Here is a 72,089-nt window from a genome sequence, read left to right on the forward strand (position 1 = left end):
CTAGCTTGAAAGCTAGCTACCTCTAAGAGGGGTACGCCCTCTTTCAGGGATGGGAAGTTGTAGGAAATATTGGTTGCAGGGATGATTTGTGGATGGTCTAAGGGAGGCTAGAGTACTGGGTGATAGTTTTCATTATATACATTTATTTATTTATTAAATCAAAAAACATGGACATTATGATCTTTGCGATCATAATCATTATATCGGTATTGAAAGGAACTTGGGAACACAGACATATTACAAATACATTACAAATATTATAGTACAGTACAAAGAGTATACTACAATGTAAGCAGGGTAGAAAAAAATATTTACGAAACAAATTTGAAAAGATACATGGTGATGGAGATAAACAAAAGAGTGAATCAGAGTGAAAAGAGAACAAAAGGCGTTAAGATTCTAAGGAAAATATGAACATGATAGATGGGATGAGGTGCAGACACGTCACAACACTGGGAAGATGTTAAGTAAACGAATGCAGTTAACTTCTGCCTAGGGGCGACTCTAGGCTGATGTAGACATGGGGAAGCCCTGTTAGTAACAGAGGAAATCACTGTGCGATATAAGATGGAAATATATGAGGTAGATGAGCAGGAATGAAAAAGTCCTCTATGAGCGTATGAGCTGGATGATTGGGAGGTAATGTGTAATAATATAGCGTGAAGAGTAAATGTAGAGGTGTATAAGTATAGCGTGCTCGGTAGGGATGGAGTGTAAGATAATGAATGGTATCAAAAAGAAGTGGCTGGTGATGAGTGAAGCGGTCGGTAATGAACTTGCAGCGTAAGGCTTCTAGGTGATATTTGAGAATAGGAAAAGAAATACGAGAATAGAGGTCTTGTGTAGGACTAGGCAATGAGATGCGAAAGGCAATTCTAAATGCATGACGTTCGAGGATGGCAAGTTTTTCGTAATATGAGGTTGGTGCAGAGATCCAGGCGGGAAAACCATATGTCAGTACTGGCCTAAGAAAGACTTTGTAAGTGTTAAGAACAAGATTCGAAGAGAGACCCCATGTGGTACCTGTTAAACGTTTCAGAAGATAAGGTCTGTTATATGCTTTTGCCTTGACTGAATTGAGATGTGGTGTCCAGGTGAGGTGGTGGTCGAATGTGATGCCTAGATAGGTAACTGTTTTGGTAGGATGTAACGGTACGTCATTGACCTGTAAGGATAGCTTGGAAGGATTCCGATGCACCTTCGTACGTTTTCGGGGTGGAATGAAAACGATGGCTTGTGTCTTGGCGGCATTGATGGTCAGTTGCCAAGTGTGGCACCAGTGCGTGAAACGATTAATTGCTTCCTGAAGAGTAAGATTGATTTGTGCTATTGTGCGACAGAGGGCAAGAAACGCAGTATCATCGGCGTATTGGAATAAAGAGACGTCCGGAGGTAGTTCAGAAAAGTCGGCAAAGAAAAGCAGATAGAGGAGTGGTGATAATGCTGAACCCTGTGGAACGCCTGATAACAAGAAGATCGGGTGTGACAGCTGATCGTTAATGGCAACATAGGCAAGACGGCAGGTAAGGAAATGAAAGATAAGCCGGATATATGCAACAGGAAGTCGTAATTTGATAAGTTTATAGATGAGGCCTAGGTGCCAAACTTTATCAAACGCCTTTTCAAGGTCGAAGAGCACAAGACAAGATGGCTGAATAGAGTTGTAATGATTGGTGACAAGTGACGTAAGACGAAGGAGTTGGTCGTTTATTGAATATGAGGGCCGAAAGCCAGCTTGATGTGTTGGAATGATATGATGATCGTTTAAGTATGGGTGTAATCTTTTAACCAGGATCCGTTCAAAAATTTTACTAAAAGTGGAGGTGAGTTGTATTGGCCTATAGGATGAAACATCGGATGGTGGTTTTTTAGGTTTGAGAAACATGAGTGTTTTCGAAACCTTCCAGTCAGTGGGAAAGAGACCTGTGCGGAGAATGAAGGTGTATATAAGAGCAAGTAGTGAGAGAAGAGCAAAGGGACATTCCTTAATATGTCTATAAGTGATGCCATCGAATCCTGGAGCAGTGTTTCTCTTACGGCGTAATACAGCAGTGATTTCATTAGGTGTAATAGGAACAGTGAGAACATGCTGCGGAAGAGTGTGAGTGATGTTGGGCTGTAATTGAGGTGAATCAGTGTTGACTTGAGCAGTAGGATGAGTGCGGTAGGTATGATCGGAAACTGATGGGGTAAAGATGCTTTGGAGGTGATCAGCGAAGGCATTTGATATGTCTAGATCTGATTGGAGCGGCTTATCATGAACAAGGAGAGGATATGTTGTCTTAGTGGTTTTGCCACATAAAGCGTTGAAACGTTTCCAATAGATTGTTGGATGTGAAGTGTCTGCTAGATTATTGCATGTTTTAATCCACTGGCGTTGTTTATAGGCGGAGAGATAATTCCGGACAGTACGCTGCAATTGATGATGAACTATAAGGGCATCAGGATTACGTGTGCGAAGATAGTCGCGATAGCATTGGCGAGAGCGTCGAACCAGAGCAAGATAATAGGGTGGGAGTTTGGGGCGATATGGAACGGATGAAGATTGCGGGATATAGAGTGTAGATGCGCGCTGGATTGTTGTAGTGAGAGTGCCGATTTGTTCAGCAAGATCATCAGAAGTGACTGGGCCTTGGTAGGGTTCTATGGTAGAAGATATATAAGTACGATAATTAAGCCAGTCGGCCTTGTCATATCGAGGTGTGACTCGAGAAGTAGGCAAATGTGATGGAAATGCAAGACCCGTATGGTAGGTCAGTTTGATAGGAGCATGATCGCTACCGAGCAAATCTAAGACTGTGACAGTGCAATGAGTAGCTAATGTATTGGAGGTAAGTGCGATGTCTGGCGTGGTGTTTGAGATTGGTCGAGTAGGAGAAGGAAGTGCAAGTAGTATGCCAGTTGTATGAGTGGTGATGAAGTCGCAAAACTGAGTGCGTTCCTGGGCTGATCAACTGTGGAGGTTTATATCTGCAAGGATAATGAAGTGTTTGTACGTATCGGATATATATGAAAAGAAGGCGGTTGGAATGGGATTGCCAGGTCGAACATATATCGTAGCGAAGGTAATTGCTATGGACTTGAAATAAATAGTGGTGATGACATATTCAGGTAATTGCATGTGAGGACAAGAGTGCTGTCTGTATGGCAGATTATTGCGAAACCCAATAGCAGCTCCACCGTTAGCGCGAAGGGTTGGTAGGATATTGTCATGTCGAATCAAGTCATAGCGAGGGATTCTGCACGAGATGGACTTTTTGAGAAAAGTTTCGTTTAGAAGAAATACAGTGATATGCTCCTCTAATAGTACTGCCTGGAAAAGGTCTTTGTTTTTAGGGAGTGAGCGGATGTTGAGAAATAAAAAGTTTAAATCCATGATGCGTATGAAGTTAGACTGTAGTTTCGTATCGAATGGTATGAAAATGAACGTAATTATTTGAATACGTAGCATACAGAGAAACGTTAAAGGTTTGTTTTGCTGCTAAGGTGAGTTGTTGAAGAACATGCTGTCTACGGAAGGGGTGAATGTTTTGAAGAGCAAGTGTAAGGAATTCCAACAATTTGCCTACTGTCACGGGATCATCAACATGCTGATCTGTGTTTGTTGAGGTTGACTGTGTGCGTAAGGGAGCCACTAATTCAGGATGTGCCTGGTCAGGAAGAGGTTTACTTTTACATTTGTAGCTATAAGAAGGATGCTGATCTTTGCAGGTAGAACACTGAGGAGGGAGCTGCATATTCGGACAGAGACGTGTTTGGTGTGGACCGGAGCAATAGCCACAGACAGCAGGGTTTGTACATTGGGCCGTTGAATGGCTGTTGTACGCCTGACACTTCTCACACCTGAGTGGCATAGGTGCAGGTGACCGGGAAGGTTCCACGCAGTGTCTGCGTTTATAGATGTATGCACCTTGGGTAAGAAGGCGGTCAATAGTTTCCTGTGATGGTGTAAGGACACGCACCATGTAGGTGGCCCCGCTGTTGTTACGAATGCGGATGATTTTCTGAATCGTGTGCCCTTCGGATTGTAATTCATCCGTAATTTCCTCATCTGAATAGCTAGGATTGACTCCTCGAATAACAACAGATAACATGGGGGGTCGCTTCGGAGGAGGAGGTTGTTTACGACGGGAAGATGTGAGGTTTGTGAGGATTGATTGTTTTCCGAAGATTTCAAAGGATGCTTTGTTGCGAACAGTAGTTGCGAAATTTGGATCGGGAGACTTGAAGATATAGCCATTGCGTGTTTTGACTACTTCGTGAAGTGGGAGGCTAGGTAGATATTTTCGTAATTGCAAGATGATGAGTTTTTCGTTGGAGAACTTAGAATCATAGTGTTGGAGTAGGAAAGAGTGCAGAGATGGAGTAGCGTTTGATGAAATGATTTTGTCAGATGATTTGAGTGCTGCTGAAGTGCCTTCGACTTCCATATCTGAAGATTCAGAGGCGGAAATAAAGTGTTGTTTCTTAGCTGGTGGTGAGTGTTTTACCTTGGCAGCGAAACTCGTACGACTCTGAGGTGATCGAGACCTCGTCCGAGTTGAAGTGCCAGAAGCTGCGGAAGCAGTAGAGCATTCAGAGTTTTGGCGATGTCTCTCTTTGCGGTCTTTCCGCTTCTCTACCTTCGCAGAGTGGCCAGCTGGACCAGGGACCACTGGCGGTAAAAAATCGTGACGACATTCTAAGGATTGTCCAGAAACTAAGCCAGCCACCAGAAAAGCCGATAAAGGGGCACAAAGCCGTGCTAACTAGTAATGCGATGATGTGATGCTATGATATGAAAAATGTAAGGTGAGACGACCCGTTTGGATAGCCGTCAAGGTTGAGTAGTTTCAGGTGCCGAACTCGTAGCACTCGACGCCCTTGGCTTGATTAGTCTGACGTAGAGTGCTCGAAAGTAAGGCAAGAGAAAAAACCCGGGATGAGGAGCAGGAAGGTAGCAAAAAAACAGCCGTTCTGACGTGTGGTACGTCACAGCTGATAGATCGAAATGAATATCGATCTGGAGTATATGGTTCATTTATGTTCAACCGTCTTCATATTAGTGATACTGGATGTTTATCTAATACAAGTAACATATCTTGGCGGCCATTTTGAATACGGTCACCGAGATAAAAAAAAGTCTTTTACCACATCGCTATTTAGTTTTTAAAGATCTATCGAACGAGGTGTAACTCGCCGAATGGTTCCATTTAAAATTTTGAAGCTGGGCCCCGGGCCCCCTTGAAGAGCGGCTTTGGGACGTACCGCGACATCACAATTCGATTTGTCCCATGTTTTTTCCTATTTGGTTCTTGCTCTGTTCATTTATGTTCAATCGTTTTCGATATTTCCGTGGAAAGATTAAAATGGGCCACCCCATATATATATATATATATATATATATATATATATATATATATATATATATATATATATATATATAGATAGATAGATAGATAGATAGATATAGATATAGATATATATGTATATATAACCGGTTGTTAAAAAATTAGAATAACACCACTGGTTATAACCTATACCATTTCTAAATGTAAGCTCTAAGTTTTCTAGAATTTTCTTGTTCGGTTCTCGTCTTTGGTGTTTCTTCTGTGCATTTTATCATATGGTTAAGTTTATTCATGGTTTATTCATGTCTGAGTTTAAGCTACATGTGTTTTATTTGATTAGAGTTTTCTCCTACAATTAACTCCATTCAACATTAGGTTTCTCTCCAGTGAACATAGACAATAGTTAAACACTTTTTTTTTTAAATCGAACTATTAGTAAATAATGGCTAAAACAGATTTCTCTCCTTTGTGTCTTCTTCACTTATTTTTTACTAGGTTTCTTTCCAGTGATAACTACTGTAGAATGTTCTTCTCCTGCTTATCTCTTTTACTGTTGTCTCCAGATTTCACACTTGTTTTATGATTCACTCATATTTATATCCTGTCACTTACGACTGTTTACGTTACCACTTACTAATGCACTTAGTATTAAAATATATTATAACAAAATATCCTAAATATATAGAATAATTAGGTATATACCATTAAATATGTGAGCACAGAATTCTGTTACGGGTTGTACAGTCCGTAGCAAAAAACCTGCAATATGAGCATGTAATTCTATTGTGAAACTAAGCCTAGCAGCCCAGGGAGTCAACATAACCTCAAAGTGGCACGAATCACGCCAGGAGAAACCTCAGCGTCCTCCCCTTCACACTTATTTTGGAGCAAAAGATTTCGTCGTTTTTTTTTGTTTTTTTTGCTAGTCGCGGTCGACTAGCTCCCGCCCAAAGGGTACCGCCCTTTATATCGGGAAGTGGAGTAATGGGATCGTGAGGATTTGGAGAGTGTGGATGGGTATTATTATTTTTATTAAACTTTATTCAACATCAGTTTATACACAATCATAAATACAGTGGGGATACATTAATTCATTTGATTAAATAAGCATATATTGTGGAAAAGGGTGGACATTATGGCCTTTAACCATAATCATAAATTAAGGTGGATGGAATGAATGGAAATGAGGTGCACCAAACGTCACAACATCGGGTATAGTTAACAAAACAGATGCGTGTTATCTTCTGATCCGGGGGCGACTCCGGATCTGATGGAGACAGGGGAAGCCCAGTTAGACAATAGGACTACTGTGCATAAGATGGAATGATGCAAGGTGATGCCGTGGCGGTGATGTAGTCTGTGATGAATAGATGGTCTGGACTGTCGGGGGGTAGGGAGAAGTGATAGAGGGTAAAGAGGAGGGAAAGCGGGGTATGGCGTAGAAGGATATTGGAAGGATGTAAAGCGAATTGATGCATTGTGGCTAGAAGCATGGGGTGATGAGTTTGAAACCGAGAAGAAATGTAGCGGTGTCGCAATGTTTCGAGATGGTAAAGAATGTGGGGAAATGGAGTGCGGTCATAGAGTTCGTTGGTAGGGCTGGGAAGGCGGATTCGGAAAGCTAGTCGGAGGGCATGCCGTTCAAGAATTTGTAGTCGAGTATAAAACGAGGGAGCAGCTGCAATCCAGGCAGTAAAACCGAAGGTAAGAACGGGACGAAGGAAAACTTTGTAAGTGGTTAAAAGTGTTCGGGTGTTTAGGCCCCAAGTTGTACCAGTGATGCGGCGTAAAAGATTGAGACGATTGTAGGCTTTGGCACATATGGATTTCAGATGGGCTGTCCATTTAAGATGTCTGTCGAAGACTATGCCTAATTTTGTAACAGTGTTTTGTGGCTGGAGAGGAACGTGGTCGACATGGACAGAGAAGTTAGCCGGATTGCGATAGACGCGTGAGCGCTTGTTCGGAGGAAGAAATATGATTGTTTGTGTTTTGCCAGCGTTTAAATTCAATCTCCAGCGTCTGCACCAAGCGAGAAGGTGTCAATTGCAATCTGCAGTGTTCGATTGATCTCTTGGACAGTGTTTGCGGTTGCGAGGAAGGCTGTGTCATCGGCAAACTGATATAAACTGATATTGCCAGGTAAGGGGGAAAATCGGCTACATATAAGAGATATAATAACGGAGATAATGATGAACCTTGAGGAACTCCAGAATGCAGGAAAATGGGGTGTGAGAGGTGGTTGTTGATAGATATATAACTAAGGCGGCAAGAGAGAAAGTGGAAGATGAAACGGATGTAACACAGAGGAAGACGGAAAGAGAGGAGTTTATATATAAGACCAAGATGCCACACCTTATCAAAAGCTATTTCCAGATCGAATAAGACAAGACAGGAAGGTTTGGATGTATTGAATTGCAGTGTAATATGGGTTGTAAGGCGCATAAGCTGATCATTAATACTATAGGAAGGGCGAAAGCCTGCTTGCGAAAGAGGAAGTAAATTATGAGCGGATAGATGACGGTGCAGACGCGTAACAAGGATACGTTCTAGAATTTTGCTGAACACTAGCGTGAGCTGAATGGGCCGATACGAAGAGACAGCATGTGCAGGCTTGTTTGGTTTGGGAAACATGAGAGTGATGGAGGATTTCCAAGAAGTCGGAATGAAGCCTGTGTGTAAAATAAATGTATAGATATGAAATGAAATGAAATCTTTGAGTTTTACGTCCCACGGTTATGCCGGTTAGGCTAAAGGAGACGGTGATGATGAGAGATGAATGAAATGGTGGAATGAAGAAAGTGGGAGGAAACGGGAGAACCCCGAGAAAACCCACGAGCACGGTGTTTGTCCACCACAAAGTCCACACGGCGCGAGCTGGGATCGAACCAGGGACCCCAAGCACCGGAGGTGAACGCTCTACCACTGAGCCACCGCGCCAAATGTATAGATAGCAGCCAGTAAATGAAGAAGAATATATGGAGCCTCTTTCACATGTCGGTAAGAAATACGATCAGCGCCTGGAGCCGACTGACGTTTTCTGGCGACTATGATGTGGATATCTTCAACCGTAATAGGAGCAGTAAGATCACTATTTGCAGGGAGATGGTGGCTGGAATTGGGTTGAAGATCTGGTGTCGAAAGATTGAGCTTATCGGCTGGATGGCGGCGTAGAGACGGATCAGGTGGAAGAGGAGTGAAAATTCCTTGAAGGTAATCGGCAAAGGCGTTTGCTTTCGCAGTATCGTCAGCAAGGGGTTGGTCTCCGTCTAAAAGTGGGTAAGGTGTGCGAGATGAGCGGCCAGTGAGTTGGTGAAAACGCTTCCAGTATTTTGTGGGATGAGTGGTGGTGGAAAGATCATTGCAGGTAGTAATCCAGCGACGGCGTTTATAAGCAACTATGTAGTTATGGACAGTGCGTTGATATTGGCGGTGGAGGCGGAGAGACTCAAGATTGCCTGTGTGAGTGTAGTCTCTATAATGTGCCCGGGAACGCTTGATAAGCGTTAGATAATGAGGAGGGAGAGCTGGTTTGAAATTATGAACGGTGCGCATTTGAATGTTTTGGGCAGAGGCAGTGTTGATGGCAGCAGTAATAGTATCGAGCGCAACATAAAGATCGTCCTCTGTAGTGGGTGCTTGGACAGTTTCTAGTTGATGTTCGAGTATGTTGCGATAACCATTCCAGTTGGCTTTATCAAACATTGGATAAGAGCGAGGAGGTTCAGAAGTAGTACTAGAAGCAGGACATGGCGTTGTGATGGTAAGAAGTATCGGTACATGATCACTGCCAAGAGGATCTAGTACATCAAGTCTACAACGAGTTTGGAGATTAATAGAAGTAATAACAACATCTGGCGTTGTGTTACTACTAGGTCGAGTAGGTTTAGGTAATGGATGAAAGTGTCCGGAAGTACGTGTTAGAAGGTAATTGTGAAAATCTTGCTGTTGACGGGGGGTGCGACTGTGAAAATTGAGGTCCGCTAGAATGATGTAAGTGCGATAATTGTCTGAGATATATTGAATAAACTGATACGGAAGAGGATGTCCAGGGCGAATGTAGATTGTCGCAACCGTGATGTTGAGTTGGTTAAAATACAAGGTAATAACTAAATGTTCAGGTAATGGCTGAAGGGGAAGAGTAGCACGGCGGAAAGGAAGAGATGGCGAAAATCCAATAGCTACTCCACCACAAGCCCTTCTTGCTGGAGACTGGTTATCGTGTCGCAGCATGGTATAACTTGGTAGGTGTACTTGCTTGCGGGCCGTAAGATGAGTTTCGTTTAAGAGGAAACATGAAATATGTTTTTCAAAGAGGAGTTGTTCAAATAAGATCTTATGTTGCGGTAAAGAACTAATTTTCATAAAAAGAAAATTAAGATCCATAATAATTAAAGCAGTATGATGTGTGAGAGAGTGTTAAACATCAGTTTGCAATGGATCAGAGTGGAAGTAAACAGTTTGGCCAGAATAAGTAGCGGTGAAATTGATGTTGAGGATGGTTTTGGCAGCTTATTGAACTTGACAGAGGATATGGTTGCGCAATAAAGGATGAATATTTTGAAGTGTAACAGTAATAAACGATAAGAACTGTGTAGTTGTGATTGGCTGACAGACATCGTGGGGAGCGGAAGCTGTTTGAGTAATATGTGGTTTCAGTGGTACGGTTAATTCAGGCTTGAATGGATCCGCAGTAGGTTTAGCCTTGCATTTGTAGCTGTAAGTGGCGTGTCCAGTTTCGTTACAAGTGGAACATTTAGGAGTTTCTTTGAGATTAGTACAATTGCGGGTGCTATGAGGGCCAGTGCAGAAACCACATTTGAGTTGATTAGGACATGAAGCAGTCGGATGGTCATTTTATACCTGGCACTTTTCACAGCGCACAGGAAGAGGTGCAGGAGATCGAGACGGCTCGACACGATGACGTTTGCGATAGATGAAGGCCCCATTTGAAAGAAGAGAATCGATGGTGTCGTGTGAGTTGGTTAGTATACGAACCATGTATGTGTTTCCCTGAGCGTTTTTAATACGAAGACATTTGATGATAGAATGACCATCAAGTTTGAGTTCCTGAGCGATTCCTTCGTCTGTAAACGAGGGGTCAACACCTCGGATGACGACAGACAGAGCAGGTTGTTTGCGTGGTGGCGGCGGTTGTTTGGTTGATGGAGTGTTGAGCTTAGAAATAGATGCATTCTTCCCAAAGATTTCGTACGAATAAGTATTACGGATTGTTGAAGCGAATTTATCGTCTGGAGTTTTAATGATGATGCCTTTCTGTGTATAGATGATTTGAGCGATACTTGTCCGTGGGATGTATTTGGTGATACGATGATAAAGCTTCTTCAGATCGAGGTATTGAGGATCGTAGTTGGTGAGCAGAAATGAATGAACAGTAGGTTTGACAGATGTAGAAGTAGAAGTTTCAGCGTCCATGAGATGAGATGAATTTGAGTCAGTTGATGATTCACTGAGAGTGTGATGGCGCTTTGCTTGTGGTGACTGAGGCTGATTATGATGAACTTCGCTACGTGAGGTGCGTTTAGAGCTCTCCCTTCGCTTGTCGGCAGATGCTGACGGAGCGGAGGGGCCCAAGGAGAGATGAGTAGAAGCATGAGGTCCAGTAGCCATGATGATGATTACAAAAAACACAAAACAGTTAATAAGGTATGGTAAGGATAGTGGCTTAGGTGAGGAAATGCCCCAGTCTAAACGTGTCGCAACGAGCTACCCTTGGCTGAGATAAGTCTGATAGCTGTTGCTCAGCGAATATCTGGCGAGCAAGTCCCAGGATCGAGGAAAGGATTTTCAAAAAACAGCTGATTTGACGTGTGGTACGTCACAGCTGGTAAGTTCGCCCTGATTTCGTCGTTTCACAATAAACTTACATGCTCATGTTGCAGGTTTTCTACTGCGGACTTTCCATTACCACCCATCATCAGTCAATTGACAGATCTTGACGGATTTTTATTATTCTTTTGGGACTTTTGTATTTTTATTGTCTTAAGTTGAAACGTGAAACTACTGTCGACGATAGTTTCACTATCTTATTAGCCTGTGTTCCACCTTGCTTTAGCATCTGGGTAACTCTCAACTGCATTATCAAAATCCAAAGTAGATGCTATTTCATTTTCGATAGAAAGAATAGCCAGAATCGTGAGTATTTCTTGACGCATTGTGGAGTACAAGCATGATTTTATCAGTTTCATTTGCTGAAAGACCTTTCACATTATGCGACAAATACGGGCAGTATTATCAAAATCTGAAGGGCGGTTGCCAAACTTTTGTAAGCTTCAATCCTCATTGAATATACATATTTCAGTATGCCTTGTGGAGAAAAGTCAAGTTGTTGTTTAGTTTTTTGTTCACACCTTAGTAAAGGGATTATATCCTTACAATCCTGAAATAATTCTACGCCATCCAGATCATTCGGGAAAAACAAAGCCAAATCAGAGCAACACGGTTTTAGCCATTCCTCGCTGTTATCATCTAGCTACTGCACAAAATTGGCTAAGTATAAATATAGCTTTGTTTTATTTCCATTCAACCCTTTGGGGATCCGATGGTACAATTTGTACCATACGGGTGTTTCATGCTACATTGCGTTATAACTCTCCTATTTAAGCTTTTTCGTCCTTTTTTTTTTTGTTTTCCGAGTCCAGAGGCATTGTAGAAGACCTTACGTATCATTTCACACCTTCCTGCGTCGAGACGTCGAAACGTAGGAGGTGATGACGTCATAATTCTAAAATATATTTTCTTTTATTAAGCTTATGTTCATTATTTTTTGGCGGGCTTATTTTTGCACGTAGAAGATTGAAATTTTGCACAAACATTCAGTCCACCGAGTAGTATTTACCAGATTTGTTTTTCAGACTTCTGCGTTAAAACAGGGGTGGATCCAGAGGGGCAAAAAGTTGAAAAAGGGTAATCTTTATCAAAAAAACCCTTTCTTCGGGATTTTCCCGCCTGAGATACATGATGGAGACATCTGAATGGTATTACCTGAAACGCAGTTCTATTGCGAAGAAAATGATGTGCAAACCATGATTCTAGGGTAATTAGGGATGTGTCAGGGAATTTTTATCAAAATATACTTCTGTATAGGGGAATATAGGACATTTTCGGTATTTTTTGTTTTGTTTTTTGGCGAGCTTATTTTAGTACCTAGAAGATTGAAATTGTGCACAAACATTCAGTCCACCGAGTAGTATTTATCAGATTTTTTGAGATCTCTCAGTTAAAACAGGGGGGTCCAGAGGGGCCAAAATTTGAAAAAAAGGATATTTAGACCAAAAAATTCCCTTTTTCGGGATTTTACCGCCATAGATACATGATGGAGACATGTGAATGGTACCGCTTGAAAGTCAGTTCTATTCTGAAGAGAATGATTGGCGGATTATAGTCCTAGGGTAAATAGAGATGTCTCAGGAATTTTTTTACGTGAGATCATGGTATTTAGCGGTAATTTGGGGCATTGTGGGAATTCTTGATAAAATTTCTCCCGCCCTTCGTATTCAAGATAGAAATTTGGAATTTGGCACACACATTCAGTATACCAAGTACTGTTTATCAGATTTTTGAGATCTCTACGTTCACACAGGGCCGTTCCAGAGAGGCCCAAAGTGTGAAAAAAAAATTCCCGCGAAATTTTCCCTTTGACATCATTTTTCCCTCTCCTGTATATGGTATGAGCATGCAAGTGGTACCATTTCAAGGCCAAGTCCATTCTGAAGAGAATGAGGTATGAACCGTGATCCTAGGATAAATAGTGACGATGCAGTAGCTGCTTGACTGAAAGTTTCAAAAATACCCCCAAAACCCCGGATCACTTAAGGGTTAAATATAGAAGGAAGCAATATAACATATAATGCACGTAAATATTTTTCCTTTTGAATATTTGAACAATTGTTTTCTTATTGAACATTTTCTTCACACTAAATTTGTGAGCTGAAGTGTAAATTCATATGCCAAAAAAGAAGAGCGAAAAAGGGGAAACCAGCTAAGCAAAAGAGTTTCGCTCGCTGAAAATTCGAATTGTGAAGGACAAAATAAAAAAGACTGAAGTAAAATAGGTGAATCAACGACCATAGCGTCTACACCAGAGCTTTTAGTTAGCAACAGAATGCTAGTACCCTAATAAATCATTATGTACGTTGATCCTTTCTTTGTGCCCTTTCCTTCAACTGATAAATAAATAGATAAACATTGATATTTCAGGAAGCAAGTTAGCATACGGGGCCCCATTACTTGGACCATAAGATTTTAGAATGGATACAACGCAATATACTTCGACTTTTCTTTTATTATATTTTAATGTACACTCAGCTTTTTCCTTTAAGTTTCTCTGAGGTTATTGAACAGAGTGAAACTTTTATTTTATTCCACATACAGTTTTCCCTTTAAATTTCTTTTAGGGCCCCAATATAATTAATAATTTTTTGGCCCCCAAGAGAGTGAAACGTTTGTATTATTTTTACAACTACATTCAGCCTTTTCTTCTAAATTTCTTTGAGGCTTCCCCAAGAGCATGAAATGTTTACTTTATCTATTTTTCACCTACATTCAGCTTTTTCCTTTCAATTTCTTTGGAGGCCCCCAAGAAAATGAAACCGTTATTTTGTTTATTTTTAATCTACATTCAGTTTTCCCTTTAAATTTCTTTTGGGGCCCCAATATAATTAATAATTTTTTGGCCCCCAAGAGCGTGAAACGTTTGTATTATTTTTACAACTACATTCAGCCTTTTCTTCTAAATTTCTTTTAAGCTTCCCCAAGAGCATGAAATATTTACTTTATCTATTTTTGACCTACATTCAGCTTTTTCCTTTCAATTTCTTTGGAGGCCCCCAAGAAAATGAAACCGTTATTTTGTTTATTTTTAATCTACATTCAATTTTCCCTTTAAATTTCTTTTGGGGCCCCAATATAATTAATAATTTTTTGGCCCCCAAGAGAGTGAAACGTTTGTATTATTTTTACAACTACATTCAGCCTTTTCTTCTAAATTTCTTTGAAGCTTCCCCAAGAGCATGAAATGTTTACTTTATCTATTTTTCACCTACATTCAGCTTTTTCCTTTCAATTTCTTTGGAGGCCCCCAAGAAAATGAAACCGTTTTTTTGTTTATTTTTAATCTACATTCAGTTTTCCCTTTAAATTTCTTTTGGGGCCCCAATATAATTAATAATTTTTGGCCCCCAAGAGAGTGAAACGTTTGTATTATTTTTACAACTACATTCAGCCTTTTCTTCTAAATTTCTTTGAGGCTTCCCGAAGAGCATGAAATGTTTACTTTAACTATTTTTCACCTACATTCAGCTTTTTCCTTTCAATTTCTTTGGAGGCCCCCAAGAAAATAAAACCGTTATTTTGTTTATTTTAAATCTACATTCAGTTTTCCCTTTAAATTTCTTTTGGGGCCCCAATATAATTAATAATTTTTTGGCCCCCAAGAGAGTGAAACGTTTGTATTATTTTTACAACTACATTCAGCCTTTTCTTCTAAATTTCTTTGAGGCTTCCCCAAGAGCATGAAATGTTTACTTTATCTATTTTTCACCTACATTCAGCTTTTTCCTTTCAATTTCTTTGGAGGCCCCCAAGAAAATGAAACCGTTATTTTGTTTATTTTTAATCTACATTCAGTTTTCCCTTTAAATTTCTTTTGGGGCCCCAATATAATTAATAATTTTTTGGCCCCCAAGAGCGTGAAACGTTTGTATTATTTTTACAACTACATTCAGCCTTTTCTTCTAAATTTCTTTGAGGCTTCCCCAAGAGCATGAAATGTTTACTTTATCTATTTTTCACCTACATTCAGCTTTTTCCTTTCAATTTCTTTGGAGGCCCCCAAGAAAATGAAACCGTTATTTTGTTTATTTTTAATCTACATTCAGTTTTTTCTTTAAATTTCTTTTCAGGTCCCCAAGAGACTGAAGTCCTAAGGTATAGATTGTTTAGCTTATACGGAAATCCGATACTGATTAGTTTTATTAGACAGATATTTCTGTTGTTTCATCCGTTATTTCGTGTAATATTGATTGAAAATTAATTGCGTTTACTTTTAGGAAAAGTGTGGATTATAAACCTTGACGACCTTTGTACAGCTCATGCTAACAAGTTCTTTAGTAATTATATTTTATCTACCGTCCGGGGGCCTTCCACAAAGTGGCAAAGGGCACCACTCGCCCCGCCCTTACGCGGCGACTCTCATGTAGATCAAAGAGTTCAGTCTTTTACTGTTTTCCTATCAATTTACTCTTTGGTACTGAAGTATTGGCCTTCTATTTTTTTTAGTTTCAACATCCAAAGAGTATGAATTGAAGATAAATTAAGAAATGGTAGAATCAATGAAATGGGATGAAAGGAAAACCTCGAGAAAAAATATATGCTCACGGTAAGTGTCTACAAAAGACAATTCCACTAAGGACATACAGCATACTATAAGAGGAAGTCCAGGTCACCAAAGAGTGCGCGGTTCTTCAGTAGTAGAGCGCTGACGTCTGATGGGTGAGGTCTCTGGTTCGATCCTCAGTCAAATAGGTTCATGGTGATCAACATCGTGTCTCCTGGTACTTCCGTTACCTTCCACATTATCATTCCATCACTTCTTTCATCTTCATTCACTTGTCATCCTTAATCTGACGGCCATTAAACTGAAAGATTGCATTATTCCATATACACCAAGGACCAAAAATTGTCAACAGCACAGTTGGAGAAATGGAAATTAAATAAATAAATAAATAAATAAAATAAAAACTCAATGTTAACCTTGCGAGCAAGTTACAGAGGGCATATTGTTGTCCGGTGATGACATACCCTCGTAAGGACTATTTGAATCTTACTGTAGTGTCAGAGGAGCCATCATTACTCGCAGTACCTCAATGAAAGTTTCAATTATACTTACGCGTTTCTCCGCTTATCAGTACTTTCACGTATGGTTCAAATTTTATTAACCTATTTAGGTACGACATCATCTTATTTTGTTCAGATTTTAAACCTCAGCATTCCTTCCAGTGTTGCCAACGATAGGGATAAGTCGCTAAATCTAGGAAGATTGGGGAGGCAGTTAGCGACTAATTATTTATACAAAAGTGACTAACTAGTTTTTGAGAGATTTTTGAAGTGTCCTGAAGGCAGAAGTGGTTATTTTCTTCTTGTGCTTTGCTTTTCTAAAATTTTGATATTACGTACTCAGCAATTGTCGAAGAACGCGAATCAGTTCTCCTGGGCACCATTCGAGTATACACCCTAATAGTTCATGACGTCGCCACCTGAATACACAACGTGTGGTACAATCGAAAATTTTTGTGGCTTGTTACAATTGACAACATAAAAAAAAACTGACAGTGATGGGTAAACTTTTCTAGACGAGGGCCAAAGAAAAAATCTTAGGCAGGCCAACATAATTTATGAAAGTAAGAATGGTACATTTCAAATAAATTAATTAATAGTATTCCCTATTAAGGACCAGTTTATGGATCTGGTACGAACTGTGATGGAGCGACTCTCAGAAATAAAGTTAGTTGCCCTGTTTCTAATACAATTGTTTCAAAGAAACCCCATTCTTCATTTCATTCGTTAGATTAGATAACATGTCGCGAGACGGATATGACCTTTCAGGGAATAACATCTGGCCCGCGACCCGTAGTTTGTCCGTTAATGAACTAGGGTATTTTGAATGTTTTTAAATATATATCTATCTTAGTGTGTACTGTGTAGTGCAGTGATGTCTAACTGTTAAATTAAAGTGACAAAAGTGTCCGACCCACTTAAAAGTACCGTAGTTTTAAAATTGAGGAGGAGACGAAGTATGGAGGAGGAGACAAAGTTTCATTGCGAGTGAATAACTATGTTACATGATTTCTGTTTTTCGCATTACAGCTTAACGGGATTTAAAACTGCATGAGCTCCCGCCAGAAATCGAACCTGGATCTGTCACACCAAAAGCGTGTACGCTAACCGCTTAGCTAAGAGGGAGCTCTGCATGTGTTTATATACGGTAGGCCTACACATGGTGTTCTACTATACTGATCCACAGTTTGTAAAATGTACGAATAAAATTGGGGAAGTTTTTAATTTGCTCTTTTTATGTCGAGAACAAAACCCAACGAACCCCTATGGGGCTTCTCACCTGCTGATACTGCTATTGCTACTCCTACTACTACTACTTATACTATGGATCCGTATTGTAAATCTGCACGGAAAAAGATAGTGAGAGAAACATAGGTTTCAGGCTTAAAGCCGACAAATTTCAATTTTTGCGACTTCCGGAGCTTAATTTAGTTACATTTTGCCAATAAGTATTGGCAACAGTCTTAACTGGAAGACCAACGGAAAACGACCATTAGGAAGACATAGATGGGAGGACAACATTAAGATGGATCTCGCAGAAATAGGAATACAAAGTAGAAACTGGATGAAATTGGCTAAGGATAGAAGTCAGTGGAGAGGTTTTGTGAAAGCGGCATTGAACCTCCGGGTTCCATACAGCGTTGCCAGACTCACAGCTCAGAATTATTCCAAAACCTGATCGAAATTATGCTAGATTCTGATAATTACTGATCCAGGAGTTTTTAAAGAAGAAAAAAAAACATATCTAAAATTAAAAATAACAATTCAGGATGTAGAAAAGCCTTTCTATTATTCTACTTTTTTGTTTCTAATTCAAACAAACAAAAATATATCATAATTGAAGTTCCAATACAACATTAAAACTTCTCGAAAATAGAGATTTTTTTCTACCTTCGTTTTTCTTTCATTTTTGACTAGGGCTGTTTTTCTTGTGATGCATGAATTTCATTAACAGTTGTAGGGTGTCACTTAAAAAACTCATTTGCAGAAACATTAAATTCTTTTTATTCCCACTCGCCATCTCTAAAGGCATTGGTAAAGGGATGATCTTCCGTTTCAAACAATAAGACTGTCTGCACGGTTTACCGACCGTATGAATCAATGGGAGAGAATACATTTCTGCCGTTGTTCTTCTTCCCACGGCCAACTTTCTCATCTCCAGGTTTTGTGGCTTTTTGATAAACTTGCTGATATTATGCTAGATTTGGGCAGGATGGTAGATGCTAAAGACCTGCAAATTATGCCAAATCTAGCACCATTATACTACATATGGCTCCATAGACCAGAGAGTTTGTTTAAGTATTAGCAAATAGTGATGGGCCGTTATTTGCGGAGTCGTTACGTAGTAACGACTCTTCTTGAGTACTCAAAGGAACGAATACCGAAAAGAACTCAAAGGACTCGGATTCACTTCGGAAACTTTTGAGTCCAAGGACTCAAAGTATTCATTTGGATTCGGATTTAAAGTTAGACATATGATTCCTGGAATCAATTCGCGTCTATATTGGACAGATTGACAAGATTTAGTAACGAATACTCACACGAAACAGACAAAAAGACACGTTGGAAGCATATGGCTATTATAGTGCGCATGCGTTAAGAAAAAAAAAACATCTTCATTACTTGATTCTTCTACTTGTTGAGTGCTCTCTCCTGTTTACCCTTATGCACGCTTCGTAAACAGGACGACGAAGCTAAACTGTTTCCCTCCCCTTTCTCACGGCATGACAACTTTTAACATCCAGCGGTCAGAATCCACGGCTTTAGCCATACAAGCGAACAAACAACGAAGTAAAAAAAAAAAAGTGTGGTGCGGTGCCGTCGATTCTCTAGTGATATACAAATTGTTTTTAAATGTATTTACAACTATTTACACTGGCAGTCTTTCTTACATATTCGCATATAAAAACAGAATTTGGGAGACTTTGGAAGATTGCAATCACCTGCGTGGAGTTAGCACCCCCTTACAAAAAAATTAAAATTATTTTTGTCAATCGTGTGATCAGGTATGCTCAACAATTGTTAAGGTTTGATCAGATTTACGAACATAAATTTTTTATGTTATATTTAGTAGCGGGGAGTAACAATATGCTAGTCCTCCTGCACGCCTCATTCTGAATTTTTCGATGCCAATTCAGTACCGTCATTTCAGATTTGGCTTGGGGGGGGGCAAGACCCCTTGATATATATAAAATTTCACTGGCTTACTACTATTCTATTGGTAAAATCTAAATAAATCTCAAACTCAGGGGGGTAAATGCCCCTCCCTGCCCCCCTAAATGACGCCCCTGTGCCAATTGTTCGATCAGGTTTGATCAACGATTTTCAATGTTTGATCAACTTTACTAACATAGAAATAATGGTTAGAAAATGAGGGGGCCAGTCCTCCTACACCGCGATTCGACTTTTTCTTATGTCTATAATTTGATTACCAATTTTTAACGTTTGATCAGCTTTAGTAACATAAATTTAGTATATTTAGCTTTAGTATATTTAGTAGGGGGCTAACTACACGCTAGTCCTCTCTCCGGCTATGGCTTAAGGAACCAGATAGTTCACAGCAGAAACAAAATGTCTCCATCTGTTGCCATTTTGAGCAGCTCCAATTCAATTTGAATCCTTATACGGCTGTGTTCTAATTGTCTAGTACTTTTATTACATTTGTAATAAGCAAAATCGTTTTGAAATACAATTATTAGAATTAAGTAGATCTAATATTTTAAAATACCGCAAAGATAACACAATTTCTCATTTAATGTAGTTAAATTCATTTTTCTAGTCTCTTTCTTCACATAGATTTTTTGAATCGTAATTTGTGGTAACACTGCAAATGTCTACAGATATCAATGCTGATGGTTGCTTTTACGCATCTTTTCTGGTACATAACAGCATTATCTACGATTATGGTTATTCACATTCCAGTATTTGCTTTCATTTTTGACAAACTAACAGACAAAAGAAAAAAACACGTTAAAATGTCATAAGATTCGACGTATTACCGGCTCTCAAAGATTCTATTTCATCCTTAGGATTATAGGATTAGGAATTAGGTTTCAGGACTTTCAGCATAGATGGCTACGTTAGCCCGTCACGTATGAGGGATGACGTCCTCGGCTAACCGGGGGAGGGGGAAGGAAGGAAGCGGCATAGGACCTATATATTAGGTACCATCCCGACATAGTCTGGTGTGAATGAGGAAAAAACAGGAAAATCCAATCAGGATGACTGGCCTCAGAAAGATTTTACACTTTTCGACCGAGTGTCCCCACCGGGAATAGAACACGGGACCGCTCGCACCAAAGGCGAGAGATGTTAGCGGCTACGCTATGCGAGGCCACTCTTACAATTCTTGCGCAGAAAGTACCGATACCTTAAATTTTTGATCATTGTCGAATTTGTCACTTGTAGTCAGTATGCTACTTAATTTATTTACGGAGGACAGAACCCAAGTTCTATTTAGTCACGGAAGATTTCAATTTTTCCGGGGGAAGAATTCCAAGGTATTCTTCAAGCAGTCCGCACACTGCTTGTAGCTGTTGTTTGTAAAGGCTTGATTTGTAATGGAGGCCAGAAAGTTTTGCGTTCTACATTTTTTTAAATCTCAAATTTCATTCTATTTTCCGATATTTTCTTACTTTCGAAGGATATTATGTTAATTCACTTCAAATTCATGTAAAAAACCAACACTATTTTTGTAAAAAAAAAAAAAAGTATATTAAAATACATTGAAACACAGCCCTTCATTCTTTGTCTTATTTAGCCGCCCCACAGTTATTCACAATAACACTATCAAACTTATGGCAGTTCTACGTTGCGTGTTCATTAAGTTAGGAAGAATGAAAACAACTACAGTGAAACCTCCCTAAAGCGGACAGCCGTGGGGAATCAAAAAATGTCCGCTATAGAGAGGTGTCCGCCTTAGGGAGGTTTCAATATTTTCTTACGTAAATTAATAAACAAGGTAATATGCAATTAGAATATTTTTTGCATGAATCACGTATTTATGAATATTACCAAAATGTTGCTGCATCTGCATTACCTTGCGCCATCCGATTCAAGGCACAACATAGGAATAAAATGTTATAGTTCTCTGCGCTTTACACTTATCGCTACTTACTACGTTTTCGGTGTGTTGCTTTAATTTGTGAGTTAATTGCAGACCAGCAATGACTTTTTTAAAAGACAATATGCGTACCCGTGATCAAAAATACCAGACTTGTCTTCTGCTTGGTTAGAGATTCCAGCAGGACAGTAGAATGATGTGTCATTTCAAACAGTAGGCAACTGTCAATCACTTTTGTTTCTGAAGCAGGTTGGGTGGGACTGAAATGCAAGCAAAGGATATAAGGGTGTTGTGAAACAGAGACCCTTCCTCTGGGTTGCTGAACAGACAGTTGAGGAGGCAAAATGTTGTCACACCCACACTTTCTTCCTTGGTGACATACGTACGGTTTACTAAAAGTGTATTTTTTTTACTGCACTTTACAACTTGTTTCTAGAGAAAGTGTCCGTAATACGGAGGTAAATAATACCTATAAAAGACAAGAAAGACTGTCCGTGTCCGTACTAGAGAGTGTCCGCTTTAGAGAGGTTTGCCAATATGTTTTTTCCTATTACAGTGTTTGGGGATTACAAAATATGTCCGTTATGGGAGGTGTCCGCTTTATAGAGGTGTCCGTTAGTAGAGGTTTCACTGTATTTTCCACCGCTCGCTGGTGTTACTCCCTCTAAAGAGGATGAAGCGGGAGGTGCTATTTTCTTTTAAAGTCAGTTGCCTAAATATATTCTTTCCTTTTCTCCCTTTCACTCACCCGAAGCAGAACTCTACTTGATTGCTTTATGAATAATATGCTGCCGAAGATATACGAACTACTACGAAGCCAAACTGAATACATTGACGGAAACGAGGAATCAAGCTTTTGAAAACGTGTTTGAGTACGGGTGAGGGACAGAAACCCAAAAGGCAACTGAGTACAGGGATTCAGAAGGACACATGAGTCCTTGTAATCAAAGTAACGAAAGTAGTCGTTACTTTTTATGATTCCTTTCACTCAACGAATCCAAAGGAATCGAATAACAGAAAGGAATCAGAGTTCCCATCACTACTTAACAATTTGCCGATAAATATTATCACAAGTTCTGATTCGCTAAAACTTCTGAAGCAAGGGCATAAATTACCCATTATTGCTTCTACAAAAATAGAAATTATGAAGTGAGAAGCATAAAGAAAAGTGAGGTGGTCCTTCATCTTGAACCTATTTTTCTATAAAGATGATCTATTATTGAGCCTTCTTATGTTCTATTTTACAGAATTAAATTATCAACAAACATCTAGATGCTAATAGCATCTTTTAATTGAAAGATTAGTCCTAAATTCACTTGTCTAAGTTCTGCTACACTTTTTTTTCATTCTCAGGATTTTCTTATGCGTTGTATGCAAAAGCAGCGGTAGTTCCATCTATGGAGTAATTTTGTACTATTTTTCTGGAGGATATGTTCGCCTCCCGTAATTACAATCTTTGGTTAGTCCCAGTGTGACCACCGCTAGTACTTTCGTACTAGATTTACCATCTTTCTAATATTTTAGTGTTCTAGTACGTTGACCAACAAATCTGAAGCCTGTGACAAACATCTTGGCATTTCAACTAAATGAATAAAACTCAATATCTAACGTGACGTTGCCGACTGCTAAGGGGCGTGGGCGTATGGCTATGGCTAAGCAGACGAACTACAGCGCGATCATTTGACAGAGGATAGACGTGGATGTGTACAAAATAAACGTGGCAATACCGCTGGCCTCTCATTTGCTAGAAGCATTTAAAAGGACCTTGGAGCGCCGCTTTCAAATGCCAAGATGTTTGTCACGCCGTTTAGGTATATTTCAAACTAAAGTCAAAACTCCAAATTTGATAGCCAATAATTCGAAAACCAAGTCACACCATACATCTCATACATATGAATAGGGGATCTACTAAGCTACCATTGGGTAAATTCCATCCTTGGTGTTATTATGAGATTTCTTAATTTCACTGAAATCAAACCTAATTTTGGAGATCAATAGCTTGTGAACCGAATGACTGGCACCGTAACATTTCCTACTAAACTTGCATGCATACTAAGCAGAGTTGGCGTGGGTCAATGAAAACATGACCCACTGACCCATCACCCACCGTGACTCACTCTGACCCACGACCTATCATGACCCACCACCCAACGTGACCCACTGACCCACCACCACCGTGACACACTCTGACTTGCAGTGACCCACCACACAACACGAACCACTCTCATCCACTGTGAACTACGCTGACTCACCAAAATCAACTCTAAACACGATCCACGGCCTCTTCTGTACCGACTAAAGAGTTTACACTTGTAATAAAACAAGACTGTGAAATTGTCACTAATCGAAGTTTGAATTTCTAGTCAATCGCTCAAGCATCACTCTGTTGCAACAACGGTGGATCTGAACTTTACGATACAAAATGGTAAAGTGTTTGTCAGGGAGGAAATTGAAACAGTTCGAGGGGTGTGTGTGTGTGGGGGGGGAATTAGTGTGTGCCAAAAACATGTTTGTACTAAGAAAGTATTCTTGCAAGTGTTAATTTCTGAATACATTCCAAAAGAAACTTCTATTCGCAGGAAAATACCTCTGTACAATATGTAAAAGGTTATGGTTTCTCAGCTCACAGTATTTTTCTCACTAAAGACTTCAAAAATCAGTTTTTCATAGTGTATAAAGGTGCTCGATTTCCCTATGTGAGAGCATCTCCATAAAGTATGCTCATAATTGTAATTTGTGTAATCACTAAAACACCACGTTAAATTTAAGTTACAAATATGCATAATTGCAATTATTACGAATATTTATTCAAAGTAGTTTACCTGAAGCAGAGACTTACTAAAAATTAGGTACAAAGTTGAATAACACAAATAAGCCATTAGTAATACAAGTTGTGGCAGTATTCGTTTTTAAATCGAAAATTATGTCTAATAATTTTATTTTAATCAATGTTTATTTATGTTGCAAAGATCGCGTTTTATAAAATAATAAGGTTAAGGTGAATAATTGTTACGAGTTAAGTTAATGCAAGCTGAGGAATATTATTATTCAATGGTCACCGAAATGATGTAAATAAAATGTAAATAAAATGTTTCATTGAGAGTCTGCCAATGCAGGAAGACAATGCAGACAATGCGTCAATTCTTGCATAGGCCAAATACTGTACATTATGAAAAGAGAGATTGTAAGCTTTTGTGAACATTTCACACATTCACGGATATGAGGAAATTGCTTAGAATCGAGAAATCGGAGTGTGTCGGGAGTTGCAGTTTTTGAGTCTTGACACAAGGAAAGAATTTGTTTTTCCATGTGAAAGGGGGTCGCACGTGCCATCCAGCAGACGACAGGATGAGGACCAAGTTGAACAAAACCGGGAGACGAGAGGTCTTCAGGACAGAGAGTCTTGGAGAGTCTTGGATCAGCCTTAGAGAATCACTCCTGAGTAGTCTACAAGATCGGTCATTGAGTGTTTAGTCAAAGACAGCGGGACAGTCAACTGACAGTCATCCGACAGTCAACTTAGAATACCATATTCTATCTACGGAGAACATCGAGTCATCGTTAGCATTTGGGAGTATACCAAACTCAATGCTCGCCTACATCAATCACTAATTGGAAGTGTCAACTTGGCAATACTACATCCATCAACTAGAGCATCAGTGGAGCGTCATCAGAAGATATCAGGTATGTGTTACTCCTATTCAGGGCTCAAAGGCTCAATACTCGATCGGCGATACTTGACTGGCAAATATTCCGATTATCCGTAATTAAATACATCACAACACTTACATTCACAAAGTTTATCTAAAAGAAATATAATTGTTAGTAAATGATTGAAGTAACTGTTTTATTATAAGAATTAATCCCCAATTGGTATATGGAAATTTAGTTAACCTCTCGCACATGTATATGAGATTATTCCCACTCATTCTAGATGGTGAGTGGAAGGCGCTCAGTATCACTCTAATAGCATCTCCAAATTAGGCACAGAGTGACTGGGTTGTCATGGTGTAGAGCTGGGATTAGATCTTCGTAAATTTAATTCCCTTCCTACCCTCCCATTCATGGCGGAGATGATCTGGATCTTTCCCAGGGAAATATTGTGTAAAGATTAATTTTAATTCCCTCCCAACCCACCCATTCATGGTGAAGTACGCTATATTATGTCAAAATAGTAAATTTAAATGGTAAATTTAAGCGTTAGTAAAATTAAAATCCCACCCTTCCCACCCTTTCGTATTAGGCATGCTAATAATAGTAATATGGACTAATCAATTACTGCAGAGTAACAAAATAGTGAAAACGAGTAATACTTATAAACCGTTCTGACGTATAGTATGAGTAAAAGCGTTAACAAGAGTGAGTACGTGATCCTGTGGTACTCAGGTTCGATCCTTGATGAAAATAATTATGTATTTAAAGGGATAATATTTAGATTTTAATATCGTTTGATTTTTATTGTGTATATATTTTAGTTTTAGTTTTAGTAAGAATAATATCATTTTCATGGTTATAGGGAGTATTTGTTATAGTGAAATTATAATTAAAGTAATATCAGTTAAAGGAAAATTAGTGTGTAAGAATAGTCAGAACAAGACAAGCATCGCTTTAGCCGATGTGTGTGAGAAGCGCACGGACCACTGGCGAGCGTTTAAAGCCGAATGGTTCCGAGCAGCTACGACGTTCAGCGAAGTCGTTGCATGGGATAGACAGGATCAAGGACACGAGTACAGCGACGAACAGAGAAACGTATCACAGTGGAATGAGCATGCGCTATTCTAGTTATGATAATAAAGAGTAATATTGTAGAATTTAGATTATTATTAAGGTTAAGCATTATGCTTTCTTTAAAAAATAACCATAGAGTATACTACCCGGTGTTGAAAGACAATGGGAAACCAGTCTCAATATTTTCTAAATCTAGATACTACGGTTTACATTTAGGAGTGTTAAAACATTTTTCCGAGTATTGTCCAACTTACAATGAAAAGAAAGAACAAGTATTTCGAGGTAACGTACTAGGCTATACATACAAACATTATTATCTAATTGAGTTTACTCAAAGAAATTTTGACATGGAAGAGTTGGTAGAGTTAGGTTTTCTACGACATTATTTATCAATTTTGTCTGGAATAGCCGAGACCAACACACTAATAAGGAATGCTGTGTTTTTCGCAGTAAAAGAAGATAAAATCAGATACAAAATATGTGCATTATTTTCTAATGGTGCAAGCCAGGACGTGGTAAACGGATGGCTGGATAGATTTAGAGTTAAGTATAATTGCACTCAGGCAATTAAGATATCAGATTTTGTATCGACATTGGCTCAATTAGAGAAACAATCGAAGATTGTTGTTGCAAGCGATAAATCCTTGCTGGATTTAGCAGCATTTGCAGGATTTTTCAAAGAAAGGACACCATGGTTGTTAAAATAAATATAATTAGAATGTGGAATGTTGTAAATAGGATTATTAATAGTATTTAGAGGATCATATCTATATAAGATATAATATTAGTGCATATTTTCGATTATGATTATTAGTTGGTGATTAGTAATATTATTTGAATATGTATAGAAATAAGCAGGTTATAAGAATATTTAGCGAATGTAAGTTTAGTGTTAATAGAAATCTGACTATTTATTTTATTTTTAATGAACTATGTCTTTAAGACATATAGTGTTTAAATTTAGTGACGTAATGAATAGATTAAAATTAGGGAAGACTATGGAGGAAAAAAAAGAAACGAATATATGAATGATTTTTGGTAATTAGTCTTGTTTTAGGAAAAGTAAATTTAAGAGAGGCAAGAATGAAAAAACAGGAAAAATGAATGATGCAATTGAAATAATTTTAAAGCTAGACAAGTAAGTGTAAAATTAGAAACCTGAAAATTAGGCGAACCTTTCATTAGGGGAAACTCTAATTAGGAAGGAAATCCCATTCTCTTCGAGTTGAATTGGGCGTTTACCAAACTTCGATGAGAATATTTTATTTATCAAGTCACATAAGTCTTCCGTGATTGTTGATAAGAGACACAGGAGTTGACTCGTACATCACGCGCAAAGCAGTGCAATTTTTTTTGGGTGATATCCTTCATTTTTAGCTAAAAACCCTTAGTGTTAATTAACATTAAGTTAGTGGTAAATTAGTGAATAGATAATTCTGTATCCTAGCGAGTAGGAATAGGATAGTCAGAGTAGTTATAGATGTTAGAAAAGCATCTAGAATAGTAAAAAGTAGAATATTTAGTTATTCTGGTGTTTATATTATAAGAAGTTAGTCTAGTTTTAATTGTTTCATTTGTATTGGTTTGAAGGAAAGAGGAAAAGAGTTTGTTTGTAGGAATGTGAGTAGTGAGAAGAAGGAAACTTCAGTAGTAAAATAGACTCTAGAGAAGTAAACTATTAAATATATGATAGACGTAAGAAAATTAGTAAATATAGATAGATAACATAGACAGAAACATAATAAATGTGAATATGGAGAAGAGAAGTGTTATAGTAAATAGATAAATAAATAATTATTAATGAATAAGAATAGAAGAGTATTAATAGATATTAAAGATTTATAGAAGAGAAAAATGCATGCATCGTCGGAAGAAATATAGTTATAGAAATACATGTATGTTAAGCGCTAGAGTACTGAGATAATAAGTATATGAAAATGATATAGAAGAAATAAGCGCAAGAGAATAGAAATAAGAAAAATGTTTTCGGGGACAAGCAGATGTAGTTTTCCTGCAGAGAGTAGCCCTGAACAAGTTAGTACATTTCGAGTTGGACAAGTGGAGCAGTTATAAGACTCACTTCGAGGTATCCTTCTCACAAGATAGGCACTGTCGGCATACTTTAAGAATTTAATACTTTAATAATTTAATATAAGAATAATAATAAGTATGGAGAATAGTAAACAAATAAATGAATAGATGAGTAATAATGTAATAAGAATTAATAATGAAATATAATAATAAATATTTTTGACCTAATGATATTGTTGTGGGAATGGCCACCCAGGACAAAAGTAGTTGGGCAATAACCAAATAAATAATAATAAATCAATATGAAGTCTATGATTATAAATCTATCAAAAAAAGATCAACTGTTACGTCTACAAATTTAGAGAAAAATAAGCGTCACGAAAGTTTTATTGAAATTATTTTGAGTATAGAGAAGAATCGAAATTTTGAAAATTAATTTTAAACAGTCAGATTTTATAAAAATGTAAAAAGTTTAATAGTAAATGTGGTAGCTGTAGCCAAATTTTGATTGGGATATACGGCTAGGCAGGCAGCCGTATTTAACAACCAAGGCCTCATTGGATCTCAAGGAAATGTGAGATTCCATCGATTTTCCCCGAATCTCAATCAATTTTTGTATTCAGTTATCAAGCATTAGGTATAATAATAATAATAGTATTTATAGGTTAAATATAGGTAGATAGACACAGTGTTAAATTATATATCCGTGTTTTAAAGATGTAAAAAAAGTTTTGTACTCACCAACATAAGTATTATTCCATTGTGTAGTCCAGTGTATAATCCATTGTTTATATCCTTTAGTAATTATTTATATTCACTAAGTTATATTTATCACTTTAATAATATCTCACACCACATTTTAATAAATGAATAGTAAAGAAAAGCCAGTTCGAGTATAGCATAATCAAGTAGTAGCACGAATTCTGAAATAAGAGTAACACTAGTGAAGTGTATAAAAAAACGCATATACAGGTCACGAAACGGAACAATTTTTGAATACCCGTTAGACATTCGACATGGGAAGGAAAACTCCAAAAGACCATGTGATGTCATTGTGTTGTAAAAACACAAAATTTTTGGCGAAATTAGTAAAATTTCGTAATGCGTTTTAACAGCAAGTGTTCACGAAACCAAACCGACGCGCAAACAGATTCGTTGGAGCGGAAATAATCTTAACCTTGATTGAATTTTGCTGATCTTGCAGTTGCTAGCCAGGAACTGTTGCAGTGTAGCAAATGCCCTACAGCAGAATTTTATTTCCCCAACATTAAAATTTTAGTGTTCAGTTTTGATGAAGAAAATAAAACGATTATATTTTCAATTTTTTTTAGTGCTACGATTATAATATCAGTGTATATGTTTTAATCCTTTGTTAAAAAGTTTTGTCTTCTAGATTTTGAAGTGCAGGACAATGGAAATAAACAATCATCATCCGTTACTAATACTGCCAATAAATGCGTGAGTTGGCACGTATGGACAACAAAAGTAATGGAAAATTTCAGAAATACGACACCTAAACTTAATTGCAAGATCTTGCAATTCAGAGTACCTACGAATGTACATACATATATATTTTTCGCACAGAGTATTTGTGCTGATGTGATGCTCATCAAATAATTCTGTTATAGCTCACAAGATGTCGTGAGTGTATACTTTTGAGCATACAGATTCCGAAGTTTTTGCTTTATGTAATTTTCATTAATTAAGAAAAATGATTAAAGGTTAAAAATATATATATAATATTAACGTTTTGGGTGCAGGAAAATTAATTATTGTTTATAATATTAATCTACGTATTTACACATGTCCTACTCATTTTTAAGTTCATATTTATGTTTCAGTATTTATTTTCATATACATATATATTGTATATCTACAGGGAGTTCAATAATATAACGCCCTCTTATGAGGTCTAGCTTGGATTGCGGAACAACCAAGATTTTAAGGGGGGACATGTGGCAGTATTCGTTTTTAAATCGAAAATTATGTCTAATAATTTTATTTTAATCAATGTTTATTTATGTTGCAAAGATCGCGTTTTATAAAATAATAAGGTTAAGGTGAATAATTGTTACGAGTTAAGTTAATGCAAGCTGAGGAATATTATTATTCAATGGTCAGCGAAATGATGTAAATAAAATGTAAATAAAATGTTTCATTGAGAGTCTGCCAATGCAGGAAGACAATGCAGACAATGCGTCAATTCTTGCATAGGCCAAATACTGTACATTATGAAAAGAGAGATTGTAAGCTTTTGTGAACATTTCACACATTCACGGATATGAGGAAATTGCTTAGAATCGAGAAATCGGAGTGTGTCGGAAGTTGCAGTTTTTGAGTCTTGACACAAGGAAAGAATTTGTTTTTCCATGTGAAAGGGGGTCGCACGTGCCATCCAGCAGACGACAGGATGAGGATCAAGTTGAACAAAACCGGGAGACGAGAGGTCTTCAGGACAGAGAGTCTTGGAGAGTCTTGGATCAGCCTTAGAGGATCACTCCTGAGTAGTCTACAAGATCGGTCATTGAGTGTTTAGTCAAAGACAGCGGGACAGTCAACTGACAGTCATCCGACAGTCAACTTAGAATACCATATTCTATCTACGGAGAACATCGAGTCATCGTTAGCATTTGGGAGTATACCAAACTCAATGCTCGCCTACATCAATCACTAATTGGAAGTGTCAACTTGGCAATACTACATCCATCAACTAGAGCATCAGTGGAGCGTCATCAGAAGATATCAGGTATGTGTTACTCCTATTCAGGGCTCAAAGGCTCAATACTCGATCGGCGATACTTGACTGGCAAATATTCCGATTATCCGTAATTAAATACATCACAACACTTACATTCACAAAGTTTATCTAAAAGAAATATAATTGTTAGTAAATGATTGAAGTAACTGTTTTATTATAAGAATTAATCCCCAATTGGTATATGGAAATTTAGTTAACCTCTCGCACATGTATATGAGATTATTCACACTCATTCTAGATGGTGAGTGGAAGGCGCTCAGTATCACTCTAATAGCATCTCCAAATTAGGCACAGAGTGACTGGGTTGACAAAGTATACATTTTCCATAATTTGTAATTTTCCACTTTAAAACAAATCTGATATTGGATTTATTTCCTGTTGGTAACTTTTTCGTGCTAAATTATCCGCAGCGGAATGATGTCCATCCTTCAACCAAGAAATAACTAGCTCGTGTATTTTGATCTTGTCTAGCGGCGGGTCATTAACATTTATGAACAACAAGTTAGACAATGTTTGAGCTTAGTCTATTTCTAATATTAGTCATCTATAAATTCATAAGGGGAAATCCCCGTTCGCACTATGTCGAGGAAATTGATAATACTGGTCGTTGTAATCCTTGTGTAGGCGCTGGTTTCTTAATAATTCTTCGACGTTGCTTTGAGACTGTTCAATATATTTGCATTTCATAACACAAAGGACAATATGAATTCAAAAAATACAAGCAAACTTGCTAGATGAACATTATTATATGTGGATTAATGCGATATTAACACACCAAACATAGCTACCGCTGCTTTCTTGGTATCATGTTTTTACACACACACTCACCCCTGCTGGGGAGAAAAAGTATGTTTTTATGTTGTTGCCTCTTCATTTACTTACTGGCGTTAGTTTTTATTGAGGAGAACGCTCAGTTGTGAACATACCGCCCGCCTTGAAGGAATTCCTTCAACAAATCTATGAATGATTAATTTGGTTCATGAACTTAATATACACAATAGATTACACAAGTTATGAATGAATGATATAAACATAAACAGAACAATGCACACACAACACAACGCTATGAATCACACAATGTATACACTATGAATACACCAACACATTAACTCTCCTTAGGAAACGGGCATAATTGACGAATTTGTTGTACCTCTGGTAGTTTTCACTGTCGCCACTCTTATTATTCCGTCCTTCCCAGGGAACAATTGCACAATACGTCCAGTTTTCCATTTTAGAGGTGGAATATTATCTTCTTTGATGAACACCAAATCACCTTCCAGAAGACTGAGGAATTTTCTTCTCCACTTGGATCGTTCTAGAAGACTTGATAGATAGTCCTTTGACCATCTAGACGAAAATTACTGATGAAGTTGTTGTATGTATTGCCATCTCGAAAGTCTGTTGACAGGAATATTTTTCAAGTTAGGTTCTGAAATGGTAGTGAGTGCGTCGCCTATTAGGAAATGACCAGGTGTTAAAGGATGTAGGTCGATTGGATCATTTGATAATGGTGTTAGGGGTCGAGAGTTTAAGCAAGCCTCAATCAGTGTCAAAATAGTGTTCATCTCTTCGTAGGTGAGTGAAGCATTTCCCACAACTCTCTTTAAATGGTATTTGAGAGATTTAATTGATGATTCCCATAAGCCTCCAAAGTTTGGTGATCTTGCTGGAATAAAAACCCACGTGATGTTATCAGCTGCTAGAAAATTATGTAATTTTTCTTTATGGTGTTCTGATTCAAATAAAGTCTTCAATTCTTGTAGTTCTCTTTTTGCACCAACGAAGTTACTTGCGTGGTCAGAATACAGTTTAGCGCATTTTCCTCGACGAGCCATAAATCGCTTTAATGCTTCAATAAATGCTTCTGTAGTTAGATTACTTACGAGTTCAATGTGTACCGCCTTAGTCGTAAAACACACGAAAAGTGCTATATATGCCTTATGAAGTTTGACTCCCCTTCGGTTACTCGATTTAAGGTAAATGGGCCCACAGTAGTCAACACCGCTGTGAAGAAATGGTCTTGTTGGTTGAACTCTGTCAGCTGGTAGATCTCCCATCATCTGTTTACCATCTTTAGGATTGTTTTTGAAACATGTGATACACTGATGCACAACTTGACGAACCAAGTTTCGTCCACGTATTGGCCAATACGATTGTCGCAAGGATGATAACAATAATTGAGGCCCGGCATGCAATAGCTTCTTATGTTCTTCTTGAGCAATTAACTTTGTCAAGTTGCAGTTAGTTGGAAGTACAATAGGATGTTTCTGTCCTTCAGTAAGATCTGCTGCATTTAATCTTCCTCCGACTCTGATGATTTGCCTCTCATCCAAGTATGGGTTCCAAATTTCTCAGTTGACCTTGGTTGTCGACTTCCTTTCCTGATCTCAACGCATTTAATTCCCTTTGAAATGCTTGTTGCTGTGATAGTTTAATAAGACATTCGAGTGCTTCATGTAGTTCACTTACTGTAAGATATCCATGCTGTCTATCACAATTAGATCTTCTCATGTTGTGTGCAAATCGTAGACAATAAGCAGTTATACGTTGCAATCTTCTTAGTGATAAATATCTGTCTAAGAGTTTACACGGTGTTGTAGAAACCATTGCTGCTGTATTCTTTCGTCGCTCGGGAACATCGCTTAGGACACAAACACCTTCCCTCGTCTGTGAGTCTAATTTCTCAGATAGCCAGGAAGGCCCATGCCACCATAATTCATTATTAAGAATCTCCGACGGTGTTAATCCTCTCGATATATGATCTGCTGGATTCTCCTCTGTTCTGATGTGTCTCCATTCATAGTTACAAGTCAATTGTTGAATTTCCGCTACACGATTTGCAACATACGTCTTCCATTGAGAACAAGGTCCTCTTATCCATGATAATACAATGGTGGAATCTGACCATAAAACAACCTTATCGATCTTGCAGTGTAATGCTTGTATTACTTTCTAAGTTAGCTGTGCAAGTAACAAAGCTGCACAAAGTTCTAGGCGAGGAATAGTTGTTTTCTTTAAAGGTGCTACTCGAGATTTTGAACATAGTAAGTTCGCTGTGAATTTTCCATTTTTTGTACTAGATGTTACATATATACAAGCTCCATATCCATTCTGAGATCCGTCGCAAAATCCGTGAATTTCTACCTGCGATTGTGTTTCTTGAATAACTTTCCGCTGAACATGTAGTGATTCCAACTCTTGAAGTTGCTGCTCAAAAGTTTCCCACTCTGAATTCAATGGGACTGGAACTTCTTCATCCCAATTCAATTTTAATTCCCAAAAACGTTGCAGAAATATTTTTGCCTTAAGAATAACTGGTCCTATTAATCCTAAGGGATCAAATATGCTTGCTACTGTAGCAAGAATAGTCCTCTTCGTGATTTGTTGACGGTTGTTTCTTGGTTTGACAGAGAAAGAAAATGTGTCTTTAATGGGATTCTACAAGAATCCTAAACTTCTTGTGATGCAATCATCATTTGGTTGAATGGTGAAATTTGATTCTTGAAGATCACTGGGTATTTTTGAAAGCAGTGAAGTGTCGTTGCTACACCATTTTCTCAAACAAAAACCCTCTTTGCAGAAGCGTTGTGAGTTGACCCTGTAATTCATGTAGTTCTTTCTTCCTGTTTGTTCCTGTTTGAAGATCACCAATATAGAAATTTCTCATTACAACTTCTGCTGCCTTAGGAAAATTCTTCTTCTCTTCTATGGTTAGTTGCTGAAGACATCTAGTGGCTAGGAAAGGAGCTGCTGCAGTACCATATGTTACAGTATCTTTATTGCTTCTTGAGGGTTTTCTCTCCACAGTATTTTCTGGTAGTTTGCATCTGAATCATGTACCCTAATGTTGCGATACATCTTCTCTATATCAGCTGTCATGACGTATTGATGTTGCCTGATTCTTGCTGTTATGGAAAATAATTCTTCTTGGATTGTAGGCCCGACTCTCATCGTGTCATTTAATGAAAGTCCAGAAGTTGTTTTGCACGATGCATCAAATACAACCCTGAGTTTGGTAGTAGTACTGGTCTCCTTCATTACGCAATGATGGGGAAGATAGTAGTCTGGCATCATTGTATCGCTCTCTGCTCTAGTTATTTATTCCATATGGCCCAAATCTTCGTACTCTTTCATGAACGCTATATATGCCCTTTTTTCTGAGTATCCTTCATAAGCCTTTTTTTCCATTGAATAAAGTCTTCTCGTTGCAATCTCCTTGGATTTACCAAGATTCCCCACATCTTCTTTAAAGGGAAGTATGACGACGAATCTCCCAGTCTCGTCTTTCTGGTGTCTTTCTTTGAAGTGTCTTTCGTATTCTGCCTGCTCTTGACTTAATGGATGTTTCGTTGAACATTCTTCTATCGTCCAGAATTTTTGTAATTGCTCGTGTATTTTTTCTGTTGTGGAGAGGTGATACACATTTGTCGAAATGTGTGGTTGATTGTCTATTTTTCCAGCTACAGTCCAGCCAAACAATGTTTTGTGCAAGGTTGGATACCCTGCCTTGAATTTTATTTGCCCTTCAGAAAGTAGATCAAAGAATACTTCCGCCCCCAATAACATGTCAATACGCTGTGGTATGTTGAAGCTAGGATCTGCTAATTCAATGTTGGAAGGTATTTCCCACGATGACGCGTCTACACGAACCATACGCAAGTCTCGTGATATTTGCAGCAATATGATGAAGTCTAATGTGGCTGAATAATTGTTATGTCTTGACTTAATTGTAGCCTGAACGCTTTGGCATGACCTTGTATTAGCATTACCTATACCATTTATGTGTACAATGCTATTACTCTTTGTTAGTCCCAATAATTGAACCATTCTGTTTGTTAGGAAGTTGGACTGAGAAGCACAATCGAGAAGTGTTCGACACATTTGAAAATTACCCTGTTTATCTTTAACATATACTACAGCTGTGGATAGCATAACGCTTGGTGGTCCCCAAAGATTCTGCGGTACACTGTTTGTAGAACGAATATTGTTACCTTCACATTCCTGATCGACTGATGTGGTTGCAGCGAGCGTGTTTTGACCTTGACCTATTTCCCTTTCATCTTGTGGTTCATTCGCTCTAGTGGGCGATGGACAACGCGAGTAGTGCAGTAATGTGTTATGCTTTTTATTGCATATTTTACAATTACCTGATAAGCACTCATTTGCCTTATGCGCTCGTTTGAGACAATTTATACACAAAGAAAGACGTTTAACTTCTTTAATTCTATCTCCTATAGATTTTCTCAACAATGATTGGCATTGAAATAATTTGTGTGAGCCTTTACAGCTGGGACACGCATTGTTGTCGGAACACATTACGTGTGCTGTCGTTGAGTAAGAACTCTTTTTGCCTGCCTTATTTGTTTGTTGATATTTGTTACTTGGAACTGAGGGTGTATCTTAGGTCTACGCTTATTATCAACTGCGTCTAGAACTTGGCAACGCTGTTGTAAAAATTGTGTCAGCTGTGACATGCACGGTAATTCATTCGTTGATTGTGTTTTCTCCCACTCCTTATGTGTTGTATTGTCTAGTTTGGTCGCAATCAAATAAATAAGTAATGCATCCCAACTTTCTCTCGGTTGACCTAATGATTTTAAAGCCCTCAAATGTTTTAGTGTGCTGTCTAAAAGAGATTTAAGCGAAACAGCCGACTCACGTTCCACCATTGGCATTTCAAATAAAGCTTTGACGTGTTTGTTAACAATATACTTTTGTTTTCAAAACGTTCTTTGAGTAAAGTCCATGCTACTTCATAGTTTTCAGAAGAAATTTCCATGGCTTGTATTACTTCAAGCGCCTCCCCACGTAGAGAAGAACGCAAATAATGAAACCTTTGGACTGGCTGCAATGTGCTATTGTTGTGTATTAATGCCTGGAACGTGTCATAGAACGACAACCACTCATCGTAGCTTCCAGAAAAGGTCGGAAAGTTTATCACCGGCAACCTAACTGATGGATTAGAATTGCTTGCTTCATTGTTTTCATTTTTCTTTGCACTGGAGCTGTGTTGATTTATGACACTTGCGCCTTAGCTGCTAAATCAAAATAAGTACTCTCGAATTGCTCTCTTTCTTGCGTTTCCTGATCAATTTCTGATGAACCCTGTAACATTTCTATTTCGGATTGTATTGCATCAAATTCATCATAGCACTGTTTTATTTTCTCGTAACGTAACACAAACTGCCTAATATTCTGATCTTCTGTAAAGCTATCTACAAAAGGTTTAAAACGAGTGAGTTTGGCCTTAATTTGACCTCTCTTGAAAACTAATTCTTTCATCTGTCCGTCATGCTTCACTCAAATTAAATAAACTTTTAACACTTACGTTCTAAATGAGGCTTTGCTATTGCAGGCTTATTTCGTATAAGTAATACAAGGATAATATTATATTGAAATATGCACTCACTACCTACCTTGTTAACTGCATTGTTGAATCCTGATCCGGCGTCGATGGACCATTTGGTCGTTGTAATCCTTGTGTATGCGCTGGTTTCTTAATAATTCTTCGACGTTGCTTTGAGACTGTTCAATATATTTGCATTTCATAACACAAAGGACAATATGAATTCAAAAAATACAAGCAAACTTGCTAGATGAACATTATTATATGTGGATTAATGCGATATTAACACAACAAACATAGCTACCGCAGCTTTCTTGGTGTCATGTTTTTACACACACACTCACCCCTGCTGGGGAGAAAAAGTATTAGTTTTTATGTTGTTGCCTCTTCATTTACTTACTGGCGTTAGTTTTTATTGAGGAGAACGCTCAGTTCTGAACAAATACTTCTACCTGATATATGCAACTCCTCATTGACAATCTGCTTGTTAGACTTAAGTCTGATAACGATTTTTCTTGGTCAGTTTTGAAATACTCTGCAAGAAGTATAATCTATATCACCATAAAACATCTTTTCCATATCGACCATGTCAGTTGGCAATGTCGACTCATGGAGAACAGAAACTTCGTCTACCACGCCTTCGACAGGGAATCTTGTGAATAAATTATCAATAGAAGCCCGATAAACTGATGATTTCTTATTTGTTTATAAATTTAATTTTTGTAATTACACATGAAGGTTTGATGCCATTACCAAGTTCCCTATCCTGTCTACAAAGCGAAAGGGAATGAGGTTCCTGGAAAGTGTTCAGAGGTGAATGGGAATTTCCCTCCTTCTTCCCCTTCAATTACCACACTGCTGTTTGCCATGTGCCAAATTACGATGAATTTCAATTAAATTATCATAGTATAATTTTATCCTTGTTGAATGCTCGATAGTTCTCAGTGGAAGAAAGAATGAAATTTGAAAGTTCCAAATCAAGGTAAGTAGGCCAACGTAAAGGGGAAAAAAGTAAAATTTTCCATATAATTATGCGTACAATCCAAACTTAGAATTTCCGTGTAATTAGGCTTACAGTGCAAATTTTGTGTCTGATGAAGAGGACGTTAGTTCCTTGAAACTGTTAACACATTATAAGTATAGTTTTTAATATATTTCATTCTGCTCTGGTCAGAACTGTGTTTTATTTGTTACTCTACTTATGCAGAGCCATGGAGTTTGTTCATTACAAATTTTATGCCTATTTTTCTCACAACTTTATGGGTTGGTTGCCATGTGCTGTAAGCGCTCTATATAATAAACATAAGCTTCAGGAATTATTATAATAGAAAGCAATAGATATATGAAGCCAAGCACTGTAGTTTTTGTTCCTGATTTTTTTCTTAAATAACATCGATCGTTTTCGATCATTTTTACAAACCAATTCACTACCAATTTTCTATATATAGAAAGTGGCCTCCCCCCCATAAAGGAGAATTTAAAAAAATGCTAGAACCCATTCTGTTTATTTTCAATAAAAAGTTAATACACTGAATGTACTGTCCATAAGTTTAACGGCTTGCGAGATACTAATTTTTTTTTTCTAAAAAATTCGGACTTTCACTACTTCCTAAGGATATATATTATAATGAAAGCGATATAATAACATCCCAGTTTGGATTAAGTCCCAACTATATACCAACAGTAATTTCATTTGACTTCGCAATTTGACCGTGATAATCAGGCACACATAGTTACATTCAATTTTTTATATAATAATTTATATATTACAATGATTCAAAACCGTATTTTTTCCAGTAGTTAGCTCCTCTAAAAACTCACAGGTCTCGAAAGCCAAGTAGTAGTATAAGCCCTATTGCTATTATTACAATTAAAAATATCAATATCCAAAAGTGCCTGAAGTCAGGGGCGGACTGGCCCACCCTGCTACCCTGCAAATGCAGGGTAAGCCCCCCAAAATAGGTAGGCCTCCTCCACCAATTTTAAAAAGATGTGCTCAATTAAACCTAACAGCATCAAAAATATGGCAGGGTAACTCCAGCAAACTCGTGTTTTGCATAAAAAAGACGTAAAGTTAAACTTTCATGAACATACCTTATTCTTCTCCACGTTTATCGACTTGAAAAGGTTCCGTCTATGAGACAATCAGGCCCTAAAACATTGCGGGCTTTGTGATACAGCAACTGTTACAAACGAGCACGTTAACTCCTACTTTTTTAAATATAAGAAACACAGTAGATTTCAGGCTATTATTGGATTTGGATACCATTGCCTATTCCGGTCCTTTTACAAGCCGGCGAGTGGCGATGTTTTAAAGAAAGAATAGTTTCGTAGATATTGTTATTGTGGAAAGTGGAGGTGGAGTGGATCCGGAACGCTTTTGAACTGCATTGTCCTCAGACCAAGCTTCAAAGAAAGAAATCGGATCATATCGCCAAGAAATCGGTTAGTCGCCGCTATCAACGATTGTTTTATACAAACCTCAAACAATTACTATAAAGTTGCTGCTCTCGGCTCGTGTTTTGTTTGTATATTACATTGAAGAGCAAATCCAATAGCAGCAATTCAATTATTGGAACACAAGTTACGTGTCGTTTGTTGTGGAAGACAGATGTGGTTGTGTCAGTATGGATGGTAGGAGTGATTGTAAGATTACTGTAAAGAAAAAATATAAAAGTGGTGCTAAAAAGCGAGAACACAAACGAAAATGTGATTTACAAAAAGCTGCATCTGACCCAAAACAACGTAGACTATTTGAATCTGTGAAGCCCCAAGAAACAAATGAGCGTGATGTGACTCATTCGAGTACTGCAGGACAGTTGCCAGGTATTTTTCTGTTTTTCTGTCTAAGGTGTTTATAAATTATAATATATGCACCACACCTTTGGATGATATCAGTCAATTGTAGCTTATCTTTTATGGCTATTTTTACTTGAAATTATACAACTTTAACAGGCGATCACGAAATTAACTGAACTGTTTGCTGCCGCGTAGTGCTTTCAAACGGGTCAGATCAGGCTTTCATGGGTCAGGGGTCGAGTCAAGCCTGCTTGAGACACAGGTCAGGTCAGGTCACCTACGCTAGGGCCAGGGCTGCTCTAGCCACGGGTCGGCTCGGGTCAACTTTCTTATGCGCCGTTTCGGCTAAATTCTTCTCGGGTCGAGAGGGTCGGGTCGAGTTGAACGTCGACCCGACCCGACTCATGACCCAAAAAGGTTTTAGCCAAAACGATGCATGAGAAAGTTGACCCGAGCCGCCCCGTGGCTAGAGCAGCCCTGACTTGACCTGTAGCCCAAGGAGGTTCGACTCGAGCCCTGACCCGATGAAGCCTGACCTGACCCGTTTGAGAGCATTAGCTGCCGGCACTGACCTTAGTAAGCGTTGGTGTAACTTCTAAAAGTGCTGAACACTTATGCTGTCAGTCAAATCAGTGTGTATATCGTGTAAATGTTAAATTCCCTTTAGTTATTTAAAGTTAATTTAAAATAGAAGTGTAGTAAAATGTAAAAAATATTTGTGATGTGCAATGTAGGTATTCATATGCAAAGGGAAGTTGGGGCCCGCCGAGGAATGGACGGATTACACTAGACGATAGATGATATCTAATCTTTCTGCGACATGAAGATATGATATTATTACTTACTTATGTCAAGGAAAATCTTGCGTTTCGAAATCTATTGTAAATTTACCTTGAATCGCATTCTTTGTGTTGCATTGAGGCCACAAAGTTACATCTTTTTCAAGTTTCCAACACTGACTCCATGTCTGTTGTCTTACTTGATACGCTTCGGAGGGGAGAGTTGTCTGCTAAGAGTGGTGCGTACTTCCTCGAGATTATACAGCAATATTGAGACGAGTTTGTGTATGTGGGTTACAACATTTTCTTCTCGCCAAAAAGACAGGTACAGAGGGAGATTGCGGCACATTCGCGAGCAGACTCCCGACTGAAGTAAGTCGTATTTTTTTACGTATCAAGGAGGAGGGGAGCCCCAGATCAGCTATGTCAAAATACGGATCTTCGTTAAGTAGGGTGGTTGCAGGTTTGGTTACTTAAAAAAAGTTTCAGGTATGTTATTTTACATGAAAACGCAATAAAATTGCCTCATAATTAATTAACGTTTCCCAAATGTCTATATCCAATTTGATATTAGAACTGATTTATGAGGAAAGAAACTTACATTATTTCTGTCAGTACTTTAATTATATAGCGTTGACGAGATTAGTTTTTACTTATTGCATATGTATATATTTTCGGTTTTCTAAAACATGACACTCATTTGTTTAAATAAATGGTTTAAATTCATTACATAAAAAAACAATAGCACTATATAAATAACTGAAAGCACCAATTCCGGTAGTGTGTGTTTACAATAAAAAATCATAATGCCAATTACACACTGTATGATTAAAATGTTCCTACTTCAGATTTTTTGTAATTAATGTTTTGCTTTTGTATGAATATATGCGATACTATTTATGGGTTCGAACATGAACTTTTATATGTAATACATATATGAAGAATGCCAAGTACATTTTTTTTACATTTTTATACAGTGGGCCCTCATTTCAGTTTAGCAGGGTGGGCCCTATGGTTGCCAGTCCGCCCCTGCCTGAAGTTCATTTTAAACTTGGTTAGATATTCTCACCACAGGTAAGTAGACAGAAACAAATGGAAAAGGAAGGTAAATGAAGGTCTTGAAAGTAAAACGAAAACAAAAAAATGAAATCAAATCTTTGAGTTTTACGTCCCACGGTTATGCCGGTTAGGCTAAAGGAGACGGTAAAGATGAGTAATGAATGAAAATGGTGGAATGAAGAAAGTGGGAGGAAACGGGAGAACCCCGAGAAAACCCACACACACGGTGTTTGTCCACCACAAAGTTAACTTGGCGGGGGCTAGGATCGAACCCGGGACCCAAGCACCAGAGGTGAGAATAAAGTTTTCACATTTATTATATAATAACTCCAAGGGTAAAAGATTGAGAGCTTCAAATTTGAGTGTGTAAACTTTTTCAACTAGTCCTTATATTAACATCCTGGTTTCTTGATGTTTCTTTACAATGACTTCTAAGACAAAAACAAAACGTAATACATTTACACATAGGAGTAATTTGATTCTAACCGGCAGAGGATTGTTACCACTAGCGTGCGCAGGTTAATAGCGGCGTGTCGTCAATAGGACTAGGGGACTACGCTAGTCCCCTGGCATTTTAGTTAAAGTATTTTCTGAGAAATATATACCAAAGAAAACGAAAGCATTGTTTGTATTTCTCTATTTTCGTAAAATAACACTATTTCAATTGTTCTGGCACAACTTTAGTCAGCGCCCGTGTGCTGGGTGCGACCAAGATTGCTTGGGGTGCGACAGCAAAGTGGAGATCGGAAACGCTCGGGTTTTAATCGACTTTTCTCGGGGAAGGGAACAGGATCCAGCCAGCTAGTCCTCATATTATATTGTCTAAGCTCTAAGCACGGGCGTTTTGTCGTAAGCGAATTTAATGCTCGTTTGCTTTTTACAGTTAATAGTTTTAACGCAATTAAATTTACAGTATTAATTTGACACTTTAAGAGATCTAGTGAAGTGTGAACTTTTTAGATTATCAATATATTTTGAAAATGACTCGAAGCATGAAATATGGAAGGGGACTCGTCTGGGAAATCGAGTCCCTTTCAGCAAAGTGATGGCGCAAGCAGTGATATTACTTTAATTCTTACTGGGGACAGTAGGGGTAGGGGTCGGTCGTTTCAGTGTTGTATTCTGGACCACTTATTGATGGTATCATTTGGATTCCTTAATTTTCAAGAAAAGCAACAAATAATAACCAGTGGTAGAACAACTCTAAGCATTTCCTTTCAGACAAAAATGAATGATTATATACATAGGGTCTAATATCAAAACGGATTATTTCGCTTCTTGAAAATAGTTAACTGCATGTAAGACAAGAAACAAACTGTATTGCTGGTCTTGTATTCTGTTCCACATAGAAAAGGACGTGTGGAATAATGATGGCTTTTGTGAATGAACAATTTTCACAAACCCAAGTTACGCCACGAAAAATGTTATTCACACCTGTCCACAATAACTAAATTGAAAACTTTCGGGAGAACTAGAATTTATTTTCAATTCACCAAGCAATGCAGAAGTTGATTCAAACCGAGAACTAATGAACCGATTGATATATGCCTCTTGTTCTATGACTAAACAAGAGCTATCATTTAGAGAACATAACGAACACGAAGATTCTGTCAATTAGGGAAACTACATTGAAGTAATTCAGTTACTTTCTAAGTACAACACTAAATGGACTTGCAGGGGGGCCCGCATAAAATTTTCTAGAGAGGGGCCCATCTCCATGGTTTCTATGTTGCGCCTGGTACTTCTATAATATACGTGGTTTGCTATATTACGTATACATTTTCGTGAGCCAGAGGAAGGTCCGGGCCCCACCCTGCTCTCTCGTTCGGGCTGCCATGTTGACTTGTCATCTTCACAGCACGGGAGTGTTTAAAGGAACATGAAACAGAATTCAGAATTATATTATTAAATGTGTTGGTGAGTAATTCTGGATAAAATTATGTCAGAAATAAACAGTACACTTTTTACAGCAATAATGTTGGACAAAACTACGGACATTGCAAAGATCTCTCAACATTCAATCGGTACGTGAAAGACGGCAATATTCATGAAAGATTTATTTGTTTTGCAGATGTTACTAGTGATTGTACTGCGACTGCTCTAAATGAGCATGCTTTCCAAGTTCTCTCTCACTTTAATTGTAAGCAAAAGCTTGTAGCACTAGGCTATGGATGGAGTTGCCTCATTTTCTGGACGTTTGAACGGTTTATAATCTTTTGTGAAAAGGTGTTTGAGTGCACTCACCATACATTGCTATGCTCACAGACTCAATTTCGTTGTTCCACAGTCTGTTAATCACACCAACGAATGTTTATTTATTTATTTATTTAGAATAAGTGGCATTCCAAATTTCTTTTCATATTCATCGAAACGCTGTAACGCGCTTGCTGAATCAGAGGTAAGTAAGCGATTTCCAACGGTTGCCAATATAAGATGGAATTACAATTCCAGAATTGTGAATACAGTAAATGAATATCAAATATAACTCTTACAGTATTCTGAGAACATTGTAGAAGATTCAGATAATTGGGACACCAAAGCCTTCATGACCGCCCCCCCCCAAAAAAAATAGTATTATCATTGAAGGATTTCGATTTTGCATTTCTACTAAAAGTTTTCAGTCATTTTTTTCGCGCACGGATATACTATTCTACATTCTTTAAATTAAAACCTTGAATGCGAAGTATTGCATCCAAAAAGTACAAAAGATGGTATCTCAACTTAGAAATGCAAGAAACAATTTTGAAGAGACTTATAGAAAAGTAGAATTAGATGACAACGGTAACCTTCTAATAAAAGACGTAAGGTAGATGACTCAACAGATCCAAAAATTAAATATGTGCGTCAGTGGCGTATTTACGATTTTGTTTCGGGGAGGCTTTGCTAACTTTCGGGGGGGGCTTTGCCTGAAAATGTGAAAATTCTGCAAGATCTTTCATATACTTTACTATAGTAAGTAAGATTTCGGGGCTCTTAACCCCGTAAGGCTCCCCCTAAATACGCCACTGATGTGCGTCTTTACAATGACATTTTTGATACTGTGATTGGACAAATAGAGGTGAGATCTCAAGATCTCAGTGAGTTACAATTTCTTGAGCTGTTAGATTTAAAAAATTTTCAGTGCTTGAAATCTCGATTTCCTGATTGCTTGTTTTTCACCCTTAAATCATTACGGGAGTTTTTCTTTTTTTTTTAAATTTTAACAATTTGCGGAGTGAATCAATATAGGTTTACAGACTCTTAGATTTTTCAAATAAAACTGTGACTGAAATTATCAATTTCTTGAAAGAAAGAGGCTTGGTAGAAGAAGCGTAATTGTGTTGTTTGGTGTCAACAATTCTAGTCAGGACCTCCATTGTACAGCACACATTCTCTTCGAACCTAGTTTCCTCTGTGAAAAGTCACCGCACACCACTGGTAATGTGGGTGCCAGATCTAAAGTACCACCATATGGAATGTCGTCCTCCCCCCTTTCCCCTAAGAAAAGATAGCGTCATTGCACCCGACGCTGTGTCGGCACACATGCAGACGGAAAATTACACGTAATCTCTTCTCAGTTTGTAATAATTCTACATAAAAAAGTTTGTCTAATGGGGGTGCCAAGGCACCCATGGCACTCACGTTGCGCACGCCTATGATTGTTACCCTCTGAACTTCCCCTCATTAAGCTATGTTGTCATGCAGAGCATTTGGTATGGTGTCGGCTTACGTGCCACAGCTGTCATATCTACTGCCGCCCTTATGGATGTTGGCTTGATGACCGACAAAGACCAAAAGCTTGTGATTGATCTCAATAAAGTGAAGAGAGCACAAGAAAAAATAATGAAATCCGTGGACTAATAATTTGATGAGTTCTGTCAGAAAGATATAATCGACTGCATCTTCTTTGACGGCCGTGAAGATATTACGAACATTATGTTGGTAGCAGAAAATTCAAATCACCAGTTCCCTGGGATTATATGAGAACAACACTATTATTTTTACAGCGAGCTAGGTGGACGCCATCTTTATCATTTCACTCCTCAGAAAGATTGTAACAATAAAAAGCAAGCTGAAATTTTTTTTTGATAACCTTGAAGATTTTAGAAGGGCATTGATAAAATCTTACAAGCAATTGAAGGTGATTCTACCAACGTCAACACTGGTTAGGAAGGTCGTACTATGCATTGGGTACAAAGTCAAACTCGATCGTAAGCTAAATTGGTTAGTGTGTGCTCTTCACACCAGCGGGTTACCTTTGCGACACTTAATCACAACATTGGATGGCATAATTTTGTCTAGCAATCAGTGGAAAGGTACTATCAGTGGAAAGGTAGTTCCCGTTGCATTTTACAGTCGGCGTTTAAAGAAACACGACTTTAACAAACCTATTTATTTATTGGAAATGTTAGCTGCAATCGAAACCATGGAACGTTTCAGTACCTACTTACATAATCCTTTCGAACTTAGGATGGATCATTCTGGTTTAGTATATGCTATGAGAAATATGAGGAGGGTCAAGCGATATGGATCGCTATTGTATAGACTCTTTGCTTTTAACTTTGAAGTAAAATCTATAGCCTCGAATATGAATATTTCAGCCGATTTCATATCTAGATTATATGATCAAAACAATTTTGAAGAAATGGAAACCGAACCATCCCATGCGGAACAGGTTAATAACTATTGTTTAATAAACATCTGGAATATGCCTTATGCTAATATTTCCATAAAAGAACATCAACTCAAAGATCCAGAGTTAGAGAATATTATAAAAGATATAAGAGCTAGGAAAGAGGTTGAAGGTTATAAAATAATTCAAGGAATTCTTTGTAAAAAGACAAAAGCAATTAGGAATCCCTATAAGGTTTGTTTACCGAAGGAGTTAGTTCCCAGCATTATTGAATTCTTTCATACACAAATTTTACCAGGTTCTCATGCTAGCATTAATAAGACAATAGCTAAGATCTGTGCTAGATTTACTTGGAGAGGTATCCTAGAAGACATAAGAGAATACGTATCTACTTGTGTAGATTGTCAATTAAATAAAAGTCATAACAGAAAACAATCAGGTAAATTAATATCACAGTATGAGAACATTGTTAACGGACTCTGGGCTGTAGACTTGCTAGGTCCTTTGGTAGAGAGTAAGTCGGGACGATACTGTCTAATTGTAGTAGACTCTTTTTCAAAAAGAGTATTCTTAGAACCGATAAAGGTCTTATCTACACAAAGTGTAATAAACAAATTGTACAAATTGATGTGTAGAAATGGTTTTATATTCAGTATATGTCATGACAATCACTCAATCTTCACCTCAGCGAAGTTTAAAGATTTTGTATATGCTAACGGGATTAAAGATATTAGTATCTCACCATATCACGCGGCATCTAATCCCAGTGAAAGATACGTGGCTACAATTAAAAATTCCTTAAGAATATATTTTGGTAATAAACAGAGTTCGTGGGACAAGGGACTATGGGAAATAGAATTTTCCGTTAATAATGCGGTCCACGAAGAAACTAAATGTAGTCCCATGGACCTAGTTTTCAATTATAACGTTTGCAACCCTCTAGATGTTAAGTGGAAAATAAGTACTATGAATTTAACTCAAAAGGATCCAAACTTGTGGAATAGAGCTTTAGAAAATCTAGATAAAGCCTGGAAACGTAAAAAGAAATTGTATGATCAAAGACGAGTAGAAACAGACTATAGGATTGGAGATAAAGTATTAATTAAGTCACAGGTTTTGTCTTCATTGAAAGAAAAGAGAACTAAATCATTATGTGCAAAATGGCTTGGGCCCTATCAGATTGAGAGTTTCTTAGGTAGAAATACTATTAGAGTAGTAAACGTTAATAATCCTAGGGACATACGTAAAAGCCACGTTAGTTTAACTAAAAAGTACAGAGAGCCTAGAAATAATGCATCGTAAATATTGCTAAATGGAAAATAGGTAATAATCTAGTCAGTTTATAAGATCTTATTCGAAATAACTTCCATCTAGTCAGCTATTTAGACAAATGTAGTGTTATATAAAATTATTTATATTAAAAAAAGGGTTTTTAATGTGTTACTAATGCATGTTTTTATCAGTATTCCAGATCTGGATAACATTAGAATAGAACAAACAAAGAATGGAAGATATGTTAAGAAAGGTATATGTGTTGTATGTGGTACTAATAAATCCCAATTCATTAAAAAGCGCGATTGACTATATGAAGGTGAAGGTATTAGAGAAGATATTATAGAAGAAATTCATAAACCATCTAGAAAAAATTATCCTAGGTTAAGTGTTATTGTTAAAGGTATTGATGATCTTTGGCAAGCTGATCTTGTAGAAATTGATAGTGGTGTGTTAAAAGGTGTTTCAAAATTAAATAAAGGTTATAAGTATTTACTAACGATTATAGATGTGTTCTCAAAATTTGCGTTTGCTGTTCCTGTTAAAGATAAGAGTGGGAAGAATGTTACAGAAGCATTTGAATCAGTGTTAAAAGTAAGAAAACCTAGTAACTTACAAACTGATCAAGGTAAAGAGTTTTACAATAAAGAATTTAAGAAGTTGATGGAGGAAAATAGGATTAATCATTATTCAACCTATAGTGGTAAAAAAGCTTCTGTTGTTGAAAGATTTAACAAAACACTTAAAGAAAATATGTGGAAGAAATTTACTGTTCAAGGTAATTATAAGTGGTTAAAAATATTGCAAGGTTTAGTTGATGAATATAATAACAAAGTACATAGAACAATTGGTGTGAAACCTGTAGAAGTGAATAAGAAAAATGAGCATGTGATATTGAAAAAAGTGTATAAGAAAGAATATAAGTCTGTTAAGTTAAAGTATAAGATTGGTGATTATGTTCGTATAAGTAAAATTAAAGGTTTGTTTGAAAAAGGATATACACCTAATTGGTCAGCAGAAGTGTTTGTTATTAATGAGGTTATACCATCTAATCCACCAACATATAAAATTAAAGATTTAAACAATGAAGAAGTTAGAGGAAGATTTTATGAACCAGAATTATTGAAAACTAAATATAAGGATGAGTATTTGGTTGAAAAAATATTGAGAAAGAAAGGTAATAAAGTGTTTGTTAAATGGTTAGGGTTTGATGATTTACATAATAGTTGGATAGATAAGAGTAATGTAATATTATAAATGTTATATTTTATGATTATTTCATAAAAGGTATAAATAGTTTATTAAATGGTTAGGGTTTAATAATTTGCATAATAATTAAATAAATAAAAGTAATAAAATATTATAAATGTTATCTTTTATGATTATTTCATAAAAGGTATAAATTGTTTATTAAATGGTTAGGGCTTATTAAATGGTTAGGATTTAATAATTTGCATAATAATTAAATAAATAAAAGTAATATAATATTATAAATGTTATTTCATAAAAGTAATAAAGTGTTTATTAAATGGTCATGGTTTAATAATTTACATAATAATTAAATAAATAAAAGTAATATAATATTATAAATGTTATCTTTTATGATTATTTCATAAAAGGTATAAATTGTTTATTAAATGGTTAGGGTTTATTAAATGATTAGGATTTAATAATTTGCATAATAATTAAATAAATAAAAGTAATATAATATTATAAATGTTATTTCATAAAAGTAATAAAGTGTTTATTAAATGGTTATGGTTTAATAATTTACATAATAATTAAATAAATAAAAGTAATATAATATTATAAATGTTATCTTTTATGATTATTTCATAAAAGGTATAAATTGTTCATTAAATGGTTAGGGTTTATTAAATGGTTAGGATTTAATAATTTGCATAATAATTAAATAAATAAAAGTAATATAATATTATAAATGTTATTTCATAAAAGTAATAAAGTGTTTGTTAAATAATTAGGGTTTATTAAATGGTTAGGGTTTAATAATTTGCATAATAATTAAATAAATAAATAAAAGTAATATAATATTATAAATGTTATTTCATAAAAGGTAATAAAGTGTTTATTATATAATTAGGGTTTATTAAATGGCTAGGGTTTAATAATTTGTATAATAATTATATAAATAAAAGTAATATAATATTATAAATGTTATCTTTTATGATTATTTCATTAAAGATAAATATGATAAGAAGGTGAATGATAATTATGATGATGAGTGAGTTTATGAAAATGATTCAGTTTTTATCATATTAATAATGACTTTGATGGGGTGATCCCATAAAAGCCCTATACTAACACAACACAGTAATATATGTAGACAATGGCAGGAGTGTACAAGTATTAGCAGTTGTGTTAGGAAAAATAAGTATGCTAATGTTGATATATATAACATGAAAAAAATATGAAAATGAACTAAAAAATTTGGCAAATATATAAATAAACGATACAGTATTTTTTCATATAAGATGAGTATAAATAATGTTAATTTTACTGGTGAGGAGATGAGGGAGATGTCGATTACAAAACTAAAACTAATATGTAAAGTCAAGAAAATCCGTAACTATAGTTCTTTAAATAAGAGTGAATTAATCAAAAAAATCGAACAATATCAAAATGAACCAGATGAATTGAAAGTTATATACACAATGAAAGTTGATGAATTAAAAAACCAATGTAAAAGGAAAGCAATAAAAGGTTATTCTAAATTAAGAAAGGCTGAACTTATTGACCGTATTAAAAAATATGAAGATGAACAAAACAGATCACAAATTAGAAACATATTCCCATTTAAACAAGATGTTTTTGAAGAATCGAAACCACAACGAATACCAATTAAAGTAGAAACAAAGGAAACAGCAGTACAAAAACGATTACAAACTATCACAATTGAAAACATAGGAGGATATAAAGATCCAGTGAAGTTTTTAAATATAAGTGGGAAAGTAATTATTAACAAAATCAAGGAAGAATTAAAGCACCAACCATTAAAAGTCAACCTTGTATTCATTTGTGATTATATTAAAGATAAAGAAGTACAAGAACGCAATTTTAAAACTATGAATGAAAGAATATTACAATCAACTGACTTAGATGAATATATAACCTATGCTAAACAAAAACTATGTAGAGAGATGGAGGAATTTCAAGGTAGAGTATCAGGATGGACATTACATCAAATTAAACATTTAGAAATCAGACTAAATAAATATGTACCATTACGAGCTTATTCCTATATTGACCTTCCTAAACCAATTAAAGACAAGAAAGCAGTAATCAATATTAAAAATCAAGATAATAAATGTTTCTTATATTCAATTGCAAGTTATTTAAAACCTATTGATAGATGTTCTCAATATCAACGACCTTCACACTATACAGAAATTGTGAATGAGTTACAAGATAAATATTGTAATGGTATTGAATTTCCTGTACAATTAAAAGATATAGTAAAGTTTGAAAAGAGAAGTAACATATCCATTAACGTGTATAGTTATGATGATGAATATAATATATACTCACTTCAAATCACAAAAATAAGCAGGACAGACACGTTAATTTATTATATGTAAAAGATGAAAATATTAGTCATTTTTGTTGGATAAAGGATTTATCGAGATTAATAAGAAGTCAAGTAACAAAACATAAGGAGAAATTGTACTTTTGTGATAGATGTTTGGTAAGACATTTTAGAAATGAGGAGCAATTACAACAACATGAACTATATTGTAAGGAGCATGAATCTGTTAGAATAGAACTTCCAAAACCATATGACAATCAAATACAGTTCCAAAATTATAATAGATCATTTAGAGTACCATTTACGATATATGCCGATTTTGAATGTATGTTATGTAAGTTAGAAATAGACCATAATTGTTCTAAAACTGTGAAGTATCAAAAGCATTTACCAATGAGTTTCTGTTATTATATTAAATACTCAAATGGTGTGTATAAAAGTCCTGTTAGATATATTGGTTTAGATGCTGCAAAGGTGTTTGTGGAGAAGTTAAAACAAGAAGCAATAGAAATAAAGAAAATATATAACAAAAAAGTTGAAATGAATGGTCTAACTAAAGATGAGAACGAGATATATAATAATTCCAATAGTTGTCATATATGTGAGAGAAACTTGAATGATTTACCACCAGCAATTGAAAAACAAATAAATATGTTAAATAAGAAAATACAATTCGCTAAAGATAATGATAGCATGGTTGAAAAGTTAGAAGAATGGAAACATGAATTAGGAAAATGTTTAAAGGATATAAATAAAAATAAAGCAAAAGTAAGAGATCATGATCATTTAACTGGAAAGTTTAGAGGTGCAGCTCACAGTTATTGTAACTTAAGCTATCGAAATCCTAATTTTATTCCAGTATTTATTCACAACTTAAGTGGTTATGATACTCACCTGTTTGTTAAAGAACTTGCTTATGATAAGAATGAAATAAAACTAATTGCAAATAATGAGGAAAATATATAACATACTCAAAATATGTAAAGGTTGATAAAAAGAATGGAATTAATTTACGATTTCTAGATTCATTTAGGTTTATGCCAAGGAGTTTAGCAGAACTAGCAAATAACCTTACAAAAGAACAATATAGAGAAACGTCAAAGTACTTCCCTAATGATTTGTTAGATTTAGTAATTAAAAAATGTGTGTACCCATATGATTATATTGACTCAATTGAAAGATTAGAAGAAACAAAACTACCTTCAAAAGAAATGTTCTTTAATAAACTTACTAAAACCCACATCAGTGATGAAGATTATGAGCATGCGAAAAATGTTTGGAAGTTATTCAATATTAAAAAACTAGGTGAATATACAGAACTTTATAACAAGACAGATGTATTAATATTAGCTGATGTATTTGAAAGTTTTAGAGATGTGTGTTTAAAAGCATATGGTTTAGATCCTGCTTGGTATTTCACTGCTCCTGGTTTATCGTGGGATTCAATGTTAAAGATGACTAAGATCAAACTAGAAATGTTAACTGACTATGACAAAATATTAATGATAGAGAAAGGTATAAGAGGTGGAATTTCGCAATGTAGTAAGAGATATGTAAAAGCAAATAATAAGTATATGAAAAATTATAACAAAGACGAACCTTCAAAGTATTTAGCTTATTTAGATGCAAATAATTTATATGGATGGGCTATGAGTCAGTACATGCCTTACAAAGACTTTAAATGGGTTCAACCTTACATGAACATAATGAATATTCCAGATGATTCAGAAACTGGCTACATATTAAAAGTTGATTTAGAATATCCAGAATACTTACATGATAAACATACAGATCTACCATTAGCTCCAGAAAATATGTGTCCACCAGGATCGAAACATTCAAAATTATTAACAACGCTTTACAATAAAGAAAGATATGTTATTCACTACAGAAACTTAAAATTATATATGTCACTTGGGATGATATTAAAGAAAATTCATAGAATATTGGAGTTCAAGCAATCAAACTGGTTAAAGGAATATATTGATCTAAATACAAATATGAGAACAAAAGCTAAGAATGATTTCGAGAAAGATTTTTACAAGTTAATGAACAATAGTGTATTTGGTAAAACAATGGAAAACATTAGAAAGAGGCCATCTATTACCTTAGAATGTGATCCACCCAGGGTGGAAAAGTTAATAGCGAAACCGAACTTCGATTATAGAACAATATTTACTGAAGATTTGTGTGCGATACATATGAAAAAAGAAAAATTGACCTTCAACAAACCTATATATGTTGGTATGAGTGTGCTAGATTTGTCAAAACTATTAATGTATGACTTCCATTACAACATTATGAAACCTAAATACGATATCGATATAGACTTATGTTACACGGATACTGATAGATTTATATATGAAATTAATACAGATGACTTCTACAAAGACTTAAAGGAAATGGTTGATCTATTTGACACAAGTGATTATGGAAAGGATAATCAATATGGAATACCACTATTAAACAAAAAAGTATTAGGAAAGATGAAGGATGAAAACAAAGGTATAATAATGACGGAGTTTATTGGGTTAAGATCAAATATGTATGCCTTTAAAGTTGAAAATAAAGAGGAGAAAAAAGCAAAAGGAATAACAAAATGTGTAGTAGCAAAAGAGTTACAAGTTGATGATTATAAGCAAACCCTATTCAATGATGTGAAAACATACAAAAATATAAATCTAATTCGAAGTTGTAAGCATGATGTATATACCATAGCTGTAAATAAGTTAGCATTAGATTCAAATGATGATAAAAGATATATACTAGAGGGTGGTGTAAGTACATTAGCTTGGGGGCATTATAAGATATAGTTAAAATGTATTTATGTGTAGTTTAGTTTTAGGTCATATTTAATTAACTTTTATGTATAGTTTAGTATTAGGTAAAATTTAATTATCTTTTATGTGTGGTGTAGTTTAGTTTTAGGTCATATTTAATTAACTTTTATGTATAGTTTAGTTTTAGGTAAAATTTAATTAACTTTTATGTGTGGTGTAGTTTAGTTTTAGGTCATATTTAATTAACTTTTATGTATAGTTTAGTTTTAGGTAAAATTTATATTTTTATGTTATAAAAGTTGTTTTTGTAATTTTATCCTTAGACATAGGCAACCAGTAATGCATGAAAATAATTGTTTTGTAGTCTAGTATTTATGTCCTGTTGACATTTCCTTAATACATTCTTACATAGTGAAGATTTTTGATTTTTTATAATTTTATCCTTAGACATAGACAACCAGTAGCGCGTTAGAAAAAAATATAAGAAAATAGAAACCATTTACCGTTTGAATTTTGAAAATCGGTTAATATTTGACGAAATTATAACAAGTTCAAAATTTCGGGATTTTTTACGGGTTTATTTTTGAGTTTTCGGGAAAATGTTATTCTTTAAAAAAGTGTTAAAATTTTATTTAAATTGTGGTGGTATTTTTATTTTTTCGATTTGTTGAAATTTTGTAGGGATATTGAAAAAGGGAAACATATCCTGTGCGTTATGCAACCATTTATGCATTTTTAGAAAATTGGTTATGTTATTAGTATTCATTTACCGTTTGAATTTTTGAAATCGGTTAATTAGGGACCGAGGTATTAAAAAATAACGTTATTTGGGGGTAAAACTGTCAGTGTTGCCAACTCATTTTTAACAATTATCATATTTATTAGTAATGGGGTGAATTCATCCCTATATGTTTTAAAGCGATATCTTGAAAAATTAAAATCCTGGAAAGTTCCGAAAAAATATATTGAGTTTGCAACGCTGACTTTTTTCTTTTTTGAACATTGATGCTTTAGCTATATTTGCTAGCTAGGTGGGTATTTTAAGAAGTTACTCACTTACTCAGTAGATGGTGTTGCATGCGGTATGTTTCAAAGTTATAAAAGGTAGAGAGTTGCGGACAGATTTTTGCATCAAGGATTTTCTTCAAAGTGATGATCTTGAATCGAAAAAAGCAGGACAGACAACAAGCCGTGACAGCCAGGACAGACAACCAGGACGGGCAGTTTTGGTGTTGTTATTATTGCATACTCAGAAGAATGTTGGGTTGTATAAATACAGGCGGCAAAATGCTAACTTCGTTATTTTTTATCCGATTTTAATAATTCAAACGGCATTTAAAAGAGTATGTATCAGAGTTTAAAATGCAATTGTTCATTCTTGTTAAATGTTGTTAGATTTAGTGATTTTTTTGTTTTTGTAACTAGATTTAGTGATTTTTTGTAATCAGATTTAATGATTTTTGAAGTCAAAACCGGTTATAACCAGATTTTTGTAACCAGATTTAGTGATTTTGGAAGTCAAAACCGGTTATAACCAGATTTTGTAACTAGATTTAGTAATTTTTTTGTTTTTGTAACTAGATTTAGTGATTTTTTGTAATCAGATTTAATGATTTTTGAAGTCAAAACCGGTTATAACCAGATTTTTGTAACCAGATTTAGTGATTTTTGAAGTCAAAACCGGTTATAACCAGATTTTGTAACTAGATTTAGTAATTTTTTTTGTTTTATAACTTGATTTAGTGATTTTTTGTAACTAGATTTAGTGATTTTTTGTAACTAGATTTAGTGATAGAATGCATTAGAAGTTATTATGAGTAAGATAGAAGTATTTGAGATGTGATAGAAGTTATTTGGGATAGGGACTCCGCTAGAAATTATTAGGGGGTAGATTAGAAGTTATTAGAGATGATAGGGTGACATATAGTTAAAATGGGCTAATAATAAATTTGTCTGCAGAATCCCCATTCCCTATCTACTTACTTATGGCCTTTTTCGAGTTACTGCACCATATCCATACTCGACTTTTGTCTTTTCTGTTACGTCAGCACTGTTCAACGGACCCATCTAAACTTGGTGTCAATTTAAACCGTTCTGGCCAATATTTAAATTATTGTAGAAAACTAGTGTGTACCTCACTCCCTGTGTGTGCAAAAGGTGTTTAAATGTGACACATATTTAACGTTATTTCTCGAGAAGTTTGCAACACTGACCTGCGTGTGGCATATATTTCGTCTTCCGTTTTAGTGTTGAATTCAATTATGAAATACAATTTAGGTCGTTCTATTTAAAAAATCATAACTTTATATTGGGTTGGCAATACTGTTCATCCGGTGATGTCAAATAATACGTCTACCAATGTGCCCCTTTGTATAGTTGCTTCGTGCAAAGTTTCGCTTCTCTCTCTCTTTTGGTTTCTCCTCATCAAGGTTTGACATTATAAATGGCGCACCCGGTATATATAGTAGGAAAAATACGTCGAAGTATGCGTGCTTTTCATACGCAACCTAGAGAGAGAACTCGAATAATACTTGTAATTTATAAGTCAATTTTTATTCGTTTCATTAAACTTGATTGTTTTGCCATTTTTTTTCATTTATTTCTCTATACTGACAATTTGCTCACTGTCAAGCGAATATACAAATCAAAATTTCAAAATAAGTGCTACAACACTTTGTATGTTGTTTTCTTGTCTAATTTTCTCTAAAGTTGAAAATGTTTGTACCAGGGGCGTCATTTCAGACTTTGCTTGAGGGGGGCAAGGTTTCGACCGACATAAGACTTTCACGTTTTGTACTAATATATTAGTAGACAATCTATTAAAGTATATGTATTCCTCAAACTCTTGGGGGGATTGCCCCCTCCTGCCCCCTAAATGACGCCCCTGGTTTGTACCTCTGTGGAAAGCTTATGAAAGGAGGTGGTCATTTTAGCAATTTGTACGTCAAATGTCTTAACGGTTTTTTTAAGTTATTCGCATTGATATAGTTTTCTTTTTTTCTTTTTCCTTTTTAAGAAAATAATACCTCGATTTACGATTTATGACTCAATCCTATCTGACTCAATAGTAACATTGGACATATTCTTCTTTCACGGTAGTACTTCCTTCGTAAGCTATTAGAAAAGTATGAATACAGTGGTCAGCATGGAGTAGTTTGTTCACAATTTGGGGTTATTGGTTATAAGTCGACAAGTTTCTCATAATCACAAACACATATGCAAATTACTCCGGAACTAATTAGCTATTTCCGACGTCTCTTCATAGAGCACACTGGTTCTAAATTTGTTGTAGAATAACCTCTTCTAGGGAATAGGCGGAATTGCCAGTCACCCTGTTTATACGAGTAGAAACATAATGATTGGCACCACTACCGGTGACATTCAGTTACTAGATGGAATGCGTTGGGATCAAACCACAGAACATTATGAAGGCACTTTAATGACATAAATGTACCTGCAGACAAAGGACGCCCATCAGGAGGAGCAAGGTGGGGCGCTTGTCCCCCTAGAGGAAATTGTACTTCAGAAAATTGAAAATCCAATATAATTTTTTACATTAGTTACAGCAAGATTTGAAAATATTTTTGAAACGTCACTTATACTTGCCTCCCCTTGGAAACCACAACATGGGCGCCCTTGCCTGCAGATGACAGGAAAAGCTGGTTTTGGTACGTGTCATAGGAGTTGTATTATATGGGAATGTGAACTTTTTATTCCAGTTCAGTAGAAAGTTAGAAAAATTAGTCATACCATTACATTACCCTGAGACACGTATATGGGTGATTCTGAAATTAAGGGAATTTTCAGTCCTTCTGATTTTTCAGCCTCTAGATATGCAATATTAAAGTAACAAAGTTATTATTAAATAAAAAATAATTAATACTTTGTGTTCCCAGAGTTTATTTTAACATTTATTTTATTTTTCTGCTTTTAAAAAAGCGAAAAATATGTGAAATGTAACCTCCGTGGAGTGTCCCCACCAGCATTTTTCAACATTAACAGAAGAGAAAAACATGTTTTCACTAGAAAATTCGTGAAAAATCCGCATAAATTACTACTGTAATACATAAATAATGAAACTACTTAGCAAGAAATTAAATTTTAAGGTCATTTTCATGGCCTATTTAATGCAAAAATATTGTCCCTGGGTTGTGAGGTAACCTCCATGGAGTACTTTTAAAATTACCAGAAATTCTACTAGGAAGCAACACTGTCCAGTCTCTAGATCTGAAAGTGAAGCTCAGAGCAGACATTTTGTGAGTGATATGTTGATAAGTGTGTGTGCAGTATTGTGTTTGTGAAAAATCTTCACATCTTGTGGAAAATAGGTCCGTACTCTTTGATCTTGTAACCTCCATGTATTTGCTAGTTTTATTATTTAAAATGTTGAAAATGTTTTTTCAATTGATTATTGTTAAAATAGCAGTTTTCCTACTAAAAATGAAGTCATTGCATATATAGTCTTCTAGCTTTGAGTATCAGGCTGTCTGAAGTGCATTTTTGTAACCTCCATGGTTTCTATCTAGCATGGAGGTTACACATGATCCATGAGGTTACCATAATGAGCATTTCATGATATTATTATAAAAAAATAGTTATATATTTGAGTTACTATGAGCTTCTTATTGAAATACTACCTATTAGAGCTACCGGAGGAAAAATTCCAAAAATTCCATCATATGTTTGCTAAACATGCTACTATAATATTAATTACATGTTGTCTTCAATAATATATGATTTGGTTGATGAATATTGAATTAAATTTTAATAAATGTTATACATGAGTAAAATTTCGAAATAGAACATCTATACCATTTGTTGTTGCTTATCTCTTTGAACAAAAGCACTAAATATTTGAAGTTAGGTGTTAGGATGTGCACTTTGTAGAGGTCCAAGCTAAAAAAAACAGGTTTGTTGCTGATTAAACCTGGATTATTAAAATTATTGATTTACTTTTTTATTTTATAGAGAGAATGACACCAAGAAAAAAAGAATGGTAGTGAAAAAGTAACAATGGAATCAAATAAAAGCGTTAATTGTGCAGAGAAAAAGCAAGTAAGGTATCAGAAGTAGAAAATGAAAAGAGAATCAGAAAGACGAAGAAGAGAAAGAATAAAAGCAGATCCTGTATTATACGAAGGATTTCAAAATAAAGAGAGAGATACATATAAAGCCAGAACTACAAGCGGAATGATTTTTAAAAAATAGCAGACATGAGTAAACGAGAGAAAAGAGCCCAGAGAAAAATACGAGAAAAGTTTAGAAGGCATAAAGAAAGAAGAAACGAAGAAAAGAAGGAAGCAGTAAATAAAATGCTGGAAGAGGTAATTCTCTTGACAGTGATAATGGTGGTAACAATCGAAATGTCTTAAGGAATGATATTGTTGGGCCTAATTTTGGGCGGGTAGGAACAAGCCGAAAGAAAAGTGGTAAGAAAATTGCAAAACGAAATAAAACTAACAAGGAGAAAGCAGACTTTAGTAAATGAGCTTCGGGGTCATTTTTCGCGAAGTACTAGTGCATATTTAAAGTGTAATATTACAAACTGGGAGAGCGCAACAGCCAAAAATAACGAGAAAACGTCATGAAGTTTCCGACGCGCCCCATATATCGTACGACGCATGTAATTATCAAGTGACGGGGTGTCAGATTGAGGAAATCTACGACTCACGTGCAAAGGGGTGCCGGATTCGGTTTCGCCCGAGTCAACTTTACTATTTTTGCTTCAACCAATAAAGTAGCCATTTGTAGCTACTAGTAAACTATTAATTCTCCATAGGTTTATAATGAATAAAACAATAAATATGTTGAAATCAGTTGTAAAATCCTTCAGTGTTCCATGTTAACTATCAACAAAATGTAATCTATTCCGTAAATATATTGATATCACGAGTTATATTATGGTTGCCCCAGTCATTGTGTAAAAAATGTTCTTCACGCTTCGTGTTTACATCTGTTGACAGTGTGCGAATTATAATTGAAATGAGGGGGGCAATCTCCTTTGGTTATATCTACCAAAGGGGATGGAAGTGCCGTCAGGTGACATGGGGAAGAAACACATTGGTATTAAATATGCGCAGACTAAGCTGCTTTCAATGTAATCCTGACACTAAATGCAGTCATTTTCATGAGGGACAATACAACTCTGTGCCTGCTGTACAGAGAAAAATCCGTTCTCCGGACAGCGGTAACAAATATACGGTATCCTCTTGCTTACTATAGAAATCAGTACGGAGCATACATTACTCGCATGCTGCATAGGCACTGCCCTTAGATGTTACATCATGCCGTAGCAGGATGTCTGAAATCTAACAATTTTCCGTATATCACATGCATATACTTCTGTTACCTTCGTCAGCTATATGTTATATACGTCCATTTGCATGTGAGATCTTGATCGCCTACATTGTTTCATACGGAAAGTACGTATAGATGGAACACTTATACAGAAAGTATTATAAAACATGCGTTTTCAGTTATACGTCTACTGTACGTTAAGTCCAACAACTACAGGAATTACGCATGTAACCTATCTTTTTAAGTACGCCACCTACAATTTTTTTCTCAGTGTGTTTCAACCATAAAGTGTATTCTTTTATGTAACAGCATTTATGAACTGCTACAACTTGTTTTCAGATCTTCGTACTCTTACTCTAACCTAACGATGTTCAGAAGTTTCATTATAGTTACGTGTTAAAAGTTCCGTATTTTTCCTTAACTACTGCACTCAGTACCAAATAAATCTCAACAAACGTTGTGTTATCAGGATGTGTAATCCGCCCGTGACAACGAAAACGATACCAAATTATTTGGGATATCGACAGAACTTATACAGCAAACTCTTTTGTTATGTTGAAATTATGTACTCCAGAAACACCATCAGACATTACGAGGCCTTAAAATGTCTACTAACATCTCCGAATAAAGTCGAGTTTTTTTTTTTTTTTTTTTTTTTTTTTTTTTTTACAGAATAGAGGCAGAACTCATAATTGTGTTTCCCTCAAAAGCAAATAGAGCCACTGTGGATAGTAAAGACATTGTTGCGGGATTGGAACAGCTTTTCTTGGAAAATAGAACATTCCGGTTTACGTTTACTGCAATTTTAGCTGTGTGCACAAATCTATATTAAGCATTCAATTCAAAATATTACATTGTCTTACATTTTACCAGTGAATAAAACTTAAATATATCTTCATTGAGTATGTTTTGTAACCTCCGTGGATATTAATGTAACCACCGTGTTTGTCAAAATAATAAATTACCATTTATTTTTAAAAAAATATATATATTTTCTTGATCTCATCCACTGTAATGATTGTATTTGTTTAGCTCTTATGTGTGTAAAAAATAAATTATAACTTATTTCTCCGATTTTTAATTTTAAGATTTATTCCAATGCCAAAATTCCCCTTAATTTCGGAATCACCCATATATATATATATATATATATATATATATATATAGAGAGAGAGAGAGAGAGAGAGAGAGTACAGGGGTGCAAGAGTACGCGGGGACAAGAATACGATTCCCCAAAAGCAAAGGAATGGAATATATTCGTGTATGGCAATATTGCGTCACGTGGAGTTTGATGTTAATGGCGTCTAGAACCTAAACAAGTTTGAATGTGCTGCGGAAAACTACAAACTATCTAGGTAAGTATTTATATTTTTCTAATAGTTTGATACAATATTGGGACATAAGTACTTAAGGTATAACTTACACATTTTTTTAACGATTTCAAACTATCGTAAAGCATTAGTTTCTAACATACCCATTGTTTGACAGGTTGGAGTAAATTGACTTTCTTCCAACAGTTGGCAGTGCAACATCACGGAGAAGTCCATTGTGTAGTTAGGGGGTAAGGGTACGCAGATACCGGGGGGGCAAGGATATGCATGGGCAAGGATCTATAAAAAAAATCCAATTTAATTTAAATCTAACAATCAAAAAAGAATGTGGATTCCGTTGTAATAGACAGTGACCTCAAACGTTAAGAACAATAGTTCCCATATGTAATCTATAACGTTAAGTATTTTGAAGAATCCTGATATTTTCTAATGCACTGACACATTGTTATTCTAATTACCACTCCTTACATAACAATATCTAAGGTGGTGTTTTAGTTTTGAAAACAAATAAAAGTCTGAGACAGTTAAATCTGCAGTTATTGAATAACAGAATAACAGCCGCTTGTTTGTTTTCTTCAGGTGCTACATTCAGTCCTCTTTTATCTTAAATGTCAATAGTCTTCAGTTAAAAAAAAAAAAAATCCACTAGTCTAATGTTTGATATGGGATCCAATAAATATATATGAAGGTATCCTAACTTAACATTTGACAATACATAGTTTCATGAAGGGTAGACTGAGTACTTTTCAATTTACCGTCGTAGTTGACAAGCATTCTTTACTGCAAGAAACTGATGAAATAAGCTAGTTGGAAAATACATTTTTTATAAATGGTCTAAATATTATCTGATTTTTTGGTAACCTATGCATCCTCAATACTGATATGAGGGGAATTAAGGACTTTTCTTCCCTTTGCTTTTCAAGGAAGAAACTGCAGCGTCCTTGAGCACAATAAAGTCAGTATTTACCAAAGAAATGGAGAACGGATTAGTGCATTATAGCACATTACTGGATCAACTCTTATATGGCTTAACTTTAAAAGATCTAAGAAGAGTGGCATACGATTTTGCTAAACGCAACAAGTTGCTTCATCCCTTTAGCCATATGAATCAAATGGCAGGAATTGGACAGAGTCTTTCCGTCGTAGACATCCAATTATTGCTTTGCGATAGCCTTCAAAGACTGGCCTGGGAAGAACTTGTGGTTTAGCAAGCCACAAGTTAAACGCTTTCTTAACTGCCTACAAGATTTTGTAAGACAAAACGGTTTCCCTGCACAGGATATCTACAATATGTACGAAACTGGTATAAATACGGTTCATCATAAAGTTTCAAAAGTGTTGTTGACTAAAAATCAGTTCTGAATAAAATTATATCTAGTGATTTTGGAAGTAACATCACAGTTGTTTCCTGTGTGAGTGCATCTGGTTCCTTTATTCCACCTGTGTTGATATTTCCCAGAAAACGAATAAAACAAGAGTTACTCGATAGATCGCCGCCGGGTTCTGTGGGAATGATATTTAATTCTGGTTTAATCAACTCAAAACTTTTCGTAGAATGGCTATATTATTTACTCTAACATGTGCAATCAAATCCGATCACGAAAAAGGTATTGTTACTTGTTGACAATCAGTCCTCTTATATTTCAATCGAGGCGATCGATTTCTGCAGGCAAAATAGGATTCTGATGTTAAGTTTACCACCCCATACAGCCATAATTTGCAACCATTAGATCGTTCCTTTTTTAGCTCGCTGAAATCCTGGTATTCAACAGCGTCTGATAAATGGATGAGATATCATCCATCCCACCCAATTCCATAGTTCCAAGTTGCGAGTTTGTTCACTGAGGCTTGTTACAAAGCTGTAACCATTGGTATTGCAATATTCGGCTTTCAAGAATGTGGAATTTTTCCACTGAATCCAGATGTGTTTACTGAAGAAAATTTTCTTTCTAATACTGTGGATGTCATAGAATTAAGGCTGTTGCTACCTCTTTGCCAAGTCGAGTTTTCCCCTATCTAATAACATTGGAACTTCGAATTTTTCTCAGTAAGCAATGAACAAATCCCTACAAAAATTTGCATGGAGTCAGGTCAATAATAAAGGATTCCTTATATGAGCTTATAATTTTACTAAAGGCCTCCAATTAAGTTATTCATTCCCCCCTTTTTTCATGTGAAGATATGCAACAGACCGGTGACCTGTTAGCCCCCCCACGTAACAAAATTCAATTGGAATTGAGCCAGATCGTTTGATCGTCGTTTGATCGCGTTTGATCGCCAAAAATTATCGTTTGATCGCCACGCGTAGTGACGTAATACAAGTAATTAGGTAGGGGGGCTAACAGGTTAACCTGTTAGCCCCCCCATCGAACCAAATTCGATCGGAATTGCGTCAGATCGTTTCATTGTCGTTTGATCGCGTTTGATCGCCAAAAATTATCGTTCGATCGTTACGCGTAGTGACGTAATACAAGTAATTAGGTAGGGGGGGCTAACAGGTTAACCTGTTAGCCCCCCCATCGAACCAAATTCGATCGGAATTGGGTCAGATCGTTTCATTGTCGTTTGATCGCGTTTGATCGCCAAAAATTATCGTTCGATCGCCACGCGTAGTGTGTAATACAAGTAATTAGGTAGGGGGGCTAACAGGTTAACATGTCAGCCCCGCATCAAACCAAATTCGATCGGAATTGGGTCAGATCGTTTCATTGTCGTTTGATCGCGTTTGATCGCCAAAAATTATCGTTCGATCGCCACGCGTAGTGACGTAATACAAGTAATTAGGTAGGGGGGCTAACAGGTTAACCTGTTAGCCCCCCCATCGAACCAAATTCGATCGGAATTGGGTCAGATCGTTTCATTGTCGTTTGTTCGCGTTTCATCGCCAAAAATTATCGTTCGATCGCCACGCGGAGTGACGTAATAAGGTAATTAGATAGGGTGGCTAACAGGTTAACCTGTTAGCCCCGCATCGAACCAAATTCGATCGGAATTGGGTCAGATCGTTTCATTGTCGTTTGATCGCGTTTGATCGGCAAAAATTATCGTTCGATCGCCACGCGTAGTGACGTAATACAAGTAATCAGGTACAAGGGACTAACAGGTTAACCTGTTAGCCCCCCCATCGAACCAAATTCGATCGGAATTGGGTCAGATCGTTTCATTGTCGTTTGATCGCGTTTCATCGCCAAAAATTATCGTTCGATCGCCACGCGTAGTGACGTAATACAAGTAATTATGTAAGGGGGCTAACAGGATAACCTGTTCGCCCCCCCATCGAACCAAATTCGAACGGAATTGGGTCAGATCGTTTCATTGTCGTTTGATCGCGTTTGATCGCCAAAAATTATCGTTCGATCGCCACGCGTAGTGACGTAATACAAGTGATTAGGTAGGGGGGCTAACAGGTTAACCTGTCAGCCTCCCCATCGAACCAAATTCGATCGGAATTGGGTCAGATCGTTTCATTGTCCTTTGATCGCGTTTCATCGCCAAAAATTATTGTTCGATCGCAACGCGTAGTGAAGTAAAACAAGTAATTAGGTAGGGGGGCTAACAGGTTAACCTGTTAGCCCCCCCATCGAACCAAATTCGATCGGAATTGGGTCAGATCGTTTAATTGTCGTTTGTTCGCGTTTCATCGCCAAAAATTATCGTTCGATCGCCACGCGGAGTGACGTAATAAGGTAATTAGATAGGGTGGCTAACAGGTTAACCTGTTAGCCCCGCATCGAACCAAATTCGATCGGAATTGGGTCAGATCGTTTCATTGTCGTTTGATCGCGTTTGATCGCCAAAAATTATCGTTCGATCGTTACGCGTAGTGACGTAATACAAGTAATTAGGTAGGGGGGGCTAACAGGTTAACCTGTTAGCCCCCCCATCGAACCAAATTCGATCGGAATTGGGTCAGATCGTTTCATTGTCGTTTGATCGCGTTTGATCGCCAAAAATTATCGTTCGATCGCCACGCGTAGTGACGTAATACAAGTAATTAGGTAGGGGGGCTAACAGGTTAACCTGTTAGCCCCCCCATCGAACCAAATTCGATCGGAATTGGGTCAGATCGTTTAATTGTCGTTTGTTCGCGTTTCATCGCCAAAAATTATCGTTCGATCGCCACGCGGAGTGACGTAATAAGGTAATTAGATAGGGTGGCTAACAGGTTAACCTGTTAGCCCCGCATCGAACCAAATTCGATCGGAATTGGGTCAGATCGTTTCATTGTCGTTTGATCGCGTTTGATCGGCAAAAATTATCGTTCGATCGCCACGCGTAGTGACGTAATACAAGTAATCAGGTACGGGGGACTAACAGGTTAACCTGTTAGCCCCCCCCATCGAACCAAATTCGATCGGAATGGGGTCAGATCGTTTCATTGTCGTTTGATCGCGTTTCATCGCCAAAAATTATCGTTCGATCGCCACGCGTAGTGACGTAATACAAGTAATTATGTAAGGGGGCTAACAGGTTAACCTGTTAGCCCCCCCATCGAACCAAATTCGATCGGAATTGGGTCAGATCGTTTCATTGTCGTTTGATCGCGTTTGATCGCCAAAAATTATCGTTTGATCGCCACGCGTAGTGACGTAATAAGGTAATTAGGTAGGGGGGCTAACAGGTTAACCTGTTAGCCCCCCATCGAACCAAATTCGATCGGAATTGGGTCAGATCGTTTCATTGTCGTTTGATCGCCAAAAATTATCGTTCTATCGCAACGCGTAGTGAAGTAAAACAAGTAATTAAGTAGGGGGGGCTAACAGGATAACCTGTTAGCCCCCCATCGAACCAAATTCGATCGGAATTGGGTCAGAGCGTTTATTGTCGTTTGATCGCCAAAAATTACCGTTCGATCCCCACGCGTAGTGACGTAATACAAGTAATTAGGTAGGGGGGCTAACAGGTTAACCTGTCAGCCCCCCGTCAAACGAAATTCGATCGGAATTGGGTCAGATCGTTTCATTGTCGTTTGATCGCGTTTGATCGCCAAAAATTATCGTTCGATCGCCACGCGTAATGACGTAATAAGGTAATTAGGTAGGGGGGCAACAGGTTAACCTGCTCCATGTAAGCAATTGAGTCAGATAGTTTGATCGTCGTGTGATCGCGTTTTGTCGCCAAGAATTATTGCGCAATAGGTTATATAGTAAACTTAATTTTATTAGTGCTAAGTTTTATCTGAATAGCCGTCTTCGCATCAACTATACACTCTAAATACAGTACCCTCTACTTCAGAGGTACAAAACTGTACCCATGAACTGCCTTTTTGTAGCAGGTACATGGTACCCAAGAGATAGCAGGTATAATGTACCTGTGACTTCTTAGGTACATATATTTTTCATCGGTACTAAAGTTCCTAATTTCATGGGTACAAAACCTAATTTCATGGGTACATGTACAGTCAGAAACAATATTAAGTATAGGTTGGAGCTATAATTTCATATACCTTCAGGCTATACTTAAGTTAATATTGTTTCTGACTATGCCTATTACATGGAGCTGCAGTGTCTCAGTGGTAGAGCGTTCACCTCTGGTGCATGGGGTCCCTGGTTCGACTCCAGCTCGCGGCAAGTGAACTTTGTAGTGGACAAACACCGTGTGCGTGGGTTTCCTCGGGGTTCTCCCATTTCCTCCCACTTTCTTCATTCTACCATTTCATTCATTTATCATCATCGCCGTCTTCTTTAGCCTAGCCAGCATAACCGTGGAACGTAAAACTCAAAGATTTCATTTCGTTTTGAACGGTACCTGTTTTATTGATAAACACAAGGTGACTCAGTCAATATCTAGATTACAACACTTAACAACATTTGCTATTATAGGTTGTAATCTAACAAGGGACATCACCCAATTGTCCGGCTCCGATTTCAATGAAATTTTTATTGCTGATAGAGGACATGTATTCATTACTTGTGATGACAGAAATTTTTGCCATGGTGCATGTTTTCTATTTTCTTATATTTTTTAAATGTTGTGATGTGGTTAATAGTGATTACTCTAGAAGTCCCTTACTACCCTTTGTAAACGGAGTGTTAATGAAAGAATAACCATGTAGATACGTATAGGGCCTAGGGAGAAGTCGTATTGTACGTATGACCTTGACGGCAGCCATCTTGAAATCCGCCATTTTGCATTAAGGTCAAGTTTTTTTAAATCGGAATAGGGTAATATGATACATAATTTCGGGCTAGAATTTAATCAGAAAGACAATGGTGAAGTTAGTTTTAAGTTGCGCTCATTTGGTAAAAAGTTACAGGCATATTAATTGTTTATACTTACTATGTGCTTAAGTTCCTTACCTCTGCTTCTAACCCGCGTATTAATGATAATAAGTGGATAAAGGTTTCGGTAATACATATTATGCCTAGAGGGAAGTGATACGATAAGAGTATCATTGACGGTAGCCATCTTGAAATCCGCCATTTTGAATTAAAGTGAAGTTTTGAAAACTGAAAACCATAGCATGTGGCACCAAATTTTAATAGTAAATTTTCCCTGAAAGCCAATGGTATGCTTACTTTTGTTCTATAGCTAACCTGTATGAATTTATGAATCTTATAATGTGCACAAAACTTCCATTTTTCGTTCTTTCAAACTGGCAACACTCCTAATTTTCACCGCATGTTTTAAGATGCCAACTGGCACTTTGCAATTGTTGCCATGGCTCGTGTTTTCTAAATTTATTACATTTTTAAGAGTTGCGATTTGCCAGTTCATGAATAGTGTTGGGATAAGCATCCAGCAATCTTTCTGAATTTTGAAGACGTCATGTAATTATTAATTTCATAGGCAATGTAATTATTTATTTCCTATACCTGCCTTTCAAAAACTCGTTTATTGACATGACTCATCGCAGAACGAAAGAACTCCAACTTTGCATTCAGGTAATACCGGAGACGTAGCTTGTAATGGATAGTAGATGAGACGAGAAGTAATTTGAAAATTCGCTGCAAAAAAGAAAACGAAATGTGATTGTTGTGTAAATCAATGGTCTTTTGTTTTGTTTTATATTTATTTGTTTATTGTATATTTATTTATTTATTTATTTATTTTCTATGGCAATATTTTAGCTAGTCAGACAAAAAAGTCATTCGTTTTCTAGCGATTGTTGTCGATGGTTCGTGTTTGTAAGATTTATAATCAGTATTGATCGGGAACTCGATTAAGTTACACCTCTTTATAAACAAGTTACCTGTCTTCATATTATGTTCATGGTACAAACAGTGTATTGGGAACAATTATGTCTCTTTGATATGTTCTATCATTGCTGCTGATCCTTTACAGTTGTAAGATGTATTTATTTTTTAAAAAAATACTGTTTGTCGTTTGCGCAACATATAGGCTACATTTCATGATAATTTTGAGTTCGTGTTACACCAATTTCTTATAATCTCATTTGTATTTCTTTACATCACATAGGTCCATAGGTTCCTATGTACTCTGGGTTAAAATAAGTAATTACACTGCCTAGGAAATTAATAATTACATGGCACGTCTTCAAAATTCAGAAAGATTGCTGGATGCTTATCCTAACACTATTCATGAACTGGCAAATCGCAACTCTTAAAAATGTAATAAATTTAGAAAACACGAGCCATGGCAACAATTGCAAAGTGCCAGTTGGCATCTTAAAACATGCGGTGAAAATTAGGAGTGTTGCCAGTTTGAAAGATCGAATAATGGACGTTTCGTGCACATTATAAGAGTCATAAATTCATACAGGTTAGCTATAGAACAAAAATAAGCATACCATTGGCTTTCAGGGAAAATTAACTATTAAAATTTGGTGCCACATGCTATGGTTTTCAGTTTTCAAAACTTCACTTTAATTCAAAATGGCGGATTTCAAGATGGCTGCCGTCAATGATACCCTTATCGTATCACTTCCCTCTAGGCATAATATGTATTACCGAAACCTTTATCCACTTATTATCATTAATACGCGGGTTAGAAACGGAGGTAAGGAACTTACGCACATAGTAAGTATAAACAATTAATATGCCTGTAACTTTTTACCAAATGAGCGCAACTTAAAACTAACTTCACCATTGTCTTTGTGATTAAATTCTAGCCCGAAATTATGTATCATATTACCCTATTCCGATTTAAAAAACTTGACCTTAATTCAAAATGGCGGATTTCAAGATGGCTGCCGTCAAGGTCATACGTACCATACGACTTCCCCCTAGGCCCTATACGTATCTACATGGTTGTTCTTTCATTAACACTCCGTTTACAAAGGGTAGTAAGGGACTTCTAGAGTAATCATTATTAACCACATCACAACCTTTAAAAAATATAAAAAAAATAGAAAACATGCACCATGGCAAAAATTTTTGTCATCACAAGTAATGAATACATGTCCTCTATCAACAATAAAAATTTCATTGAAATCGGAGCCGGACAATTGGGTGATGTCCCTTGTAAGCACTTTCCAGTCAACATTAAAAGTCGCAATCACTCTGATTAACGTAAATATGCTTAAAAAAAGTGATGGTTCTGTATAACTTTTGTAACGTGAGTCTGTTGCCCATTTCATAAGTAGAAATATTGGTTTAATCTATTAAAAAAAAAAAGAAAGAAAGAAAACAATGGAAACGAGGGTCATGTGATGCATCACCTTTAAGCCTAGATTTCAATAGAAATTCAAGGGCGAAGTCAGATTTTCAGTATTTGTACAATGCTACTTTTCAGCGATGACTTTATAAATGATATTGAAATTAGGAACAATATGAAACTGGTTACATAAGCAGTAATAATGAAAAACTCACTTTTTCAATGAAGTTCTCATGAAATACTAGCACAAAATGAGGTGGGTTCCTTTTTCCATTTAAGATTATTTTCAGACAAATCCAACAGGGCTGCCTCCAAAATGGCATACAGAACACATTATACTGCTAGAAATTTCCCGGATGCACCTAAGCCCATTTACAATTATACCTCTTTCACTTCAGAATATACAATAATCAGGATGGCTCTAACTTTGACTTACCTCGTATCGTATCATATATGAATATACCTTGTACTTTGTTCCTTATTGCTCCTTGTATTGTTCCTTATTTCAAACACAAATATTTATTTGATTTGAAATGTTTGAATACATTTTATATTAATAATAAAGTAGGGCCATTCGTCCTACTGGAAGGACGTGCCTCCTGATTAAAAAATGGAGAATCTGTCCTTCCGGAAGAATATGGAACTCCTATAAGAGGTATTCTGCAAAAGAATGAATATCAGTGTGATATTATCCATCAAACATCACCTTCGGAAAGCATCTCACCTTTAGTGAACGAACAATCGTATTTTTTTTTTTTTCCTAAGATTGGATGCCATACAGAACTGAGACTTCCTTTTCCCTTAGTGATGCTTTCTATGCTGCCGCAAATATACAAAGTCCTCGTAACTGTGGGCAAATATTGTAGTACCTTTTGGACGTTCAGTCTTTCCTGAAGGATGTTTAAGTTACAAGTTTTCTGATGAAAATAATGAAAATATTTAAAAATGCCATCGATGATATTTTCGACATCAAAGCTCTGCTTTTATCAACCCAAATAAAACAACATAACAGCTGAGCAATCCAAATACCTTTCATTAAAATTTAAGTTTTAGTTTTTAATAAAACTTATTTTCTTTGCTCAGCTGTTATTTATTTTCTTTTACTTGGGGCAAAATGCCACATATTCTTCTTCAAACTGTGGATTAGGAATGAAGAAAGAATACTTCAGTTTGCGCGTGCGGACTCACACCGATTAAAGCATCCCAAATTGAATAAAGCAGATCCGGAAGCTACGCGAAAATTTTCAAGAACAACCAAGGACCAGACTGCTTTGTTGGATTGGGGGGGGGGAGCACTGATAGTGCAAATTTGATGTTTTAACATTATTGTTCACAATTTTTGCTGCTACATTATATAATCTTATTAAATAATAAATAAACATTATTATTTTAAAATGAAGTGCTAAAAATACTTGATATACAGGAACATAATTCAAGTGATACAAAAACAAGTTTATTACCATTGTTTAATTGTTATTCTTACAGTTGTTTTCGTTATAATTTTTAGTGTTTTATATGGTTCCTTCAGTACGCTTCGTTTAATATTTCTTTGTCACGTGTCAACGTCCCAGAAACTGTCCAAACCAAGTTGGGTATAATAAATTCTTAACGTAATAAATACATAAGAGCAGCAAAGAGGCCTCTTCTATATCTCAGCTGTTTCTCTATTTCCTTTCCACAGCATTTTAGACTCGGCACTATAGAACAGGGTTGGTCCTTGAGGTTTCAAGGTTTCTGGAAACGATGCCTGTAATATATATATCCAAAAGGAATGAGTTTAGATATGTTTAAAAAATATAAAGAATGCAATACATATTTACATAAAGAAATAAAATCACGAAATAACAATGCTGTCAGGCACGTAGCCAGGATTTCGTGAAGGGGGGGGGGGCGGGCCATTAAATTCTGAATGCCCAGGAGCTTGATCAATCTAAACTACTTTACTATC

The 72,089-nt window shown here is 36.3% G+C and overlaps 3 protein-coding genes across 3 annotated transcripts; all 3 read right to left on the minus strand.

Annotated features, from left to right (window-relative positions):
• Positions 1 to 8,249: 8,249 nt before the first annotated feature.
• LOC145673356 (uncharacterized) lies at positions 8,250 to 9,563 on the minus strand. The gene has a single exon (XM_081742992.1). The coding sequence runs from the start codon at positions 9,561 to 9,563 to the stop codon at positions 8,250 to 8,252; it is 1,314 nt and encodes a 437-aa protein (XP_081599118.1).
• A 22,561-nt stretch (positions 9,564 to 32,124) lies between these two features.
• LOC145673357 (uncharacterized) lies at positions 32,125 to 32,823 on the minus strand. Its single transcript, XM_081742993.1, has one exon. It carries the CDS (start codon positions 32,821 to 32,823, stop codon positions 32,125 to 32,127), a length of 699 nt encoding a protein of 232 aa, XP_081599119.1.
• Positions 32,824 to 34,864: 2,041 nt separating this feature from the next.
• Positions 34,865 to 36,082, minus strand: LOC145673359 (uncharacterized). The gene has a single exon (XM_081742994.1). The coding sequence runs from the start codon at positions 36,080 to 36,082 to the stop codon at positions 34,865 to 34,867; it is 1,218 nt and encodes a 405-aa protein (XP_081599120.1).
• Between the last annotated feature and the right edge of the window lie 36,007 nt (positions 36,083 to 72,089).

This window comes from Thermobia domestica, chromosome 16, assembly GCF_964235325.1.
Source record: "Thermobia domestica chromosome 16, izTheDome1.hap1.1, whole genome shotgun sequence".
NCBI classification, from domain to species: Eukaryota; Metazoa; Arthropoda; class Insecta; order Zygentoma; family Lepismatidae; genus Thermobia; species Thermobia domestica.

Excerpts from the sequence above, each read along its gene's own strand:
- LOC145673356 (XM_081742992.1), bottom strand. The coding sequence starts at position 9,563 with ATGCTGCGACACGATAACCAGTCTCCAGCAAGAAGGGCTTGTGGTGGA.
- LOC145673357 (XM_081742993.1), bottom strand. The coding sequence starts at position 32,823 with ATGGGAGATCTACCAGCTGACAGAGTTCAACCAACAAGACCATTTCTT.
- LOC145673359 (XM_081742994.1), bottom strand. The coding sequence starts at position 36,082 with ATGTGTTCCGACAACAATGCGTGTCCCAGCTGTAAAGGCTCACACAAA.